This window comes from Metopolophium dirhodum, chromosome 1 (assembly GCF_019925205.1).
Source record: "Metopolophium dirhodum isolate CAU chromosome 1, ASM1992520v1, whole genome shotgun sequence".
In the NCBI taxonomy this organism is placed as follows: domain Eukaryota; kingdom Metazoa; phylum Arthropoda; class Insecta; order Hemiptera; family Aphididae; genus Metopolophium; species Metopolophium dirhodum.
This window is the reverse complement of record NC_083560.1, coordinates 91,453,469-91,525,557: the sequence shown is the minus strand read 5'-3', so window position 1 is coordinate 91,525,557 and position 72,089 is coordinate 91,453,469. Positions and strand designations below refer to the sequence as shown.

The window sequence follows — 72,089 nt, the reverse complement described above, 5'->3', positions numbered from 1 at the left end:
TTGTTGTGAGTTATTTTCTAGTCAAGAAGATCGATATATTTGTCAACACTGTGACTCAGATGACGACATAGACAAGTTTTCTAGACAATTTAAAGATTTTTAATTTTATAATTTTAAAGTAGTTCAATATCTTTCTTGAATCAAAAAAGTTTCTAGTCATTTTTTAAAAATGTATTATTCATTGTTTTTACAAAAATTGTTATTAGTTTTTTTTTATACAATTTCTTAAAATAAGTTTAATGAAAATATTAATTTTAAGGTTAATATCTAAATAGGTTTTTAATTATTATAAACAAAAATATTTTATATTTGTCATAATATAGTAAATTGTTATACAAAATAAGTTTGTTTAGTTTTGTGTCAATGTGCCCTAATGCTTGTGTCAACTAATCCCGATTCCGGGGTTAGATGACACAAACATTTTATTTTACATTTTAAATTTTGTACAAAAAAGGGTTAAATATTTAGACGAAATAATGGTACGATTTCATAGCTTACATATTAATGAAGGGATACTTACAAATTCGAGTATTTAAAATGGAAATTCTGATCGTAGAAAAAAAATTGTTTAAAGTGTGTCAACTAGCCCCGGTCTCCCATACTGTTGAAGAAAATCTAAGCATTATTACTAGTCACACGTGCTGTGTAAGTTTCAAGTCGATAGGTCAGACCATTGTAACCTTTAATTTTTTTACCTTTTACTAAGTCGGGCGTTGTATAAGCCGTATAACCTGATACCGAACAATACAACTTAGTGTATCATGTCGAATAGCGTGACTCCGTAAATACACAAAGGTATTTTTGAAAAAAACCTTAGTGGTCGTTCGATGTGCCTGAAAGTCGATATATTGGTAGTATGTAGGTCGGTACTCACACACCTCAAATGGTGTGATTAATAAATGTACAAACTAATAATTGTCGATTTGTAAGACCATTTTTAATTTAAATTTCAAATAAATATAAAATTATGGAATTACTATAATTACAAACATAAATTAAAAAATTAACTAATAAATCGAATAATTTATATAAATGTATACTAATTTATATTTACAAAGTTTTCAAAACTTCCACCATTTTGAACAAAATACATAGGATTTATATTGGACAGTCCTGAATAAGGCTCTGTTGACTTTCCCATATTAATACACCAAAAGCCCAAACATCAGATTTTCGTTATTTACAGCATGGACACTTTTTTGCCAAAAGAGAAAAGAGAGAATTGTATTAATATCACTTAAAACCTTAGTATATGAATTATAAATTATAAATTAATTATTATATATACAGGCCGTATTTAAACTTTTCACGCCCCGGGTGAACGAAATAATTACACCCCCCTCCTCATTAAATTATCCTCATTGATCAGGAAAAAGTATTAAAACTTAATAAAATCTTTACTTTGAAAATTATTATTGCTATTGTATACGACCAGTTTTGGTTGCCATCATCAGACAGTATATTAAATAAAACCTATCTTCTAATTCTGAAGATTTTACACACAATATTGGTTTTGTCAAAGGATTATCTAATGTAGAAAGCGAATCATTGACATTTTCATCATTATTAACCTCAACAGTATTGGCTAAAACAGTTGGAAAATAATGATCAATAAATACATTTGCACACAATATTATTGGAAGTATTAATCAAATAACTATTATAAAACATAATGTTCTATGTAGCCATTCTGCAGATTATTTCTTTATAGTTCTAACCTGTAGTTAATTTTTTTAAATATGATGTTAAATTTCAAGTTTTTGAAATAACAGAATTAATTTTTAAAGCTCTTTCTTTGGCTTTCTTCCGATAAGCAGCTCCACTTAATCTATTTTTACCATCCATTTTAAATTAGCAAGCAAAGCAATAGTGCTACAGGCACCAATAGCTGTAAATTTACTTACCGTTAGTTTTTACGTGCAAATACATAGATAGATAGTTTATATTAGATACTGACATAATTACACGACTCCGGTTCATTATAATTTTAATTAATAAATTGATGAGTAAAGACGTAAAGTAAAATATGAAAGAGTATATATTAGTAACAGATATTATTTACTAATACAAACAAAAAATACTTAACAAATTTACTATAAAGTATTAGGTATGTATAATGTATTTACGTCGATACACAGGCACACAGCAGTAAACACATTCGAGACGAATCATAATATGGAGAAATTACGTACAAGACGGATCACGCGTTTTTACCTAAATAACGTTATATTAAATATTGTTACGCGATAACCGAACCTTAGACATCGATATAAAATTCAATTTTTATCCTACACTTTTCGTATTTTTACCAATTGATTGAAGAAATAGTGCGACAATTATCGACATCGACAATTAAAATTTATAAATGTTGGCTCCACGTGGAGCACTGTTTTTAAGTTATTTTTAAATGATGGCAACAATAGGAATTTGCCTACAAAAATTTCTATTGGCTACTAACATTGTTTTAAACATTTTGGATATTTGAGATATTTCTCTTGAATTAGTATATATCTACCAAGTATATTTATAAATACACATATAACATTTTTGAACCAAAATTGGTAATTTTTTACCTGGGTAATTTTAGTTGATGCATCATCAATATGTTCCAAGTTATAGGCAGACAGATCTTCATTTACATCATTCTTTGAAATTCTCATTAAACAATTAGAATTATATAATATAAATATTGGAGACTTCTTTTTTTTTTCGAATATAATCATTACATGGGAGTCAAAAAAAAAATAAAAAAAATATTACCTAATTGAATTAAATTAAAGTTTTATCCCTATTTGTCTAATACAAGTATATAATTTTGTATACAAACTAAATATGTTACTACTTAGTGAAAAATAACAATGAATATTGAATATGAAATAGCCTGTATGGACAGGTCTAATCTGGTCTAACTTTTGTCCCCTAAATTGGTGTTTTTTTGTATTCATTATTAACTATTTAGTACACTTGGTACGGAAATAGTCACAGTGTTGCACTATTCTATGAATATTGTGTTTGCTTATGCTCAATAATAAGAATAGTCTGTTCAGAAATTTTAAATTTTTATTAAGTTAAATTTATTTTTCATAGTTAATCCTCTTTTACACTTAGAAATTAAAATTTAATTTTACAAATTTAATATAATGGCCCCTCGTAAAAGAAGTGAAACGTGGAATCATTTTAGTGAGTTGGACAACAGTAAAGCCAAATGTGGGTATTGCAGTAAAATATTAAGTACTGCTGGTGGATCTTTTGGTATAATTTGAATCGCCATTTAAAAACGGTTCATCCTGCTGTACTTTTTTCAAAAGCAAAAGAGATAATGGACCTTGATGAAAATCTTGTAGATGATCCTGCTAGTCACGGTATATTTTATTCAGTTTTACTATTATTTTCCTATTATGCATTTCTATGTACCAATTTAAGTTAAACTCCTTTATGTGGTATTACATGAATACATAAGCAGACCCTCCAGTAGAAGCATTAAATGTTCCTGGTTCGAGTGGTGTTAATAATACTTCAACAAATACTACCCGCATCCAAAGTAACATTATGAGTTTTATGCATAGTAAAAAACCTATCTCAATGAGTAGATCTAAGGAAATTGATGAACAAGTGACAAAAATGATAGTAAAAGGGTAATTAACTATATTTATTTAGAATTTATTATAATTATATATAAATACATGTTAAGAAACAAAAAGCAAATAATTATAACAATAATAATTATAAAAATAATGATACATTAAAGTCAAATAATTATATAATAGGAAAACGATAATATAGTAGTAACATGATTGCAACTCCTCTTTAACTTTTAAGCATAGCATGACGTGTGGGGGTATGTAATATGTATGTTTGAGTTCTAAACAATGATACATTAAAAAAGTGAAAAAAATATTAATTTTTTTATTTTTATTTTATGATCTAGATTTTATCCATTTTCTATGGTAGATGACAAAGAATTTAGAAAACTATTAAAAATGTTGAACCCTCGATATGAGATTCCTTGCCGACAAACTATATCTAAGAATTTGATCCCAAAATTATACAATTTAACTTTAGAAAATTTAAAAAAAAAAGTTGAAAATGCAAAAGCAGTTTCATTGACAACAGATGGTTGGACTTGTGTAAATAATAAAAGTTATGTTGCAGTAACAGCTCATTTTATTGATGAAGATAAAATGGTGTCAGTTTGAACAGCTTGTGAACATTTTCCTCTAGAGCACACAGCAAATAATCTAGCAGAGTATTTAAAAAATATAACAATTGAATAGGAAATCAATCATAAAGTTGTGGCTGTTGTAACTGACAATGCAGCAAATATGGTTTCTGCAGTACGTCAGTTACATTTTCGACACCTTGGATGTTTTGCTCATTCCATCAATCTCGTTGTTCAAAACTCACTAGCAAACATTTCAGAAATAGTTTCAAAAGTAAAAAAAATAGTCGAATTTTTCAAACGCAGCAGTAACGCATTAACAAAACTCCAATCAACACAAGCTCAAATGGGTTTACCTTTATTAAAATTGAAACAAAATTGTGTGACGAGATGGAACTCGACGTATGATATGTTGAAGAGAATTATTTGTATAAAAGATGCTGTAATTTCAACATTAGCTCTATTACAAAGTAGTATTGATACTTTGACTCCAGAAGAATGGGATACAGTTGATAAAGCTATTCTAATATTACAAATTTTTAATGAGGTTACAATAGAAGTTAGCTCAGAAAAAACCGTATCCATATCAAAAAAAATAGTTCTAGTTAGTTCCATGACAGCAACTGTAAATACTTATGTTAACGATATATCTTTGCCCTATGCAGTTCATCAAATGGCAGTTTCACTGAAAAGTGAACTACAAAAACGGTTTAAAGACATTGAAGAGATTGAAATTGTGGCACAAGCATCAATCTTGGACCCTCGATTTAAAAAATATGGTTTCACTGATGAAGTAAAATATAAAAACGCCTATACAAATTTAAGAACACGAATAGGAAACATTCAATTGCCGTCAACACCATCTAACAACCTCGAACAAACACCAACAACTTCAACATCACAACCTCCAAGATCTCTGTTATGGAAAATGTATGAAGATAAAGTTGAGCAATTCAAATCCACAGTGTCATCAACTGCAGCAGGAATAATAGAGTTGGATAAATACCTCGGAGAAACATTAACTGACCGTAAAGATGATCCGTTAAAATGGTGGTACGAACGAAAGCATATTTATCCTCATCTGTATGAATTTGTTATGAAGCCCTGTGTGACAGCAACCAGTGTTCCATGCGAGAGAATATTTTCAGAAGCTGGACAAATTATTACGCAAAAAAGAAATTGCTTGAACACAAAAAAAGCTTCACAGTTAGTATTTTTACACAATAATAATAATCCACTCAAAAAGGACTCGGGTTGTATCAGCATGGCAGTAACAACACAACCAGCGGAGGAATTCTCAAATAACTTCACTCCAGTAACAACATTGTCTGAAGATACTACAGAAATGACCGTATGTTCAGATATTACGCCTTTAAAAATCTAACTCAACTAGTACTACAGTAATACATACTATTGCTGAATGTGCTGTGATAATTTTGCAAGTGACTGTTATGTTAATGATTGTAATAATAATATTTCATAAGAAAATAAATTGCAAAAGTTAATTTCTAAATACCATGAAACGCATAACTTTGTAACTGAGCTTTTAGTAATTTTAAGATTAGAAGGTCTTAAACTACCAAAAAATTCGAGGACCTTCTTAAAAATTCCAAAAAAACATGAAATTATTTGTATAGAATCAGGATCATATATTCATATAAGTATTCAGTTCATGATAACACCAATTTTAACTAAATACTTTGATATTAGGAAATTCCTAATACTTCCAAGATATTAACTGGTTGATAAACATAGAGTCTACAAACGTAGAGCGCTATTTGGGTTGATTGTGAACGGAAAGATGGACAACATTTAATTTGTAAATGTATTTTATTTCGTAACACCTATAATCGTACCTATCTATATTCATTATTCATAACTATAGATTTATAGCCACTGCACATTTTCGGTCACTGAAAATATTACACGGTGGTTTTCTGAAGAGATTGGGAATATCAATTATAAAATGTCATCGATAAGATATAAGTACCTACGTGTGACACCATGAAATATTAACGACTATACAATTAGTGTTTGTAAAAATATTAGTTTTGTTTATATGTAGGTATTCTAAATATAATCGATCACTCACCCTAATATCTAGATGCTCATCTTCTTTAAACGTCGGTTTTGAAACCAGGTCTTCACGTGCTTTTCAGTAATGCCCAGTTCATTCGCTAACCGTTCTCGCATCATTCTGTTCAAATACCTATTGTTTTGAAATGTGCTTATCAAGATGAAAATTTGATCGTTGGTGTACTGGATTCGTGCTCTTTTTTGTTTCTTGGTATCTAAATAAGAGTTTATAAAGTATTAAAATGTATGAATATGGGACGTTAAAGTTTTAAAATGATTATCTTAATGTTTATGCAGTATATTTCTGAAGTATTTTTTAAGGTAAGATTCCACTATCTACAGACTAAAATAATACAATTATGTTAAAAATTAGGCGTCTAGTTAAAATATAGGTACAGTATTGAATATACTTTGGAAATTTGTAACTGATTACAAGTTACAGTTATTTATAGAAACATTTAAAGTTACGTGTTATAACGAAATATTTATGTTTATTTTTTTAATTAAACATAGATATTAAGACAAATTAATATTTGTTTTTAAGAAGAGTTCAAGAGAAAAATGTATTACAAAAGTAATAACAAAATATAAAAATTATTAAAACATTATAGTTACAGAATATTACAAAATTTAATAAACTAATAAATAATATGTATGATTCTAGAGTATTACATAAATAAAATATAACCCTAAACACCCAATATCAAACTATATATTATATATTTATCTACATTCCGTCAACACAAAATATTGATGACACATTTGCACATGTTCACACGAGTATATAATATATTCATCATGTAAATTCCACCGATTGCTACCTTTTTAAACCTTTTTTCATGTAAATTCCGCTGGTTTTTATTTACCCGAAATTAAATTAACAAAATGTAGGTAATATGTAGGGGAACATGGGGGAATGGCGGCCACCTCAGCGGCAGTTCACGTATCTTCGGTAATAAAAATCCAAATATTTTACTGTTGCTTACATTACAACTATAAAGTTGTTAGCTACTACTAATATAAGTTTCAAATTTTTAAAGTTAAGTGCAGTATTTTAAAAAAAAAAAAAAACGCAAATGACCGGCATTACCCATATAGTGGGTAATATTACCAGTCACACAAAAATACATGTACAAGTATAGGATAAAATATAAATTTATAAAAATTATACAAATAATGATCAAATAAATATGTTGTCGGTATAGAGATACCGTAATACAAAAGTGTATAAGAAATGTTAGTTTGTTGCATTTATAAACAATATTATTATTATAATAGACGAATACAAGGCTGTCATTACCCCATCAGATTTAGCCCTTTTACAGTTTTTTTAAATAAATGCATTTACTTAAAAACCATAATATTTAGATGAATTATGAGCAAATAATTGCAATCCTCATATTATTTAAAGGTAAATAAAACCATTAATGTAGAGAAAAATAAATAAAAACACTTACCTTCAGACGATTTTTAATTAAAAAAAATATTATATCGAACATGATAATACAATTTATAGCAAACTTTTGGTGAGCAAAATTGTGTTAATCATTTTGAGACATCTAGTATTAGGTTTTGATAACAATAATTATCAAATAACGTGAAAATCTAAATTTTAGCTATCATATTTCATGAGATATGTCACTAGCCGCCATTCCCCCACGTTCGCCTACTAAATTTATGTACAGATTATAATATATATTATATTCCGATACTTACAATAATTTTAAAAACCGTATAATAATTTTCATTAGGTAAGTTAATAATTAATTAACAATGCGTGTGTAACAGATTACTGTCTGTTCAACCCCGGATACGAAAATGTGGTGTCATTATCTCGTGTATGAATCTTATATAATAACTATACATTTTAAAAGCTTTGAAATTTATATAAATTATAGATTATAACGTTTTTTTAGTGAAAATTACTGCGAGCGTTATTACTTATTCATATTCATACAATTTTTAATAGTATTTTAAAATGTTAATTACGAGTATAAATATATAATATATTAATTATATGAACTTACTCGACGACTTTGAGGAAGACTTCGGTGTTGTGGAGAGCGTGTGGGTCATAGTGAATGTTTGTGAAGAAACAGGAAAACCTTGATTTTCCAGTAAATGGACATGAGGACAGGGACAAAGAAGAAATAGGTTTTCGGTGGGCGCTCTGCAATTGACTCCGAGTGACATATTATTTGCCATACGCCAAGCATTCCAGTACATCGGTATCACATGCTGTTGGTGTTGCATTCCCCACATCTTATAGCTCATCATATTCCATGTATTTACTTGCTGCAGAAACTGTAACCGCTGATGGTCCTGCCAGATGTTATCTGTACGAAATGGCACCAATGAGTGCTCAAGCTGGTCAATGTCAGGTTGCTGTACACGATTCTCTGCCAGCAGCGCGTCGTCATCGTGAGTAGTCGTAGCGAAGAGCACATTGTAGGCAATCATTTCCGTAGAGAATTGCAAGTCTGGAAAAATTTCAAAACATATAGATACCTATTCAAATTTGGCTATCTTGTCTATTGCCACCACGATAAAACACATCCCATTTGATACCCCGCAACTACAGATACGCTAAAAACAATTCATTCCGATCGTCCGAAAATAATGTTTCTAAATATAAGTAGCTAACAAAAAATTGCCAATCGCTTTACTTATCTATATATATTAACATAAAGTCCAGAATATCAGCAAGAAAAAAATACCACTATATATATTAAAAATAAATTTATATATGCAGGGTTGTAAAATATTAAGTAGTTATCTACTTGGTACACCTATACTTAATTTATGTGTAATTGTATTTCTAAACTCCTGGGCCCTTCCACACGAGTCATCTCAGTGGAGCCCAGTGTTCATATATATATATATGAAATTAAATTTAAAAAAAAAAATAAAAATAAATTTCAATTTTATGGTCTATTTGTGATAAATATGAAAAGGTGGTTGTTTGTGAACTTTTTCTGATGAAGTCAGTTTTGAGATCTTTTTGCACATTGTTTTCATTGTGGTATTTTACTGATCTGAAATGCGCCAGGAATAGTTCATGTATACTACTTATAGTATTACATTGTATAATGATAAATACTAAATTCTTCTGACAATGATTGATGTTGTCATCAAATAATGATTAGGGCTAAATTCAACTTAATAATATTAACCATTTTTAAATTTTACTATTTAAGTCTGGGGTGATTGGAATGTTTGTTGTAATTTTTTGAATACATGTTATATCTTTACTCATATTTTGTATAACTACAAAACGAACATTTTGATTTTGACCTAACCTTTGTTTATTTTTATTTATTTTATTTACTCTCATTTCATTAAAGATTAATTTTAGAAAATTTTTAAGAGTTTCGAGTTAAAATAAAATTACCATTAGAACTATTTGATGTTATATCAGTAAGTGTAGTAAAAATAATATATTATAGTAACATGCAATTTATGTTGATGAAATGGGAATGTTGTTACACATTTTTGATGTTGAAAAACTTGAAAATTTCATACTTTAAATCTGATATCTACCAGATTTTAATGTAAGCACTGTTCGCGGCATTGAAAATATGAGTTTTTACTTTTTACATAAAATATAGTTATTTAAGTTTATCAGTGTTTAATATATTTTTACATAAATTATTATTATTATTATTGAAATATTGATTAAATTTATGTGATTGCCGATCGGCCAATAAGACCTAGGTAGTCCGACGAAGTATATTACAACTATTGAAGCGACTTATGGCAAATTATTTATATTATACTAAAATTTGATTTGAAATTGCAACAGTCAAAAAATGAATTGTTTATACCTAGTATTAAATTAGTTCACCGCTAATATATTTATTATTATGTAATATTAACCTGTTAACTCAAATGTATGTTGGTATTGTATATCAAGATTTGTAATAAATTGTAAATATAATGCCACTGTCAAAGTGTGTGCACACAATATTGTTATGTGCGTTATTTTTTATCTTGATACTTAGCCCTTAGGAATAGTAAAAAAAGTTTAAATGTTCAATTCTCACGGATCACTGTGTTTATGTATTTGTTTAACTTAGTTATATGATTTTTTATGTAATAATAAATACAATATTAGATTTGTTCAAAAAATAAATTATATTAAAGAAGCTTTGAATATTATATACAAATTAATTTAATTATTACCTATTAAGTTAATATGCATGACTTAAAAATTATTATTTTGACGAAACAAGGATACTTTAAACTATAAACAAAAATTAATGAACATAAGCAATTATTCACTTGGAGCAGCGTTTCTTAAACTTTTCCATCCGTTGAATCCTTGTTTATGTCACATTTATGGTGTAACTCTCTTTTACTGAAAAAAGCACTCAAATTTCGCGGAACCCCAGGGTTAAACACAGTTTAAGAAACGCTGACCTAGAGTAATAGGTTGTACAACAGATATAGCGATAAATTCTGGCGAACAGTCTGTACATTTATTACCGGTCATGTAATTTATTCATTCTATTAAGTTAATGATTGTATTAAACTATGCTAGTGTTGCATAAAGAAATATTAAATCATTGATAACCGCAATAACCAAATAAATTAAACCACCAATTAACATCAACGATATTTCACCGATCTGTAGTTTACAGGTCCGGTAATTGATAATTTACAGAACTATTAACAATATCGGGCGTTTAAGCCACACCCGGTTAAAACTAAATAGAATAAAAGACAGAAATACAAATTGGAATCCACCAGCCTTCTCCACGTTGCCATCTTGTTACATCATAGGTCCACGGTGTCGTCATAATAACCTCCGCCGCATTGAGAATAATTGTATACAATCTGCGTGAATAATAATAATACATTTTATTACGATTAGCACGTCAATACTACTAATCCTATTAGATTTTTAGTTTCTAAACATAAGTATTGAACATTCCACTGTATTTACAGTAGAATTACCAACATTACAGAACGCATAACGTTATCCAAATAATAAAATAGCTACAACACAGATAAAGATCTTTTGCGTTGTGAAAGTTTGGTAATTCTACTATAAATACAGAGAGAGCATAATTTATTGTATGTTACCTAGTAAAGTTAGCCCCGCCAACAATTAATGATTTTAGTGTCGCCTCCCCTTAAAACTTAATCAAATACGCCACTAGCTGGCTACGAACCTATGTTAGAACACAACCATTTTAACATTGAATTTTTGATTTTTTTTATGAAATGATAATTTATGTAAATAAACTACAGCTTATTCTTTCTTACGTTCTGATAGTATACATTTTAATGAATTCTCCGTGGTTAAATAAAATAATAATTAATACCACATTACCACAATGAATGACAGTTTTCGGTCATATTCTAATATTACTAATCTAACGATACTAACTGGCATTTACTCTTATTTTATGGTATTAAATAGATTAAGGAAATTATTCGTCTGGCCTGCCTGGTAATAATAATCACAGTGATGTTTATGAAACTTACTTAAATATCAGCAATATTTTCACCACCAAATTAGCTTACCCTCTAGTGCCGTGCTTGGTTTTTTTGTATTTATTAGTAAGTGTTTTTCAGGTTGGAACAATTACGAATACTATTGAGTTATTATATGATTAATTGAAACATTTGACTGAGATTAATTTTTAAAAAAACGTAGAGCGCTATTTGGGTTGATTGTGAACGGAAAGATGGACAACATTTAATTTGTAAATGTATTTTATTTCGTAACACCTATAATCGTACCTATCTATATTCATTATTCATAACTATAGATTTATAGCCACTGCACATTTTCGGTCACTGAAAATATTACACGGTGGTTTTCTGAAGAGATTGGGAATATCAATTATAAAATGTCATCGATAAGATATAAGTACCTACGTGTGACACCATGAAATATTAACGACTATACAATTAGTGTTTGTAAAAATATTAGTTTTGTTTATATGTAGGTATTCTAAATATAATCGATCACTCACCCTAATATCTAGATGCTCATCTTCTTTAAACGTCGGTTTTGAAACCAGGTCTTCACGTGCTTTTCAGTAATGCCCAGTTCATTCGCTAACCGTTCTCGCATCATTCTGTTCAAATACCTATTGTTTTGAAATGTGCTTATCAAGATGAAAATTTGATCGTTGGTGTACTGGATTCGTGCTCTTTTTTGTTTCTTGGTATCTAAATAAGAGTTTATAAAGTATTAAAATGTATGAATATGGGACGTTAAAGTTTTAAAATGATTATCTTAATGTTTATGCAGTATATTTCTGAAGTATTTTTTAAGGTAAGATTCCACTATCTACAGACTAAAATAATACAATTATGTTAAAAATTAGGCGTCTAGTTAAAATATAGGTACAGTATTGAATATACTTTGGAAATTTGTAACTGATTACAAGTTACAGTTATTTATAGAAACATTTAAAGTTACGTGTTATAACGAAATATTTATGTTTATTTTTTTAATTAAACATAGATATTAAGACAAATTAATATTTGTTTTTAAGAAGAGTTCAAGAGAAAAATGTATTACAAAAGTAATAACAAAATATAAAAATTATTAAAACATTATAGTTACAGAATATTACAAAATTTAATAAACTAATAAATAATATGTATGATTCTAGAGTATTACATAAATAAAATATAACCCTAAACACCCAATATCAAACTATATATTATATATTTATCTACATTCCGTCAACACAAAATATTGATGACACATTTGCACATGTTCACACGAGTATATAATATATTCATCATGTAAATTCCACCGATTGCTACCTTTTTAAACCTTTTTTCATGTAAATTCCGCTGGTTTTTATTTACCCGAAATTAAATTAACAAAATGTAGGTAATATGTAGGGGAACATGGGGGAATGGCGGCCACCTCAGCGGCAGTTCACGTATCTTCGGTAATAAAAATCCAAATATTTTACTGTTGCTTACATTACAACTATAAAGTTGTTAGCTACTACTAATATAAGTTTCAAATTTTTAAAGTTAAGTGCAGTATTTTAAAAAAAAAAAAAACGCAAATGACCGGCATTACCCATATAGTGGGTAATATTACCAGTCACACAAAAATACATGTACAAGTATAGGATAAAATATAAATTTATAAAAATTATACAAATAATGATCAAATAAATATGTTGTCGGTATAGAGATACCGTAATACAAAAGTGTATAAGAAATGTTAGTTTGTTGCATTTATAAACAATATTATTATTATAATAGACGAATACAAGGCTGTCATTACCCCATCAGATTTAGCCCTTTTACAGTTTTTTTAAATAAATGCATTTACTTAAAAACCATAATATTTAGATGAATTATGAGCAAATAATTGCAATCCTCATATTATTTAAAGGTAAATAAAACCATTAATGTAGAGAAAAATAAATAAAAACACTTACCTTCAGACGATTTTTAATTAAAAAAAATATTATATCGAACATGATAATACAATTTATAGCAAACTTTTGGTGAGCAAAATTGTGTTAATCATTTTGAGACATCTAGTATTAGGTTTTGATAACAATAATTATCAAATAACGTGAAAATCTAAATTTTAGCTATCATATTTCATGAGATATGTCACTAGCCGCCATTCCCCCACGTTCGCCTACTAAATTTATGTACAGATTATAATATATATTATATTCCGATACTTACAATAATTTTAAAAACCGTATAATAATTTTCATTAGGTAAGTTAATAATTAATTAACAATGCGTGTGTAACAGATTACTGTCTGTTCAACCCCGGATACGAAAATGTGGTGTCATTATCTCGTGTATGAATCTTATATAATAACTATACATTTTAAAAGCTTTGAAATTTATATAAATTATAGATTATAACGTTTTTTTAGTGAAAATTACTGCGAGCGTTATTACTTATTCATATTCATACAATTTTTAATAGTATTTTAAAATGTTAATTACGAGTATAAATATATAATATATTAATTATATGAACTTACTCGACGACTTTGAGGAAGACTTCGGTGTTGTGGAGAGCGTGTGGGTCATAGTGAATGTTTGTGAAGAAACAGGAAAACCTTGATTTTCCAGTAAATGGACATGAGGACAGGGACAAAGAAGAAATAGGTTTTCGGTGGGCGCTCTGCAATTGACTCCGAGTGACATATTATTTGCCATACGCCAAGCATTCCAGTACATCGGTATCACATGCTGTTGGTGTTGCATTCCCCACATCTTATAGCTCATCATATTCCATGTATTTACTTGCTGCAGAAACTGTAACCGCTGATGGTCCTGCCAGATGTTATCTGTACGAAATGGCACCAATGAGTGCTCAAGCTGGTCAATGTCAGGTTGCTGTACACGATTCTCTGCCAGCAGCGCGTCGTCATCGTGAGTAGTCGTAGCGAAGAGCACATTGTAGGCAATCATTTCCGTAGAGAATTGCAAGTCTGGAAAAATTTCAAAACATATAGATACCTATTCAAATTTGGCTATCTTGTCTATTGCCACCACGATAAAACACATCCCATTTGATACCCCGCAACTACAGATACGCTAAAAACAATTCATTCCGATCGTCCGAAAATAATGTTTCTAAATATAAGTAGCTAACAAAAAATTGCCAATCGCTTTACTTATCTATATATATTAACATAAAGTCCAGAATATCAGCAAGAAAAAAATACCACTATATATATTAAAAATAAATTTATATATGCAGGGTTGTAAAATATTAAGTAGTTATCTACTTGGTACACCTATACTTAATTTATGTGTAATTGTATTTCTAAACTCCTGGGCCCTTCCACACGAGTCATCTCAGTGGAGCCCAGTGTTCATATATATATATATGAAATTAAATTTAAAAAAAAAAATAAAAATAAATTTCAATTTTATGGTCTATTTGTGATAAATATGAAAAGGTGGTTGTTTGTGAACTTTTTCTGATGAAGTCAGTTTTGAGATCTTTTTGCACATTGTTTTCATTGTGGTATTTTACTGATCTGAAATGCGCCAGGAATAGTTCATGTATACTACTTATAGTATTACATTGTATAATGATAAATACTAAATTCTTCTGACAATGATTGATGTTGTCATCAAATAATGATTAGGGCTAAATTCAACTTAATAATATTAACCATTTTTAAATTTTACTATTTAAGTCTGGGGTGATTGGAATGTTTGTTGTAATTTTTTGAATACATGTTATATCTTTACTCATATTTTGCATAACTACAAAACGAACATTTTGATTTTGACCTAACCTTTGTTTATTTTTATTTATTTTATTTACTCTCATTTCATTAAAGATTAATTTTAGAAAATTTTTAAGAGTTTCGAGTTAAAATAAAATTACCATTAGAACTATTTGATGTTATATCAGTAAGTGTAGTAAAAATAATATATTATAGTAACATGCAATTTATGTTGATGAAATGGGAATGTTGTTACACATTTTTGATGTTGAAAAACTTGAAAATTTCATACTTTAAATCTGATATCTACCAGATTTTAATGTAAGCACTGTTCGCGGCATTGAAAATATGAGTTTTTACTTTTTACATAAAATATAGTTATTTAAGTTTATCAGTGTTTAATATATTTTTACATAAATTATTATTATTATTATTGAAATATTGATTAAATTTATGTGATTGCCGATCGGCCAATAAGACCTAGGTAGTCCGACGAAGTATATTACAACTATTGAAGCGACTTATGGCAAATTATTTATATTATACTAAAATTTGATTTGAAATTGCAAAAGTCAAAAAATGAATTGTTTATACCTAGTATTAAATTAGTTCACCGCTAATATATTTATTATTATGTAATATTAACCTGTTAACTCAAATGTATGTTGGTATTGTATATCAAGATTTGTAATAAATTGTAAATATAATGCCACTGTCAAAGTGTGTGCACACAATATTGTTATGTGCGTTATTTTTTATCTTGATACTTAGCCCTTAGGAATAGTAAAAAAAGTTTAAATGTTCAATTCTCACGGATCACTGTGTTTATGTATTTGTTTAACTTAGTTATATGATTTTTTATGTAATAATAAATACAATATTAGATTTGTTCAAAAAATAAATTATATTAAAGAAGCTTTGAATATTATATACAAATTAATTTAATTATTACCTATTAAGTTAATATGCATGACTTAAAAATTATTATTTTGACGAAACAAGGATACTTTAAACTATAAACAAAAATTAATGAACATAAGCAATTATTCACTTGGAGCAGCGTTTCTTAAACTTTTTCATCCGTTGAATCCTTGTTTATGTCACATTTATGGTGTAACTCTCTTTTACTGAAAAAAGCACTCAAATTTCGCGGAACCCCAGGGTTAAACACAGTTTAAGAAACGCTGACCTAGAGTAATAGGTTGTACAACAGATATAGCGATAAATTCTGGCGAACAGTCTGTACATTTATTACCGGTCATGTAATTTATTCATTCTATTAAGTTAATGATTGTATTAAACTATGCTAGTGTTGCATAAAGAAATATTAAATCATTGATAACCGCAATAACCAAATAAATTAAACCACCAATTAACATCAACGATATTTCACCGATCTGTAGTTTACAGGTCCGGTAATTGATAATTTACAGAACTATTAACAATATCGGGCGTTTAAGCCACACCCGGTTAAAACTAAATAGAATAAAAGACAGAAATACAAATTGGAATCCACCAGCCTTCTCCACGTTGCCATCTTGTTACATCATAGGTCCACGGTGTCGTCATAATAACCTCCGCCGCATTGAGAATAATTGTATACAATCTGCGTGAATAATAATAATACATTTTATTACGATTAGCACGTCAATACTACTAATCCTATTAGATTTTTAGTTTCTAAACATAAGTATTGAACATTCCACTGTATTTACAGTAGAATTACCAACATTACAGAACGCATAACGTTATCCAAATAATAAAATAGCTACAACACAGATAAAGATCTTTTGCGTTGTGAAAGTTTGGTAATTCTACTATAAATACAGAGAGAGCATAATTTATTGTATGTTACCTAGTAAAGTTAGCCCCGCCAACAATTAATGATTTTAGTGTCGCCTCCCCTTAAAACTTAATCAAATACGCCACTAGCTGGCTACGAACCTATGTTAGAACACAACCATTTTAACATTGAATTTTTGATTTTTTTTATGAAATGATAATTTATGTAAATAAACTACAGCTTATTCTTTCTTACGTTCTGATAGTATACATTTTAATGAATTCTCCGTGGTTAAATAAAATAATAATTAATACCACATTACCACAATGAATGACAGTTTTCGGTCATATTCTAATATTACTAATCTAACGATACTAACTGGCATTTACTCTTATTTTATGGTATTAAATAGATTAAGGAAATTATTCGTCTGGCCCGCCTGGTAATAATAATCACAGTGATGTTTATGAAACTTACTTAAATATCAGCAATATTTTCACCACCAAATTAGCTTACCCTCTAGTGCCGTGCTTGGTTTTTTTGTATTTATTAGTAAGTGTTTTTCAGGTTGGAACAATTACGAATACTATTGAGTTATTATATGATTAATTGAAACATTTGACTGAGATTAATTTTTAAAAAAACGTAGAGCGCTATTTGGGTTGATTGTGAACGGAAAGATGGACAACATTTAATTTGTAAATGTATTTTATTTCGTAACACCTATAATCGTACCTATCTATATTCATTATTCATAACTATAGATTTATAGCCACTGCACATTTTCGGTCACTGAAAATATTACACGGTGGTTTTCTGAAGAGATTGGGAATATCAATTATAAAATGTCATCGATAAGATATAAGTACCTACGTGTGACACCATGAAATATTAACGACTATACAATTAGTGTTTGTAAAAATATTAGTTTTGTTTATATGTAGGTATTCTAAATATAATCGATCACTCACCCTAATATCTAGATGCTCATCTTCTTTAAACGTCGGTTTTGAAACCAGGTCTTCACGTGCTTTTCAGTAATGCCCAGTTCATTCGCTAACCGTTCTCGCATCATTCTGTTCAAATACCTATTGTTTTGAAATGTGCTTATCAAGATGAAAATTTGATCGTTGGTGTACTGGATTCGTGCTCTTTTTTGTTTCTTGGTATCTAAATAAGAGTTTATAAAGTATTAAAATGTATGAATATGGGACGTTAAAGTTTTAAAATGATTATCTTAATGTTTATGCAGTATATTTCTGAAGTATTTTTTAAGGTAAGATTCCACTATCTACAGACTAAAATAATACAATTATGTTAAAAATTAGGCGTCTAGTTAAAATATAGGTACAGTATTGAATATACTTTGGAAATTTGTAACTGATTACAAGTTACAGTTATTTATAGAAACATTTAAAGTTACGTGTTATAACGAAATATTTATGTTTATTTTTTTAATTAAACATAGATATTAAGACAAATTAATATTTGTTTTTAAGAAGAGTTCAAGAGAAAAATGTATTACAAAAGTAATAACAAAATATAAAAATTATTAAAACATTATAGTTACAGAATATTACAAAATTTAATAAACTAATAAATAATATGTATGATTCTAGAGTATTACATAAATAAAATATAACCCTAAACACCCAATATCAAACTATATATTATATATTTATCTACATTCCGTCAACACAAAATATTGATGACACATTTGCACATGTTCACACGAGTATATAATATATTCATCATGTAAATTCCACCGATTGCTACCTTTTTAAACCTTTTTTCATGTAAATTCCGCTGGTTTTTATTTACCCGAAATTAAATTAACAAAATGTAGGTAATATGTAGGGGAACATGGGGGAATGGCGGCCACCTCAGCGGCAGTTCACGTATCTTCGGTAATAAAAATCCAAATATTTTACTGTTGCTTACATTACAACTATAAAGTTGTTAGCTACTACTAATATAAGTTTCAAATTTTTAAAGTTAAGTGCAGTATTTTAAAAAAAAAAAAAACGCAAATGACCGGCATTACCCATATAGTGGGTAATATTACCAGTCACACAAAAATACATGTACAAGTATAGGATAAAATATAAATTTATAAAAATTATACAAATAATGATCAAATAAATATGTTGTCGGTATAGAGATACCGTAATACAAAAGTGTATAAGAAATGTTAGTTTGTTGCATTTATAAACAATATTATTATTATAATAGACGAATACAAGGCTGTCATTACCCCATCAGATTTAGCCCTTTTACAGTTTTTTTAAATAAATGCATTTACTTAAAAACCATAATATTTAGATGAATTATGAGCAAATAATTGCAATCCTCATATTATTTAAAGGTAAATAAAACCATTAATGTAGAGAAAAATAAATAAAAACACTTACCTTCAGACGATTTTTAATTAAAAAAAATATTATATCGAACATGATAATACAATTTATAGCAAACTTTTGGTGAGCAAAATTGTGTTAATCATTTTGAGACATCTAGTATTAGGTTTTGATAACAATAATTATCAAATAACGTGAAAATCTAAATTTTAGCTATCATATTTCATGAGATATGTCACTAGCCGCCATTCCCCCACGTTCGCCTACTAAATTTATGTACAGATTATAATATATATTATATTCCGATACTTACAATAATTTTAAAAACCGTATAATAATTTTCATTAGGTAAGTTAATAATTAATTAACAATGCGTGTGTAACAGATTACTGTCTGTTCAACCCCGGATACGAAAATGTGGTGTCATTATCTCGTGTATGAATCTTATATAATAACTATACATTTTAAAAGCTTTGAAATTTATATAAATTATAGATTATAACGTTTTTTTAGTGAAAATTACTGCGAGCGTTATTACTTATTCATATTCATACAATTTTTAATAGTATTTTAAAATGTTAATTACGAGTATAAATATATAATATATTAATTATATGAACTTACTCGACGACTTTGAGGAAGACTTCGGTGTTGTGGAGAGCGTGTGGGTCATAGTGAATGTTTGTGAAGAAACAGGAAAACCTTGATTTTCCAGTAAATGGACATGAGGACAGGGACAAAGAAGAAATAGGTTTTCGGTGGGCGCTCTGCAATTGACTCCGAGTGACATATTATTTGCCATACGCCAAGCATTCCAGTACATCGGTATCACATGCTGTTGGTGTTGCATTCCCCACATCTTATAGCTCATCATATTCCATGTATTTACTTGCTGCAGAAACTGTAACCGCTGATGGTCCTGCCAGATGTTATCTGTACGAAATGGCACCAATGAGTGCTCAAGCTGGTCAATGTCAGGTTGCTGTACACGATTCTCTGCCAGCAGCGCGTCGTCATCGTGAGTAGTCGTAGCGAAGAGCACATTGTAGGCAATCATTTCCGTAGAGAATTGCAAGTCTGGAAAAATTTCAAAACATATAGATACCTATTCAAATTTGGCTATCTTGTCTATTGCCACCACGATAAAACACATCCCATTTGATACCCCGCAACTACAGATACGCTAAAAACAATTCATTCCGATCGTCCGAAAATAATGTTTCTAAATATAAGTAGCTAACAAAAAATTGCCAATCGCTTTACTTATCAATATATATTAACATAAAGTCCAGAATATCAGCTAGAAAAAAATACCACTTAGATTTTTTTTGATACTTATAAATATGATTGTAAGCCACTTAAAAATAACTAGTATTCACGCAGTATAGACATTAAATATATTGTGATTTTATTGTTTTTAAAAATAAAAACAGTAACATACATTTAAAGTTAAATAATAAACCGTGAGAAAATTTTTTTTTATATTTATTTTAAGATTTAAAATCATAGAATAAATATAAAATAAAAATAGGAATAATATATTTACCTTCGATTTTGGAGTTGTCGCTGAAAATGTTACAATTTTCGTTTAAATCCATTTTTTAATGTTTTAATATTATATATCCTTCAGTAAAAATTGGTCAGGTGACAATTTGTTCAGCTGTTAATGCCAGAATAATAATAGTGTAGACAAGATATCATATAAAGAATGATTTAGTGTCTGCAGAGTCCGTCTTAAAGCGATGCGAATCTGACTGAGTATCGAGAGCGCACCGCACGATTATTATTATTATTATATATATAGGTATGTCCCGAAGGCGTGACTGAGCTGCAGTGATATTTGGACCACCTACTCCCCCGTCCCGTGATCGGCAAACAACCCTTAGTCACAGGTCGCAAAAATATTCTCACTTATTCGTACACTGTAGGTGGTAGTGGGGGGGCGGTCGCATCCGGTATTCGCCATCAGCTCATGGTTTTCGCATTTTGTGTACGCCACCGGCCACCGCACCCGTTTTACTTTCAACGTTATTAAATTAGCTGGGCGTCGACCAACAATTGAAATTATTAGCACTGTCTCTCATACAAACGGCTAACGCGTCTACACTCACTTGTTAAGATTGAGAGGCCGTCTTACCTCCGCATATTTGGGTGTAAAACCGTTTTGCGAGTATCAACATTTCTTTCACCGTATTTATGATAAAAGTACCAAAATTTCAAGATGCATAAAGAAGAAATTTATCTATGCCGTAGCGTTTTTCTTTTTTTTATAACATAAATACAATTTCAGATTTTATTTTATCAAACATTTGCTTTTTTTGTTGTTTTTCATTAGCTTATAAAAAATCATTGAGTAATGATATTAAAAAAAATGAAAACGCTACAGCACAGATAAAGTTCTTCGCAATGCGCTGTGAAAATTTGGTAACTCTGCCATAAATACAAAGCGAGTAAATTTGATACCCGCAAAACTATTTTACTGTATTAAGAATCGTATTTTATACAATTTATCTCGTGTGCTCCTTCTAGCGGAAAAAAAGTGAATTATTTTCTCGCGTACTCGGCGGCAACCACCTCTCCACACAAACTTCCCGGTTTAGTAAAAATGTAGCGCCGTCCCCACCTTGAAAACGTTAACACCATGGAGTGGTATATTATATATTATTATTATATATTATACTCTATATGCGAAATCCCGTTACTAATAAAATAATTACAAATTAAATCATCTTACATGATTTATACCTATTATTGTCGGCCAATCGCTGCCGGCACGCCGTAATAGCAACGCTCGTCACTTTGAACGCATGTTTATAATTATTTTGACTTATTTTGAGTTGTTTACGGACATTGTCAATTTCCATTTTTTTTAGTTTTTTTTTCTATAAATATCAATAAAATTTTATCTGTTGAGTAAAAAAGCTTGAAAATTTAATAGAAGGCTCCTACGTTTCTGTTTCAAACGCAGATGAAAAAAATTAAATATTCATAGTCACAGTTTTTAAATATAAGCATTTAAAGTTCAAATTTTGACAAAATACAGAAAAATCACGATAATTAGCAAATTATTTTGAGTTGAGAATTCATAAACATTTTTCTTTGTAAATCTAAGATTTAAAAATGTAATATAAGATTACTCATAAGACGTTTGTCTACTTTTATCAAAAAAAAATGTCTACAAGAAACTTAAATTAAATTTTTATGAGCGTCTGAAATTTATATTTTTACAATATTTGATATTCACTCGATTTCTCATGTAACAATTTTCTTATTTTATTGTAATTAATAAACGAATGACTATAGATACTTGAAAATTTCACTGAATGTTTATATTAGCATTTTCTATACACCATCAAATTTTGAAAATAATATGACTCTTTTTGAGCTGTTGTCCGTACATTGTCAGTTCTCAAATTTTTTAGTTTTTTTTTTCTATAAATATCAATAAAATTTTATTCGTTGGGTAGAAAAGCGTGAAAATTTAATGCAAAGCTCCTGATATAATTTTACGATAGCAGTTGAAAAATAGTAAAAATACATATGCACAATTTTTTTTTATAAACATTTAAAGTTCAAATTTTGACAACATTTATCAAATTTATAATTTATTATTTATTTTGTAGTTAAAAATGTATAAAATGTTTAACTTTTATAGCTAAGGATTGAAAATTTAAAACAAGGCTCCACTTAAATAGGTTATATATAAATTACTTTATTCACAATAATATCATCAAATATACTTGGTAATATCATAGGCTGACTGACCGTTTTCGCTCAGAATCGTTTTTATTATACGATGATATTAAATCATTGAATTCAAATTTAACACCATCCATTATACAGTGATTCACTTGTAACCTACTGTACAGCAGAGCGACATCCACTTACCCACCTTTTTTATTTTTATTTTTTAGTACTTATTATACAAATTTTAAATTTGATGCAATTTTTTTTTGAAAAATTCTAAATAGACTATCTGTAAATGTGGGTTTTAGAAATCCCCTTATTTTTGTTAAATAAAGTTTAATCAGTCGAAAAAAGTAATCTATTTAAATTCAAAAAGTAAATATTTTTTTAATGGTAACCTACTTTTTAAATTAATGAAAAATAAAATGAATAATAGAAGATTTTGACATTTTAAAAAAATACAAAAATAACCCCTTGACTTGAATACATTTCTTTTGTAAGCATTCATTACAGAGTTATTACGAATTATTGTGATTAAAGTAGTTTATATTACTATTATAGGCATTAGTATAACAGTAGGATAAATTAATTTTAGCCAAAAAAATTACATTTGAAAATGTCAATGTCTGCATAAAATATAATAATGTATTCTAAAAGTCTCAATGAGGCACCCACGAATAATATTTTTAAATTACGGCAAAATAACTAAATTTGTTATTTTTGGTTTTAATATTTGATTTCATTTAAATTTGAGCTTAAAAATGTCTGTAAAAATAACATTGTTTAATGTTTATATTTTTTTTTGATTTATGAGAATCGTTATTTTAAATTTTCAATCCTTAACTATATAAATGTAACATTTCATAATTTTTTAACTACGAAATAATTTTAAAATTTTCAAGATTTTCGTACATTTTGTCAAAATATTAACTTAAAATACCTACTTATAAAAAAAAATCGTGCATATGATTATTTAATATGTCTCAATTGTTATTATAACAACTTATAAGGAACCTTGTATTTTAACATTTTCAAGCATATTGAACGTACGAATAAAATGTTATTGACATTTAGAGAATATAAAACTAAAAAAATTTAAAATTTAAACGTCAATTACCAAAAACGAGTAGAAAAATCTAAGAAATTTTATCATTATATTTTATCATTATGTATTAAATAAATTTTTAATGAATATTTCAAGTACCCTTTGTATAAGAGTTTGTTAGTTTACGGGTGAAAATCAAAAATATAAATTCAAACGTTCGTAAAAATTTAATTTGACTTTCAAGTAAACTTTTTTTTGTTATATGTAGGCAAACTTAAGAGCAGTGTATTATATTTTAAAGCTTAGATATAAATTGAACATTTATTATGAATTTCAACCACGAAATAATTTGTTAACTTTCGTGGTTTTGATGAATTTTGTCAACATTTTACTTCAGACGCTTACAAAAAAATTATTTTAATTATTATTATTTAGGTACTCCACGTTTGGATTTTCTCAAATGTTTTTTTTTTTTAATTTACACTAACAACAACTTATTTTAAAGTTTTTTAACAAAGTGAACAATTTGTATCGATAATAATATTAAAAAAACTTATACAACTCTAAATTGTCTTGTCTATAATAATAGCTCAAAAAATGTCGTAATATTTCGAAAATGTTATGGTGCATGGAAATTGCTAATATAAACATTCAGTAAAAATGTCATCTATGTCTATATGGTTATTTTTTATACACTAAAACACAAAATTTATTTTTTTTAAAACTGGTTTTGCGTTAAAATCTCAATTTTCCTTAATTTTTTGTTCATTTTTCTTAACGCTTTTTTTAAAATTAATGGAAATTGTTTACTTTTGATCCCCCAAAGCTGCACCAACTATGATTTCTACTATATCATATTTTATGATTATTACCTTTATGAGTTAGGGCTATATTAGTATATTACTATTATCTTATTATAATAAATTTATGGTTCAGATATCGCACCCTTGGAGCAAGACCGCCTCTTCTTTAGATCCGTTGTTTTGAGAAAAATCATTTTTAAACATTTTAATTGAGAACGTAATTTTTAAGTTATTTCAATGATTTAAACTTTATATTTAACATTATTATCTGTACTTTGAACTAGTGTAGATTACGATATTAATATATATTAATATTATTGCTATTAATAGAATTTAACTTTATGGCGGTTTTAAATTATATTTAATTATACAATAGTGCCACATTTTGATATAGTGCAGTATTACATTACGTTTTTAAATGAGTATAAGCCATAAACACTAATATGGCAGTCTTATTTTGTGGCATTGATACATAATAATGCCACATTTTGATTTCAGTCAGTCTTGCATTAGGTGAGGTTGCATATTAGAATGTTGAGTTCCAACTTTATGCATAGAAATGGTACCTAGTCACACTAAATTTTTTGTCTTATTACTTTTGAAATGAATAAATAAATAATTTAATCAATTAGACGCTCACAAAATACAACCAACAAAATATAACCTTATAATGTTATGTTTATTATTATAATAATATCATAAAAAATTATTTAAAATAAACATCTTACATTTTATATTTTTAAAATAATGTATTATATTTAAATAATAATAATAATATTCTTTATACTTCAAATTGTACAACATAAACTAAAATAAAATAAAAAATAAAAAAATATCCGGTAACAGTTACCTAATTTTAAAGTCTAAATTATAAAAATTATGTTTTATAGGTAATGAAAAAATATATTTAACATAATACTTATTCTTTTCCTTAAAAAAAAATTAAAATACTAAGTAACAAAATAAATACATTTAACAACTTAAATAAAATCTTCATCATCAGTAGTTACAGGTGATGTATTTGAAATTGTGTTCAACTGCTTAAAAAAATAATGATATGTACCTGGTATGAATTTAGCATCACATAAATTAACAAGATCTCTTTTTTTTTCTTTAGATATACCAGGTGGCGTTTGATACAAAGGACTTAGTTCCAATTCAATATTATTTTGTTTTGACTTTCTTGTTTTTCTTGAAACAATAATTTCCAAAAAATCATTTTGATCATAGGATGTTTTGTATTGTATTCTATCTGGTAAATCTTTAGATACTTTTATAATTTTAATGTCATTCCAAGTAACTTTTTGTCCATTTGTATTTTTGTTAAAGTTGTTTCCAATACTCTTACTCATATTTTTAAAATCAAAAAAGTCTTTGTAAATTAACTCATTGACTTTAAATGGCTTACCAGTTTTTTTAGCAGATTGAATAACTGTAGTCCATTGTTGAGGACTAAATATTGAACCACCCCTTAGTAATCTACTTTTTTGTTTTTCAATAACAGAATGAATATTGTCCCCTTCGTTCTGAGTATGGCCAACTATGAGGTATTTATGAGTTATAGATGGTATGTTCAAATGAGTAACTGCATATAAATAAAGACTAATCATAAATTTGTTCTTTTGCTGTCCACAACAATTATCTGAGTAAAATATGGTGTGTTTATTGGTACAAAATTCAGTTAAAAACATATAAATACAGGTACTTATTTCATTTGCTCCCCTTTTGGCTTGATCTTCATTCCACAAGTAGCAGTTGGCCTCCACCTCCCCCATATTATAAACTGTTAAGTTATAAGTGGCAAATTTTCTTGAATAGTAAAAATTTGATACTTTGGCTGATGGTGTTGTTAAAACACTTTGAAGATCATAACATGCTACTATGGTACTATTTTTGTTCTTAAATGCTAGCTCTTTATCATTATTTTTTTCAACTCTGGATAACCTAACCTAACCTTTTCACAGTCATTACTATTATTAAATTTTTCACAAAATCCACACTGGTCCTTTTTAGGAATAAAAAATCCAATATTAAATTTAGTATTGAAAATATATGAATATGTAGAAAATTTACAAGATGGAACTTTATTAGCTAGACATTTTGCATCAAATAATCTCCACATCTCAGCAATAGTTAGTGATCCATCAATGAACTCCCTAGATGTTTGATTTCTCAAATAATGTGATTCAATGCGTGCAAATGAATTAATATGATCACAAATTTGATTTACTATTTCTAGAGCTAACTTTTTGTTGTTTCCATGTTTTCCTCTCAAATCACCCTCTACAAAATTAGTTGTTCTACCTCCTTTTAACAATGCTGTTCTTACAAACCTGTCTCCAATATTTAAGGTTGCCATGAAAAATTTTTTACATACTCTTTTATTTACATCATCAATGGGCAAAAAAAAACTGCTATTGGATAAACGAGTAGATCCTTCTTTTTGATATTTGTATTTAGGCATTACAACAGTTGTACATTTTACTATAAAAGCCCTTTGCTTAGAAACATCTGCCATTAGCCAAAATAATTCTAACAATTTTTCCCTCATGGTGTTTGTAAAATGTATAGTACATTTATACTTACATTTATCAGTACATGGTGGTTGTAGTTGTTTTTTATCAAAATTACGCCCTGTACTAGTAGTATAAGATTGACCTGAATTCCTTTTGATTTTTCTAATATTTCTTTTCCATTGATCAACACATTTAATTCTTTTACGTGTAACTATTTTTTCTTTAATAGCTACACCTGCTGTATCACTTTCACAAAGTTCAATATTATTTTGGATACTAGCAATATTAGTGTTTTTTTCATTTTCAACATTTTGAGTTAATATATCAATACAAATATTATCATCATACATAATATCATCATCTGAAGGTGGTATTATTGACGGAGATGACTTATTTGGTTGGACCCAATCTACATCTTTGTCAGTATCATCAAATTCAGAACTAATGGATTCTAATAAAATTAAAATAATCAAATAAATAAATAAAAATTATTATTAAAATATTAATAAATCTTTATTACCACTTATAGCTGATATTTCAAGTAAATCATTCGACACAGTAGATTTTAATAATGGTACAAATTCTGTTGCTGTATTCATAATGATAGTGTCGTCTGTGCATTGTGGTGGTACATTCTGTTTATTGTTAAGCCAATAATGAACTTTGTGAACGCAATCAATTTCAGAATCATCAATAATAGCATACTCTAAAAAAAAAAACATAATGTGATAATGTTGAAATGTGAAATGAAAAATATAATATGTAATTTAGAAAAATTGTTTTAAATAATAGGTATAAGACAATAACATACCTTCCGAATTTGTGTTATTAACACCGCTGTTTTTCTTGAATTCCTGATTAGAATTAGTAAGTTTTATCATTTTCTTACTTCTTAGGAATAATGAAGTCATTTTTTTTAATGAAATAAATTATTAAGTTAAAATACTAATTTAATAAAAAAAGAAACAAAACATAAGACGTGTCCACGTACCACGTCCTAAATCACGAGTAATGAGTAAACACATTAAGCAGAAATGCAAAATACACTGCACGCTAGTTGTAGCGTGTAAACAATGACGCAGGTTAGATATTATATAAATAATAATAATAAATTTAAACGTTATAATAATCGCATAAGATTATTTAATAATATATATGACAATACTACTCGTAGAATATTATATCGACGATCGACGATTACAATATTATTATCAAGATAAATGCGCCGAAGCTAGAGAGGGACTTATCAATAAACATTTTATTTTTAAATATTATATTAATATTATTATATTAATAGAATCATAACACAACAAACAACAATTTCAGTGCAACCGCCAACCAGTTAGTTTCTAAAATCATTATTGTAACGTTGTCATTGTTGATTATGAGAAAATAAAACCGTGATAAAACCATTTAATCAAGAAAAATGTAATACTACACTGCCATGGTTTGAGTTATTGTATTTAAAATTATTATGATACAAATGAAAAACTGCCATATACCTAACTATGGCAGTCTTCAATATTACTTTTAAGGTCACTGGTAATAAAAATAAAAAATATAAACCGCCACAAACATAATTATGGCAGTTTTAAATTTTAAAAACATGTTTAAATTTTTATTTAACTCAAAGTAATACACGTGTATTAGAAATGTGGCAATATTACATTCATTAAAACGAAAAAAACAAAAAATGTTATACTGACACAAATCTGTGACACTGAATGTAATCATGATATCGTTTGTGGCGGTCTATCATTTTGTGTTAAAAAATTTTGCGGTTCTGATGATATATCAATCTAAAAATAGCCAAATTTTGAGTTATGGCAGTCTGGTTCCAGGGGTGCGATATGGTGACGTCTTAAATATTATTTGAATTATTTTTTTTAATTAGGCAATCGTTTTATAATATGATAAACGCAAAAAAAAAAATAAATATTGTCAATGTCAAACGAATTAAAAAGAGCAATTATTTGAATATATAATATAATACATATACGCACATACAATATTTTCTATAAACGTTTAAAGTTAGAACTATATTTAAATGTTTAGTTTTCATAGATTTTTGTTTTTACATAACGTCGGCTTAATTCGCAATTATCGTAACTCCAAAATGACTACTTTTCAGGAAGAATAAAAAATATCTCATTAATTTAAAAACATTGTTAACAGATAACTGTATTTGTTAAAATTTATTATTTATTATTTTGTTGATCTTTTTGAATAATTTATATATTTATTAGAATAATTGAACTTGTGAAAGGAGTTACGACTTTTTCTAAAAAAAAACACACATTTTCAGGAGTTATGGTTTTTTCTCTTTTTATTATTTATTTGTAATAAAATAACTTAATTTTTCAGAAACAAAATATAAAATAATAATTAATAGAAATATAAAATGTTATCAGCCTTGATTATAATATAAAGAATGAAATAACTGAATTTTTCAGTAACAAAATATAAAATAATAATTAATAGAAATATAAAACGTTATCAGCCTTGATTATAACATAAAGAATGAAATAACTGAATTTTTCAGTAACAAAATATAAGTAATAATAAAAAGAAATAAAATACATTATCAGCTTTGATTATTAGTTATTACATTAAGAATAAAATAACTTTTTAAGTATAGTATTTTTAAGTAACAAAATGGTAAATATTGTACATCTATAACAAATACATTTTTAATTAATTTAAGTAATTTATTATCATAAAATTATATCATTAAGAATAAGATTAAAAATACCATAATTAATATTTATTCTTTGGGCAAATTGTCATAAAAAGAGTGATAATCTTTTTCCATTGATGCTTTTAACTGTTGTAAGTGTTCATATTTTTCTTTTTTTATATTGATTCTATGAGTGTGTAATGGTGGTAGTGTCTCAATACTTAATGGGGTTTGTGTAGAGCTATTCCTTGATAAAAGAAGATTGCTCCAGTCTTCTGAAAATCTTAGTTTATAACTTACATTTTTATTACCTTCATACTTTAAAGCCTTTATTTCAGTGACCACTGGATCACCTTTCTTGTTTCCAGGGCGAATTGATTTAAAAATTGAAAATTCTTGTTCAATCTTGTGGTTTTCCACGTTTCTTTCTTTTTTTTAAAAATGACTCAGGCAGTTCAACAGTATCTGATTCTTGCACGTTAACATTATAAGTAGTGTTTAACAAATCTTCTTCATCTTCAGTGTTATTAGTATTTAAACTTGCTTCTATATCTGAACCATAAGGTGAGGTAAAAACAATAGTGTTAACTTTATATTATACATTTATTCTTAATATTATATTATAATATAGATAATAGATAGGTACCTATGTCGTAATAAGGTGCATTGACTGCATTGAATATAATAGGTTGCTCCTCTGAATGGTTACCTAATACAAGATCATTGTTCAATACAACTTCAACATTAGATAAGATTAGACGATAAGTAAAATTGCAAATTTTAATAATGATTAAATAATAATATGAATAACTCCCCATATTCTTCATTTAATATATATTATGTACAATACCCAACTTCCTATATTATTATATGTTTAAAAATAAATAAGTACTTATATACTTTGTATGATAAGTACTTCAGGTCACCTATAAGTTATTACTTAAACGATGCAATAAATTTACTAAAAAATCTATTTAATCGTAAATCGTTATGAATTTATTATTTTACATGTACCTATTTCAATAAGTAATTAGGTTATAATTAATGTAAATCGAGTTATGAGTCAGGTTTGTAGGCACTAAGCTTTGTTTGCTTTAATTAATAAATAGATTGCGAATTGTGGGTTAGAAACAAGCGCGCCGCGTGCCAGTACATGCGAAAATATATGTAATATAATTTACGCACGCAAGTACGTAATGGTCAACTGCATTGACATTTGACGCGAAACGTTCAAAACGACCGTTCGTGAAATAATAATGTACCTCTCCCGCGAACACGATGGGCGTGGTTACGTTTCACCTTTTCCACGACGGCCTCTTAAAGGTTATAGGTGCCTTTAGTTGTATCATGACATTATATAATTAGATTTATAATTTATTATATTTTGTTAATTGGAATCAGATGTTTACACGCCTAAAATAGATACTTTGATGAATTAATTTGTGCAATAAAAAAATAAGACAAAATACTAGGTTAATATTTTTAAATAAAAGTTCAACAAATTATTATAAATACTGGATACTATAACGGACTCTTACCTTAAGTTAAATGGGAAAAATAAACGCAATAAACAACAATGCAATGCGAATAATATTATGCTATGAGATTATGCTATACTATATTAAGACAGACGGAACTCTTGTGAATAATTTTTTGGTATCCGATTCTTAGCAGTTAGCACTCAAAATAAACTTCACTTAACTATATCCCCTTAACTATCAACTTCATTCTTCCGGGACTTATATTACAAATGGTCGTTCTAGGACATCTCGGCGGACGGATATATCGGCGAAACAATTTATTGATTTATGATCAAAGTAAAAATAATACATTTTTGAAAGTTAGTCCTATGTTGGTTAGAATTTTTAAATAATTAAATAAGATTATTATAATTAGTCACTATAGGAATCAGTATTTTTTGTACATTGTAGCGTGAAAGGTGAAAAGATTGACAAATACGTAGGTACTTACCTACAAAAAAAAATTATCTGATTTGTGTCCGTTACAATGATTATTATTTCGATAACGATCAGTCGAACCGTAGTAACCGATACGAATGCGATTTTAATGTGTACATATTCTGATTATTCAAAATCAAATGTTTCTACGAATATTAAATGTAACTGTCTGATTTTTATATTCGAATAAATTATGAAAACAATAACCATTTGATCGATTTATCGAAACCAAAATTGGCGATCGTAGGATATTACTACACAACAGATAAATCGCATAACGCAAACTAAGTTAAAATATATCATTAAGGGGATTGCAAAAGGTCATTTATTTCAACGAAAATGTACTAATATTTTGTCAATCATACCAATTAAACAGATTACGCGAAAAGACTTCTGGAAATATTTTTGAATTCGTTTGTATGTCTAAAAACTTGATATTGATAAGGCCACTTTTTAAAAATGTCCCTTTAAATTCCTATATACATTTTGTTTAAATATTTTAAATGTAATAAACTGAAACTGAATATCGATAATCAAATCCTGGTATAAGGTCTACAAACTTACAAACATTTATTCATTTGCCATGATAGAAGAATAAAAATCTTTTATAATAATCGTTTAAAAAAAAAAAAATATCGAAAATTTATAGAACGGGCACACTTAATTATATAAAATATAAAATACAAGATATTATAAATTATAATGCTAAGAGTCGGGTTTATGATTGTATTACATATTGTTATTATATGCGATATGTAGGTATGTGTTTTAAATACGATTAAAAATAAAACGACGAATTGGCCGCTGAGTACAAATTATTTATGGTCTAAATAACAAAATATGGGTAGGTAAGTATGTCCATTGTAAAGTGTGCATTACAGACTAGTACTTCGCATAAAGATATATTTGGTTCAATTAACTGACAAATTCAATATTTAGCAAAATTCAGACGCATTATGATATTATATATAAATATATGGCGCCATTCGGATCACGGTTTTCTCTTTTTGAATTTGTAAAACGTGTCTTAGTTATTGAATTTGTAGACACTTCGTGACAGCGGTATCCGCTACCTACCTATATCCTTTCCCACGGAAATGTCCAGAATTACTTTAAAAAGACTTCATTATAATTTATATTGTTGTTTATAAATATAATGTTCGAATACAAACACCGAACTTGGGAACGGAAGATGTCAGTCTTACTACAAATACCGGTGAAAAAGATAACCATTGGGCATTAATAATAATGTGTCATATCTAAATGCACTACCCTTGTGTGGGTATATTATATTGACGGTACCTCTACCTACGTGCACAGAGAGATTCACTGTTGAGTTTAAATGTATACATATATTTATACGATATAGGCGTTAAAATACAATAGCTAGGTAGGTAGTTAACGGAAAAAAAACGAATACCCGCAGAACCCTTCAAAACAATGGGAGGTCGCGTATTCCCAAAATAGTAGGTATATATACGAAATGGCATCGACTGCTTTCAATGGAACGTGCCTATCTGTGTATACATATGTATAGGTACTACCAATATAATTGAATATGCAGCGGTATTTTTTACCGCTATTTTACACAGATCTTTAAATAAACCCCTCCAAATAAACTTGTTATGCAACGATAAAAGGTACCTTCATATATAAACATATTAAAAAATACAAAAATATCAAAATAGATGTTTTAAATTGGAAACCACATGATACATTTAAAAATTAATTAATAAAATAAAACTATTCATTTGAATCAACTTTAAACCATCACAAAAATATTATTATATTAATATTTTAATTATTATACTTCACTTACTATATTTTAATCCAAAATTAGTATTCTGGTTGTTTAGTGGTGACAAGAATGTAGATTGTGACCGATGATGACTAACAGATGACAGTTTGGTATTGCTATCAGTAGCCGAATCTTGGAAAAAATCCCTGGAAATAAAATACCCGGAATAAAAACGCTCGGATAAAATCCCTAAGGCTATACCTAACCGTACTGTTGTACATTATTTCTATAAAGTGTAATTATTTAAAAATAGTCATACATACTTATTACTTATATTATTATATGGATGCAGTTGAGTACTTGGAACATAATTATTATCTTTATTATAATTATCATCTTCAATGATTCCTTCGTGATGAGTGATGACTTATGTAGTTATGTCCACTAAAAATAATATACAATATAGAACAAATAATTGTCTACAATATAATTTACTATTAATACTATTGATTTGTAAGCACAGTAGTAGTGGGTACTGGGTGTCATCATGAAGATGTCGGCGTAAGTATAATGTCTTTTATTATAATAGGTCCATAATTAAAAACTAAAAGACTACAAACTTGCTATAAAATCCACATATCTAAAGTAATATTGAAAATTATAGGCTTATTGCTTAACCAACACCGAATATATAGGTACTATAGTATCAACATAACCAAATTGCCAACTACATAACATCTTCTTAACTGCCGGACACAAATTTTGCTATGCTGTACAGTTTCTATTATTAACCTAATATAAATTCACCATAATTATTCTGAAATACGGGAGCATAATATTATGAACAAACTGTGAAGAATTTCCATATTTTGAATCGATTTTTTTTTTTTAGTTTTACTGTTAAAGTTTTTCATCTAATAATCATACTCTGATTCTTCATCTGATACGTGTAATTTATGACGTGTACTTCTAGTTCATTTATCAAAGTTATCGAAAGATAAAAGTTCTGAAGTATTTTCAGCACGAACTAGTCTAGACCGTGCCACTTGTAAATTTTCTATAAATGTATTTATGTATGAATTAAATAACTATAATATTATACATAAAATAGAAATACATTTATCAATATCTTTAGACAGAGCTCTAGTTTTATAATAACTAAATTCAATTATGGATTTACCTATGCGTTCCAGTACAACTTCAACATAGTTTTCTTCAATGAAACATACAATAATTGTCCATATATTTTACAATTTTAGATCACTGAAATATATACAAATAGGTAAAATAAAATAAAATGGTCAACGGCAATGTTTGAAGTATTAAAATTTAGAATTAGACAATAACAGTGAAGTTTACCTTAAACATTAATATTCTACTATAAGTGAATGTTTATTGGGATAGTAATGTTTTTACCATCGCACTCAATTTTCATAACTTTGTTTTTAATATTATCAAATTACCAGTACAAATAAGAAGATGATAAATCATCAACTTCATAAATATTAAAAACAGTTATAATAGGTACTTATAGGACTGTCATAAAAAGCTCTTAAAATTTCAAATACTTTTCCTACAATGATTATTAGTACTATTTAGAGTAGTATATTATAAACTACTATTATTAACTACATCAAATTTTTTGGAAAAAAAAATGAGTCGGCTATTATATCAACTTTTATTGTTATATTTTTTAGATACAACTTTTTATATTGCAACCCATTTACATGTTGTAATAAAGTGCCATTTGTGTGTATACTTTTAAGATATGAAAATTGTTTTTTAGTTTTTGAGATATTTCCTTGAATTTGATTTCTTTCATTAAAACGTTTAACAATTTGGTGTAGTGGGTTTTCATGTTTACGTACCATTTTTTTTTTTACGTTCTTCAAATAGTTTTCAAAAGGAAAAGCACTAATATTATTATGCTCCAAAATGTTCATATTCGTCACTAATATGAAGGAGCTCGTGAACATTATAGGACATAAAATATAGTGTATTTTTATAAACATAATATATTATATTATATAATGTTTATAAATTAAATTATTTTTTTTTTAGAATTCATTAAATATTTCTAATTTTTATAATACCTTTATGAGCGTTTTTAAGTATTTAGGTAAATTAATATACTTATGCCGAGTTGCATAAAACCGTTCCTTAATTTTATTTAATGAATAGTTTTATTGAATCATTAAATAATTTAATGAAGCGATTTGGGTTGCACAAACAGTTGAGTAAAAATGTATTGGTTTCAAACATGATACCAAGGTTTATGTTGAAGTCTTAAGCTTATCACAGAAAATTGATAACAACTAATCAGCTGTTTTAATTTGAAAACCTAATCGGTAGTTTGGTACAAATGAATTACATTTTAGATTCTGAGCGAAGCGATAAATGTATTGATTTTACAATGATGTGTGTTTTTTTTTGTGTCTGTCATCACCTTTTAGGACAGTAAAAGTGCTTGGATTTTCTTCGACATTAACTTTTCTAATAGAAAAGGAAATCTAGTTGGTACTTTGGGGGGTCAACAGTAAAAACTTCTCAGTAGTTTTCAAAAGCGACATGAAAAATAAAAGAAAAATTAAGGAAAAACGGGAATTTTTACACAAAATCTGTATTCGAGAAAATCGATTTTGGTTTTTGTGCAACTCTAAAACTAATGACCGTAGGTATATGACATTTTGACTGAATATTTATATTAGCAATTTCTATACACCATAACATTTTAAAAATATTTTGACTTATTTTGAGTTGTTTACGGTCATTTTCAGTTTCCATTTTTTTTAGTTTTTTTGTCTACAAATATCGATAAAATTTTATTTGTTGGGTAAAAAACCTTGAAAGGCTCCTAGGTTATTGTTTCAAAGGCAGATGAAAAAAATTAAAAATCCTTAGTCACAGTTTTCATTTATAAGCATTTAAAGTTCAAATCTTGACAAAATACTGAAAAATCACGAAAATTAGCAAATTATTTTGAGTTGAGAATTCATAAAGATTTTTCTTTTTAAATCTAAGATTTGAAAATGTAATACAAGATTGTCCATAAGTTTTTCTACCTTTATCAAAAACAAAATGTCTACAAGAAAGTCAAATTAAATTTTTATGAGCGTTTGAAATTCAAATTCACATTTTTACAACATTTGATATTCACTCGAAATTCCAGTGGCGGCTATCCTATGGTGCAAGTGTTGCTTGAGCAACACATACAACATTTGGTGGGTGGGTGGGTACCAAGGTGAGTGGTTGGATGGATGTTGGGTATTTGTGTAATTATTTTTAATACTATGACTTATAATTAAAAACGAAACAATACTAAAATAAATACAAGTTCTGGAATAAATCATTTTCAGAAGAAACCGTTTCCTGTAGAATGTTATTTATATTAATTATTCAACTAGTAAACTATAATAAAAATAATACCTATATGTACTGACAGCGGACTAGTATTTATATTTCGGTAGTTGGTATGTCTATAAATAAAAATAGTTTGTTTATTGATATTCCGTCTACTTACCACCTGCTATACCTCCACTCCACTCTCTTGACCATTTGCTACCGATATTATGCTAAAAATATAATATTATTGAATATTGGATACTTGGTAGATACCTAATCAATTATTATTTAATAATTTTATTAGTCATTACTCATTACCATTATGTCATTATTCAAAATAGTCACATAATTTGAATTTTAAATATAATAATATCTAGTTTACAATACTTAGGAGGTAATCTTAATGTCTTTATTGGATTACAAATTTACAAATTATAAAAACATTAGTAATCGGTTATCGGTACTCGGTACATACTACACGTTGTATACTTTTTAATATTTAATAATGTTTGATGATGATGATAACGTTTGCATATGTGTTAAAAAAAAGGTAGGTAGGTAGTATGAATTCTACAAATTGGACACGCCATACTTCATCATGTAAAGTGAGACAAAACAAAATTAAAAATATATATATTTCATCATTTTACATTTTATCTCAATTATAAACTTTTGTTATGCCTTATGAAAATAAAATATACTATCATTTTTGACATTATATTATAAAATACATAATATTATATACAATATTGTATAAGTATAGTAATATACAATATATATTTTTCAATTTATAAAATAGAGTGTTATAAATATATTTTTTTAAATTAATTTACTGTTATATTTTGATAACAATTAGAAAAATATGTGAACCAGTAGTCACTGATTAAATATTGGTAATTCGTATTTTCTAATAATTATTTTATGGTGGGTGGGTAGGTGGTTGTTTCCTCTGAAATATTTTCAGCAACACATATTATTTTGAGGATAGCCGCCACGTCTCGATTTCTTTTGTAACGATTTTCTTATTTTGTTGTAATTAAAAAATGTATGACTGTAGATATTTGAAAATTTCACTGAATGTTTGTATTGGCATTTTCTATACACAATAAAATGTTGAAAATAATACGACTCTTTTTGAGCTGTTTACGGACATTATCAGTTCTCAATTTTTTTAGTTTTTTTTTCTATGAATGAAACTTTATTTGTTGGGTAAAAAAGCTTGAAAATTTAATACAAGGCTCCTACTATATAATTACAATGATATTTGAAAAATATTAAAAATCCTTAGTCACAGTTTTTAGTGGTAGTAATAAGAGTATAGTAGTCCGCAGTCCTAATAATAAAATATATCAAACTAATTTAGCCATGTGAATAATAATTATTAAATATCTTTTTATTTTTAAAAACATTTTAGTGTGTAATAATCATAAATAAGGAAGGGTGGTTTTCATGTTGTGCTTTAGGTTTTAGCACGTCATTAATTTTACTCTAGTTGCGCCCATGTGAATGAGAATCTGAAACATCAACATTTGTTATTTGAATGTAATATAGCAACAAAGGTATTCCTTACTTTCACAATGGTGACTCTCTGATTCAGTACAGGGTAAAGGAACTAATATATGTTTTCTAAAGAAGTATATTATGTTTATTGGCTGAATGGTTTTCTTTCTGTATACAACTTATAATAGATCCTTTTGCTCTAAACCGACCTAGAGAGTACCTAGTAATCGCGGAAGTACGGAATACCTTAGTTGCTATATTACGCCCAAATAACAAATGTTGGTGTTGCGAAAAAAAAAGTAACGAGTAATTTAGATATGTAATTATGTAAGTACAAAAAGTAATTTAAATCACATATAAATTACTAACAATAAAATGTAATTAAATTACAATCAAATTACATAAAAAGTAATTGTGCTATAGCTACCTGTAACTTAAGTTACTTCCCAACACTGATGGTTTGTATATATATTTTTTTATTAATTATTGATGATTATTTAAAAATATGATTGGTTTGTTGCTTGCTTTTAATTTTTTGATTTTTTTGCTTTAGCATATGTCTTACAAAATATTATGAAGGGATATGTGATACCCTTGAACCAGAATCCAGATAATTAAATGAATCCGTTCCTTCATCATCCTGTACTCCTAAATCCAATTTGTCTGAAAATGTAATCTCCGCTAAATCTAAAAATATTATTAATGTTAATGAATCTAAGCAGATAAGTTCCAAGAAAGTGTACGAAGGTTAATCTATTTTGAATAACAAACGATTAGCAAAAACAGAAAATACCACAAAATTTGAAGATGAATTACACGGGAGCCGGTTAAAACGTCGACAGTCAATATATCGACAAGTTAAAATGTCGACGGATCATTATATCGACAAGTACAACGTCGACAAGTCAATAAATGCCTACAATTTAAATTAAAATAAGTACACAAATAATGTAAATAAAAAAAAATATTTTAGAATTATTTTTACAAATTAAATTTTACAACCAATGGAAATACGTTGATCGCATCTCCAATACAATTTATTTTTACGGCGTTGATTTTGATATAAACTGAATGTTCACGGATATATTTTCCTTTTTGTGACGGTATTAGTTCCAAATTTCCATTTTTCTATAAAAAATAAAATATAAAAATGCTTGTGGTTCGATACTTGAAATTTGTTGTACCTACGTAATTTAAGCAAAAATCAGTAAAGACATATGTTTGCAAAAAAATAAACTAGCTAAGTAGGTACTTTTAAAATTAAAAAAAAATAAACATGATTATTAATATTATTAAGTTTAATATATTATTCGTATATCATCAATTACCTATCTCATAATAATAAAACATTATGACGGATTAGGTATTACATATATATCGGATGACAACGATGGTAACGATAAGACCGCAATAAAAATAGGACTCGCACACAGTTTTGTGCATCGTCGTGAATTCGTGCCTATAAGTTTGGATAATTATACTATATACTGTACGCATAGTAGATAGCATTTTTTTCGGTAACTGTCACTTATATAGGTGACTATTTATACCTAATGAAATATTATATTTTAATTCGATTTAAGTTCTTCATAAATTATTATACCTATAATTATTAACAGTTATATTAAAAAGATAGTGTTTCAACTTTTCAAGTTGATGTTTACATATTTTTGTAATTCATGAAATACTCAAGATAAAATTATATATTTCAAAATAATTATTTAATAAATACTGATATATTATTATAAAAATAATTACATTATAAAAATTCAGCTTGTTGACCCGTTTTAAAATCCCGACTGATTTTTTAATATTAACAGCACATACATACTAAATCGAAATGATTTCATATCTCTCTCGCACGGGAAATACTATTTATTTTATCGTTATCTGTGTATATAAAGCTATTACAGAGTATTCAGTATCCAAAAGAATACCGTTCACTTTATCTCGACGTTAAACTATAAAATGTAGTATTTTTTTTTCGATAATTTGTACTTGTCGATATATTGACCTGTCGACATTTTGTACTTATCGATATAAGGATCCGTCGACATTTTGTACTGGTCGAAGTTTCGACCGTCGACCTTTTAACTTGTCGATATATTGACTGTCGATGTTTCGTACCAGACCCGAACTACACAGTATTATGTTAAAAAAAGCAAATGTTGACCTTGAAGTAAGTGAACTAGAAAAAACACTTATGACACAAAAAATACAATTTGAAGTGGAAAGATTGGAAAGTGAATCTCGTCAAAACAAATTTAAAGAAGAAATATTATTATTGGAACTCAAGCACGAAAAAAAAATGTTTGGATTTGATTAAATACATATGTGCAGGTATAATCATACAAATAATTAAACTATGAGCAATATTTAACTTACTGTTCATAATTTAAGCATTTAGTATAATATTAAAATTATATAATAAAATAAGTTGATTTTTTTTACATAATATTTATTTTCATTTTTATAACTTTATAACTTTATAATATTAATTTATTTATTATACTTGAATAATAAATATATAATCTAATGAATAATACAAAAAATTTACAAATAATAATATACATACATTATATTACTAACTAATAGTTACCACTACAACATGGTTTTTATGTAAATATCAGGTAAATTAACTGTCCTCTGACTAAATTGCCTGTTTGTCTTACAGGGTTCATATCAATTTCCAGAAGTAAGTCATTATCAACGGCATTTTCGTCAGCTGGCATTTCATCACATTGTTCTTTTAAAATGTTGTATAAAACAGCTGTGGCAACAATGGTCGTCATAGCCGTGTTAAGCTATGTCCGTATTCCTACAGCTATCACCGGAAATCTCCTTTTCCACACACCTTTCTACAACGATTCTTATGAGCTTTATATGATAAAAAAGGATATTTTTAAATGCATAATTTTTAAACTAAATTTAATTTCTCTGGAAGTTATTTTAATGATGGCGGTCGGAGATATTTTAATGAAGCAAAAATTATAAAAAAAAAATGTATTCGATTAATTTAATTTTAATTCCTTATAACTAAAAATTGTATTCGAACCAGATTGTGGAAAATTAAGAGTGAAAAGAGAGAAATGTAATTTCTATTAATGGTAGTATTAAATGTTTCCTAATAATAAATAATATACTAATACCTGATATTTCTTCTCAGCTTCAGTAACAGGACGAAGAAGAGGAGTCATCGTGTAATCGCGACATGGATAGCCCCCGTCTCCGAGTAACAAACTATTTCCATATTCTCAATTTTCAAACTTAGCCCTACACATACTATTATCAAAAATTGTACTGTCATGAACAGAACCTGGAACCACCTACAACAACATTTTAGATGAACAATACCCTTGTGTATTAGTTTGTTCTATTATACTATCGTAGTATTTGTATTTGTATACTTAGCCCCCCCTCCCATACAAAATTCCTGGCTACGCCACTTTATAAGACGGAGACAGCATAATATGAGGGTGCGAGTGTGCGACCTCCTCTTAAGGACTGCACGTGACTGGTTTTTTTGCTCAAAAACACACCTAGCACCGCCGCGTAGTGAACTGATTTCGGAATTTTTTTTTGTGTAAAAGAAACTTCTTACGGGGCGTTTTGAATTTAGATTTTTAAAATTCTATTTCTAAACCATATAGTTTTAAATTTTGGTCGTCGTTGCCGTTATGCACGTGTGCCGTTCCCGTCTAAAACCAGACATAGACTTATAATCATTTACGACTTATACGTGCCTTGGGTGGCAGCGACAAAATTCCAAATTACCACTATAATAGATCCGAGCAGCCGCCTGTATGCATCAACACATGTGTTCAGTTCAACAGTAACTTTACCATAATATATAACATTAAATTTAGAAAAACAAATAAAAATATAGGTACAGTACATTTTGATGTAGGTTACACTATACAAAATTGAAAGGTACCTGTAGCATAGTATCTTAAAGTCACCAAAATTTGTATTTCTGGAGAAATGGCGAAGCTTCTATTTGTAGAACGTCGCAAATCGTTTCCAATTAAATGTAATAAAAATACAAAAGTTTCCTTTGATAGTCTATTGTAAAAATATATTGTGTATCAAATTAGGTACGATTTTACATTTTATATAACTTATTAGTTATTATAGCTATTCCCTATTAGTTACTTATACCTAAACCTACATTTAAAGTCAAAATCGTTAGGCACTTGACTACTCTGCGAACTCCCCCCCCCCCCCTTCAATATTCAATATTATTATTATGATAATAATTAATAGTCAATCATAAAATATTTTTACTATGGTAAATGTAGTTAAATGAGTTTACTCTATCCAAATTAGTATTTATAACTTAGGTGTGAATATGAATATAATATATACGTAATATGTGTGTGTGTTAATGTGTTATGTACTTGTGTATGACTACTAGTGGTGGGCATATCCGGATTTCAAAAATCCGAATTATTCGGATTTGTCAAATCCGGATTTAGAAAATCCGGATTTCACGGATTATCCGGAGTATCCGGATTATTCAACTCGATTTTGCTGTTCAATGACTCATTTTTATATAATAATAATATTTTATTTCTATAATATAATTTTCAGACATGGGTATACAAAATTTCGAACACATTTTAAGTACTAGTGATGTTTTGCGCTTAGCTGTAATAAAAACAATTACTTAATTATGTAAATGGTTTTATTGAAATTTTTAAGCACATTTTTATTTGTAAAAATTAATTATTATTTTTTTATACTAAAAAAAAAATGTAAAATAATGTAACATAACATTTTATATAATAATTATTAAATAATATCTAACAAAAATCAAAATAACAAAATAAATACTTTATAACATAGCAAAAATTATATTTAATCTCACTAGGTAAATAATATATATTAATAATACAACAATAATTCATACAAAACAGTAAACATATTCATGCATATTACTTAAATTATTTTTTTTAATTAAAAATTATTATTTTGTTTTAAAAAAACTAAGGCTGACAAATGGCATGGTGTAATTCTATTACGTTTTGGGGATAATATATTACCGGCTGTTGAAAAAACTCTTTCTGATGAAGCAGAAGATGCTGGTATACATAATATTTGTTTAGCTAATACGGCTAACGTTGGATAAATGTTTTCATGATCTTTCCACCATGCACATGGATCTGCATTATGATTTATTTGAAATTCCGCCATATACCTTGAAAACTCGTCAGTATCATTATTTGGTTCTTCTTCAAGTAATTCATCAAGTGCTGTGCGTTTTTCTGTAGGTATACGTACATCAGTATTTCTGCTTAACAAAACCATTTTTGAACGTACTATTTGTTTAATACGATTTTTAATATTTTCGGAAGATTCAAATGACATATTTTTGTATCTAGGATCAAGTATGCTAGCCATTTGAGTGATACTAATTTCTCTTTCGCAATCGTTGTCAACATCAATTTGTACAGAAAAACGTGTTGATAATTCGTGAATAATGGTCTCTTTGAATAGAGTTGAAAACCTACTATCTAGATTATTGGGTTTATAATGTTTTACAATAAGACTTTTAACAATTGGTAAAACCTGAAAATAAACACAACAATTTTATGATATTTACAAAATAATAATTATTGTTGAATATTAATTTATACTTATAATTTTTAATCAACTTACCATTGATATAGTGACATTTTGATCAGCACATAAAACTGTTGTTGCTGTTTTTAATGGTTTCAATAAAGTAACAAGTATTTCTATTTTTTCCCAGTCTTCTTCTAGTAATTCTTGATCTTTCGCGATCTTACTATTAAAAAGTGTCCGATCAGACATAATGACAACTACAGCTGAACGAAGTTCCAACAATCGTTCTAACATACCTAGAGTAGAATTCCAACGTGTAGGGCAACTTTGTACAAGATTAAGTTTTTTGCACTCTTTCTCAGCTAAATAATTTTCTAAGGCATATGTTCTTTTAGAAGATTGTCGAAAACTAGCAACAATTTTTGATGCGGTTTTTAATAAAGGACGACATGTATTTAAATCTAAACATTTTTTCACAGCTAATTGTAGTGTATGAGCAGCACAACGATTTGAATAAATATCTTGATCGTAAAATAGTTTTACAGCATTTGAAATGTTTGCAGCATTATCATGACTAATTCCCGTTATTTTATTATTTAAATTCCAAGACTCAATAACATTCATAATACTGTCTTTTAAATTTTCAGCCGTATGACTTTCTTGTATTTCTTCAATTGAAAGAGTTACACTATACAATTTCCAATTATCATCAAAATAATGAGCAGTAAATGTTAAATATGAATCAATTGCTGTTGATGTCCAACCATCAGTTGTTAAAGAAATATAATTAATGTTTTCTATGATATTTCTGATACTTTGTGATTTATCTATATACATTTTTTCAATACGTGTAGTAATGCTTTTTCGCGATGGAATAGTATAAAGTGGCTCAATTGTTGAAATTAATGAACGAAAACCTTTATTTTCAACTGTACTAAATGGTAACATATCAACAATTATCATTTTGCAAATACTTTGCGTAATAATTTCACATCGATTTTTATCTAATGGTCTTGAATTTCTTTTACAAATGTTATCGTTATGGTAGTGCTTTTTACGTTTCAAAGCAGGGCTGATTGATGATGAGGAAGTTGACTGAGAAGAAATGAAAGTTGAAGATGTTGAAGCTATTTGTTCATTATCGCTATTGCTCTCATTACTATCAATTTCTCTACAAAAAAATATTTTGGGATTTTTAATCTAGTGTAATAACAATTATTCAATAATTAAAATTAAATAAAAAATGGGAGCGTCGCGAGACGTACCGTAAAAGTGAGAACTATATTTTCAGGTTAGATATTATGATGACATGGTATGATAAATGCAAAATATTATTACAATATAACAATCAAATATACATATATGTCATCTTAAAATTAATTATTTTCTACTAATACAATGGTAACACTTTCAATAGCTCGTGCAGGTTCTACATTAGGTAGAACATTAGGCAATCTATCTGCGGTAGATCGCGGACCCCGTACTGTTTGTACGTACCTAAGTGTATGATTTAACAGTAAAGTATCAAAGTATTACCAAGTTTGTTATTTTTACTTAATTCCGCCTAAGTTGGATTAATATAATTAAATAATACAAAATCCTAAACTAACCTAACCGTACTAAAATACAATGAAAAAAACCAAATTTAACACTCTTTAAATTAGCCTATCTTCTTACCAGAGGTCTAATCTACGCACAGACATTCATTTATATACATAAATATGTATATTGACAAAAAATAATAATAGAAATCAACAAACGTGCCAGATTAACCAATAGCAACCAATTATATATTTATTTACGCGGACGTTCAACGAAATAGGTCCCCAATTAAGCGCATATAGCGCATATTATAGCGCAATAAAGTTCTCACTTTAATAACTAATTAAAGCACAAACAGTGTAGTATTAATAACATGCTTACCCTGTATGTTCTTTAGCGTGCTGTTCTTCATTAATTTCGTTTGCAGTGGGCTTATGCCACCGATTATAATGCGACCATAAAATAGATGTAGATCCCATATTTTTTAAAACGTCGTTGCATACAGAACATATAGCAGTTTTATTTGATTCGCCACGCGTAAAAAAATTCCAAATTTTACTTGGAGGCATTATAGTACAATTATTCAATGTTAACACGTTTGATGCAACAGAAATACTATTCCTACAAATATGTCTCCACTCTCCACTTGATATTTTTCGATAATTTTTATTTGATAATTGTAAAAGAACATGTCCGAGTAAACAATTATATCGATAACAATTATTGTTGTAAGATAAATTTAACTTATCTTCAAAAAACCTTTTTCAATAACCATCCGAAGGTTATGCAGTAAAGATTAATTAATTGGGTATACACTATACTTATCTATTTGGAATGTATACATTTCGAACGATTTTTATGATACGAACTTTGATATAATATAACATTTTGTTAAATTTTCATTATAATAAAATAATTTATTTTACCATACATTAAAAATATTTGTAAGTCTGAAGTCACATAAAAAAGCAAATCCATAAATCCGGATAATCCGGATAATTCGGGAAATCCGGATAAGAATTTGATTCAAATCCGGATTTGGATATCCGGATATTCGGATAATTCAGATATTCGGATTTCATGCCCATCCCTAATGACTACCCTGCCAGAAATTCTGAGCACGCTCGTGGTTACTGACGAACTGTACTACTGTTTAATGAACGAATACATTTTTATTCAACCGAAATCGGATCATTAGTTTAATTAACTGGTAACCAATAGTTTAATGACTCAATAAAAAAAATAATTTGTCTATACAATTTACAATAAAACACACTAATTTTATATAGATATTTGAAAATGGAAGTATAACGAAGGCTGATAGCAAGCGAATAATACGCGACTCTACGATTACTATAGTGTGGTGATATCGATGTAAAATAAATGTTAAATGTTCGTGTTGCGAAGTTATATAGGCACATGTCGTTGTAACTACGGTTAAGTGCAATAAAGGCAAGATACGAAGAAAAGTACGGGTCTTTTTCGTAAATACTATCTTTATCGCATGGAAAAAATAATTGTTTATAAATTAGAATGTAAAGCAATAGCTGTATTTTACTTATAAATATAAAATATAATATTATATTATAGCAAAATAACAATATTTTTAAATTTTTTATTTCCGGAATAATATTTGTCGGGAAAAAGTAGTTCGGGAAAAACGGCTACCAGGTTAAACCTATAGTGGAAGTCCATTACTAGTGTAGCGGGGTATCACAGGTTTGCTTAAGTCCATTAAATACAAATAATATTGATGTAAAATGTTATACTCACGTCTTTCTATTATTTTAAAAAATATTAAAATTATTTTGGAATAAAAAAAATATTAAGTTTATTTATAAAAAAAAGTATTTAAATTTTATATTTATATACTTATTATACAAGTATTATACCATATATTATTTTTTTTTAATTTGTATAAAAACTATAATATATATATTTTGTATTATAGTACAAATTATTTATTAATAATAATGTAATTTCAGTCAATGTTTTAAAAATTAGGTGGACATCTTTACGAGATTGCAATTGCAAAGCGTCGATAAAAAGATAAACTAAAAATGGCCAGGCAACAAACACAACTAAATTGAATCCATTTGAACATAAAATAACTATAATAAAAACTGTTTTTATATTTTTTGGTTTCAGAATAACCTATTTCCGTGGAACCTTGTTTTAAATGTTCAATCATTATCTATAAAAGTTAAACATTTAATACATTTTTAACTACAAAATGTAAAAAACAACATCGATAGTAAAAAATTACCTCACAAAACGCTATTGTTTGACGTATAGGATTTCTGGGCGGGATATATAATTGTTCACAAGGCGGAGTTACTGCACGCAACTATCCACCGTGTCTCGCAATCCCACCCACCGCCGAACAATAAACAAATATATTACTTATTTGCAGTATAAATGTTTCGTCATTCGTCTTATTGTAGGTATTGGGATATGCCAAACATATTTTGTGGCAACAGGAAACTAGTTTTGTACCTATATTATAATATCTCATCTTCCCGTTCGGTTAAGTACCTATCTAGGGACTAGGGTTAACTATTGACCAGCATGTCACTTGAACACCATACATAAGAAAAAAACTAACCTTAAATACGCATCTCCGGTTGCTTAAAATATTAATACCTAACAAATATACGGAACTAAGTACCAATTATAATATGTAACGTGTATTTTAAAATAGTATCATATGCCATATAATTTATTTATAATGTCAACCATACAATTATTGGTTATAGCCATTACGTCATGGTAATATTGAACTGGCAAATTAAAAAAAAGTGGGCAAGTGGCTCTGCTGTAAAGTAGGTTACAAGTGGGTCATTATATAATGGATGGTGTTAAATTTGAATGCAATGATTTAATATCATTGTGTAACGGATGACATCCGTTTACTCCTACGCATATCAAATAATAAAGCTTAGATAGTTTACAGACAGATATAATAAATTTAAACGAATAAGAAATAATGTTACGTATATGTATATGTATATCAATTGCCAAATACCCAAATACACGACTAAGATGACGAAGGGTGTCAACTGTCAATAGCGTTATCGTAAACAGTCAATCACGTTAATTCATGAATAATATTTGAAAGGACCACATCATATTATATGCGAATCGTCAATCATATATAAAACAATGGGAATTGGGTATATATATATATATATAACGTACATAAATAGAAACAGGAAAGTAGTCTCTAATAAATGATTGACAACATGATGGACACAGTGATAGGACTTTTTGCACAACTAAGCGTGCAGGATATAGATAGCACTCTGTTGGCAATACGGATAAGTCGATTGGCAAGGCGGAAGGTAGGGGAGTAGGAGACCCTTATAAAAGCAGACCTAAAACGGTCTGTAATCAGACGTGTACACCCATTGCCATCACAAGCATCTTCACGACACTCAGCACCAGAATTATATTATTTGGCTTTTAATAATTTTCACCAAAATGAAACCTAACCTAACCTAACCAGAGTACATCTTCAACAAGTTTTATTTCAATCAAAAAGAAGAAATCTTTTCTCCATGGTCTTGCTACTTGCAACCCCGGTCTAGGACATTTCGGCGTAAGGCCATTACAGAATTAGGTATAAAATATAAATAAATAAATAATTTTTGTATAAAAAACTGTGTATAAAAATTAGAATTGCTATTAAAATTATGAATAAAAATATTCAGGTCACTCAGAAATTAGGTATAAAATATAAATGAATAAAAAATTTTTGTATAAAAACTGTATACAAAAATTAGTATTAAAATTAGAATTGCTATTAAAATTATGAATAAAAATATTCAGGTCATCATACTTAAATTATGTGCTATTCCTCTTAAAAAACTCATAATATTACGATTATCATAATCACTGACTAATTTTAAAATACGTTTATCGACGTCGATGTATTTTTTTTCTTTTTTGGTGGACTTTTGCCTGTTTCTAATTGGCAAAAGAAGGTGTCTCGGCCACTTTGTATTCTCCTTAAACATGATATAAATGCCCATAGTGTCGGGTGGTCAACTGCCATTTGTAGATTAAGCCTACGATTTGCCGCTTCTGCATGATTATTTGTTCGATCTTCTTTATTAAGTACTCGATCATAAACGTTCCAGATTATAGGGGGGGAAAGTGGGATTCGACGACGATTTCTTACAACTGTACCATAAAAATATACATGTACCCATCATGTACAAATATTTCACGTCCACGAAAAGTTTCAATTGCTTGTGCCATGGTGACTACTAACTAGGTACTGACTACTTGATGATCTACTCAATGATCGTCTATCGACACAGCGTATAGGTTAACTATACCTAAACCTATATCTTTATTAACTTAGACCGTAATATAGATTATGTTGTATGACAGTATAATCCCATAGTATATATATATATATAATTATTATTATATACAGTTCATACGGCATACCTCCATCCAACCGACGAAAGTGAGATAAAAACTGATAAATTATATCGGTACAATATAATCAATGCTAACATTATATAATCTAAACGCGATTAAAATCATTTTATGAAAAAATGACCACGCCGAAATAGACCCACGCCGAGATGGCCACGCCGAAAGGTCCGGATTCGTTGCACCCGGCAAACCACACAATCAACCCGATTGTCAGATTACCACAATTGTATAAGAAAAACGATTCTGAACGAAAACGGTCAATCAGCCTATGATATTACTAATAATATATTTGTTGATATGATTGTGAATAAAGTAATTTATGTATTCAACTATTTACGTGGAACCTTGTTTTAAATTTTCAATCCTTAGCTACAAAAGTTGAACATTTTATACATTTATAACTATAAAATAATTAATAAATTTTGTCAAAATTCAAACTTTAAATGTTTATAAAAAAAATAGTGCCTATATATTTTTTTATATTTTTCAACTGCTATTGTAACAATAGATCAGGAGCCTTGAATTAAATTTTCACCCTTTTATACCCAACAAATAAAATTTGATTGATATTTATAGAAAAAAAAACTAAAAAAATTGAAAACTGACAATATCCGTAACGGCTCAAAAATAGATAATTATTTTCAAAACTTTATGGTGTATAGAAAATGCTAATACAAACATTCAGTGAAATTTTCAAGTATCTACAGTCATTTGGTTTTTAATTACAACAAAAATATTAAAATCGTTACACGAGAAATCGAGTGAATATCAAATGTTGTAAAAATATAAATTTCAAATGCTCATAAAATTTAATTTGACTTTCTTGTAGAATGATTCTAAAATATTAATAAATAATTCTACTATGTAAGTTTCAAATATAGTTTAGTACCCATTATAGTATATATTATGCATTAACCAGAATTTAATTTAAAAATATATACCTATAATAATAAAAATAATACCTATAGCCCTGTTCAGTATAAAAGAAAACATTTTAAATTTTTTTAAAAAAAATCACTAAAATTATTAGGCTTACGATGTATAGTAATACAGTTTACGATGTATTAAACTTATATTAACTTATACTAACTAGTATTAAACCTATTTAACTATATAGTTAAGAATATATTATAGTATAAATATATAATTATTATATACAATAAGGTATTAATATGTACAAGAGGGGCGTAACACGATTGCGCACTTTTTACCTTTTTACCTGAAAAAACACAACACGATTGCGCACTTTTTACCTTTTTATCTTTGGGAAAACCCAACACGATTGCGCACCTTTTACCTTTAATATTTGAGCAAATGCAACAATGATTGTGCAAAACAAATATTTTGTTTTTTTGGAATAAATTAGAGAAATTAACAATAATTGTCCTATAATATCTTTAATGATTTACTTACTATATTAAAACTTAGTATAGTATAATATACAAATAATACGCAATAAAAATTCAAAAATTTTCCCAACATTAAACAAAAATAAATAATTATAATATAATACATCACAATTACTTCCGGATCAACGAATAAAAAAAAAATAGAAAATATAACAAAAATCAAGTTTTTATAACTTTTTAGCACAAAAACGTGGTCCTAATGTCAGTAAATAATCATTTAATGATATCTCATTATTTTTATATTTTTTCCACGTATTAATTAGATATATAATATTTTCTTCTTGTTCTTTACGAGGCTTGTTAATATTTTGTTGTTTCATACTATATATTTTTTAAAATAAGATTCACTTTGAATATCTAATAAAATATGTATAACTTGGTGAATAGATGGGTGAGATTTATAAAACTGAGCATTATAGTGGCTATGGAAAGATTCTGGCCCATTGGTCGTTCTTGCCTCTGTTGAAGGTTCAGTTGTCCATAAAATCGGTGGAAAAGCGGAATCAGATGATATGTAATTGTTCAGTATATAATCGGCAAATTCAAAATTATCAGCAGGGCTATTTTCAATTAAATAAGCAAAACCTTCTTCTACATCTTCGGAGGGTAAAAATGCAAGTGCAAAAAATTGTTTCAACCAAATACCTAGTTCAGATTTTGAATTATAGTTTTTTAATAAATTATTGTCACTTTGAATTTTCCTGAACCAAGATTGGGCTAAATGAAATCTGCAGGTCATAATTTTGCAGTTTGGGAAAAAATATCTACAGTCAACTCACGATATAACGAATTTCAAGGGACTGAGAAAAAAGTTCGGTATATCGAAAGTTCGTTACACCGAAATTAATTGTTATATCAAAAGCATATATATCAACAAAATTCGTTTAAACGAGATTTAAAAGAAAATAAATCTAGGTTTTATTAGATTTGTATAATTACATACATACATATTATTTATTAATTAATTACAATTTATTTTTAGTTTATTACATATATAGACATATTTTTTTTTTTTAAATCGGTTATTTTTTTTTGTTTGTCGTTACTTGCGCTTATGCAGTCAATAGTGTTCTCCAAATTTGACACAACAACGAAACTAAACTAAAACGTTAACGACATAACGTAGAGGTTACAATAACGTTGTAGAGTCATTTATTTTATCGCATGATAATCGCTGAAATAAACTCTGTTATAGCTTAATTTATATTGACGTGTATCTTATAAGCAACGACATGAACATTATCTTATCGCATAATAAATAATAATAGTCGAAACAAACTCGTATAATTTGTAACATCAATCTCCAAAATTATAACAATTCGTTACATTGCGAGAACTTTTGCCTAAAAAATCTTCGTTATCTAGAGGGGACCAAAAATACATTTAATTGTTCGTTATATCACGAGATTTTCAAGGGAACGACAGTTGTATTCGTTATACCGAGATTTTCGTTATACCGCGAGTTGACTGTATTAGCATTGTGAGCACTTTTTTCAAAATCAAAATGAAAATTTGAATGATTTAATGAACTTTTCAAATCTATGTCAACCAATTTCAAACATAAATTAATAATTGTGTGCCACATTTGTACATAAGTTTCAGTTGATATTGAATTTAAAAAAGAGTAAACTATAGGAACATAATAACCATTTTGTAATATATGTATTGTATACAATTGCTCAAAATATTTGGGTGCATATAAAAATGTTCCGTCTGCAAAAATATGGGATGATAGACTTAATAGTTCAAGATTAGTCTTGCAAGTAAATATAACTGGGCTTGAAGTTTCTTCCATGCGACATAATAGTTCACCTGTATTAGTTGTAATATTTTCACGACTATCAAATAACTGAGTTATCGATTCCTCTAAAGACTTTGGAAGTTTTGGAATATTTTTTCTACGTTTATCATACATACATTTTCTCCACAAACTTTGTATCAGAATAAACCGGCTGGATATCTTTTTCGGTTTTTCTAAGTTCTTGCCTAATTATTTTATTCGGCCTTGTGAGATAATCATTTTCGCATTTTCTTTTTAAACGAGAACTCACAATTTGCATCAACACCAACAATATTTTCTGGAATCTCGTCATGTTTATGTTCATTTAACATACTCAACACTTTGGTTACATCCTTGTCAACTAATACACTGGTAGAACAATTTTTGTTTGTACAGCGATACCGAATATTTCCACACTATTTCAGTACTTTAAATTCACTAAATTTATACCCATCAACTAAAATGCATGGCTTACCTTTTTCGGTTTCAAATTTTTTTTGTATTTGTACCTCCATTTTCCCAAAAAAAAATTGCACAACAAAAAAACGGAAATATACACGTTGCGCGGTATGAGACTGCCACAATATAATATCACGTTTCGATATGTGAGTATGTGACTGGCGACTGTAAAATAAATATTATCTAACTTTACTATCGGATATTATCGGATGTGAACACGTTAGAAAAGTAATATGTTTGAAAACACATTCACTAACACTTATCAGTTATTGGTAATAAAATATTATTTACAGATCCGTAGCTGCCATAATATAGTATCCGTAATTATTGTATATAGGTACAAAGTACTATTGGCGGGTAGTGTGTTTCTTAAAGCTTAAACTATAATAAATAAGCCAGCAATATAAAATAAAGGAATATGTTTTTTCAAATATAAAATGGTAAAAAGTGCGCAATCGTGTTATGATTTCTCAAATATAAAAAGGTAAAAAGTGCGCAATCGTGTTATGTTTTCTCAAATATAAAAAGGTAAAAAGTGCGCAATCGTGTTGTGTTTTTTTCAGGTAAAAAGGTAAAAAGTGCGCAATCGTGTTGCACCGGTACAAGTGGTATTGTTTGTGCCAAATGACCCGCCGTCGTCACACTCGTCGATTCCAGTAGCAGATGTGATATGCTAATGAGCCCGACAATGCGGCTGTTATTATCGTTCCACCCTCTCCTCTTCCTACCGTTATTCCTTGTGTATTATTGTTATTGTTGTATTTTTCATATTTATTCTCTTTGTGTTTTTGTCATATAAATTATCTGTCGGCCTGTTGCCGCAGATAGTTTTATATTATCGTTCTTAAAATGTTGTATTGTTTACTTTCTGTGGCCAACGCCATTTTATTATCACTATTATTTTTATTATTATTATTATTATTGGCTTTTATATTGTCTACTAACATCGACAAGTATGTCGCCTGTTGTGTTCACTTATTTTTGTTGGTCTGCTATTAAAGTGACCCCAATTATTATTTTTTGTATTGATTCTGTTTTCGTATGTGTATCTGCTAATAAAGCGATCACATTATATCACTTTTATTGTGCACACGGTTGCGTTATAGCATATTATTATCTGTTATTATTGTGCTTAAAGTAGACAAATAAAGTCACTGCAATCGTAAGTCTTTACTTTATTTCTATTATTATTCTCAACATCAAACTTGGCGGTCGGTTATTGTCAACGTTGGTGCCATCAGTAGTTGCGTAAATCCGCCAGCAACGTACATACGTTGTGTGAGAGCCTCCCAGGTCATTCAGATCGACTTCTGCCTACAGCATCACACCACCACATCTCAAGACGTCAGTAGTGTTAAGTTAGTTTAAGTATTATCCCATGTTTTTGTGAGCTCTTTGGTCATTGCACCAAACCGAGTCGACCACATAACTAGTCTGCACCATCATCATTCCTTCGGTAGGTCTTTCCCATCCTCGCTGTTGTCGTCGTCGTGCGTAGAATTGCCTTCCCGTCAAGCATCAGGCGAGGGCACATATGGTTGCCTATCCAGTGCAATATTAGGCGTTATTGGTGACATAGCCCATAGTCAAAAACATATATCGTTCTCTGGCATTACTGAGTGGTCCTTCGGGTATTCCCTACTTAGGGCGATAACAGGTATATATATAACTGCAAAGTATAAAATTAATTTGAATGTATAGTTGGCATTTCAATATTTCTATTTTCAAAAATAACAACTATTGCTTTGTACATTATACTATCAATTTTCCAACATTTTAGTTCATCTGACATTTCTTCAACAATCGAAACATCTAGCTTGGTTGATTGTATTGGGTTGATGTATAATGGCACTTGTTTAAGAAATGCATGTCCAATAATTAAAGGTTCCTTAGTTATAGCTGATTGTGCAATATTGATAACTTTGACAACTTGCTTTTGATTTTTAAGCACAAAATTGTCAGTCAATTTACATGAAAAAAATATTAAATTATATATCTCATTATTTGTTAATACAAAATGTTCGTCGTGAATTGTCTTTATATTAAGTTGCTCAATAGCTTCGTGGACAGAGTTCATATTTTTTGGTAAAGGAGGTAAAATATTACGGCGTGCATTGTATGCGTTTCTTTTAACATATTTTAAATTAGTAATTTCTGATTTACTAGTTGACTGGTCATTTAAACATTGAATTAAAACTTTACTTGGTTTATCGTGTGGATTATCAGTTGCTTTTCTTTTTACTGATGCAGACAGCTGTTGACGATTTATTCACTGCAAGATTCGTGTTTATGATCTTCATTACTTGAATATATTATAGTTGGAGGTTCTAATTTTTTTATAGAAGCTGGACATTTCAGGCCCTATCATTTGTAAAATTTCGGACTGCACATTTCATTTTATTTTCGATACCGTCTTAGAAGAAAGAATGTATTCCATATATATATATATATGTATTATATGCATATATAGTGACAGTTTGTGGTTTGAACGACGGGACGATTGCAACCCGTACTAAAATTAATTAAATAAAGAAAATTAATTTTATAATATTCTTAATTTTACATTTTTAAATAGTAAAATAGTTATAAATTACCTACTAGTTACTACCTACTTTACATTTGTCTATTACATTAATTGTCGTGTGCGAACTGGTTATTTCTCTCAGATAGTCAGATACCAGGAGCATATGGGTATATGGGTACGCCGTACGCATGTATAAGCGATGTGCTGCAATCATGTGCGTGCGGGTACGTTTAAGCTGCGTTCTTATATTATACGGATATTGGACAAACGGCAGCGTCGAACAAGCAATATTCAGAATTCGTATATAATAACTTATAAGCAACGCGTGCAATCGTGCGCGTGCGGGTACGTTTATTGTTGCTGCGATGTTATATACGAGTTTGGACAACGGGTACACAGTGGGATGAAAGTAATTTTAGCACGCCAAAATTATTTTAATACACATTTTATATTATTGTTCATTATTTTAACAAAAATCCAAATACAAAATCATCTACATGCTTAGACTGCTTATATCTAACTCTAAATCACTATTTTCACCGGTTTCATCGGTATCACTGTTTGAACAATTTCCCTCATCTTCGGATTCAAAATCTAACAAAGATTTTACTTCTGGAGAAAGCTCATATATTTTCTTTTTACATGTCTTCCGGAGGGATGAAATTAGTGGGTCGGATGACACTAACATCATTTGGAAAATATCAGTATTACTATTTATGCGGGATGCTTTTCGAGTGTGATGAAGTCTTAGTCTTTTATATTCTTTGTTACATGTTTCAGCAGCTTCTTCAGATAATTGATCTATTACCAAAAAATAGGTTATAATGTATTTAAATTTTTAAATTTTAGTATAATTATATTTTTTAGTAAAATTTTGATATTATCCACCTATTGGTAACAGAGCAGCACGAATAATATCTCCTCCGTGAATTAACACTTTGTGTATACTTGCTGGTAAATAAAACCACGGATATAGATGCACAAACAATCTTGCCGCTTCTTTAGCGTAATTTAAATTTAATTAAAATTTTCCGTATTAATCTTTCGCTTGAAAACTTGATCAAAATTATTAATTTGTGACGGTTTACATCCTCATATATAACATGTTTGACATGATGTTACTGCACTACAAACTCGAGGATACAAATATTATTTAAAAATAGGCTACATTAATAAAATAAATTAACATTACCTTGCCATCAATCATTGAAAAAATTAGAGCATGATTTATGCTTATAATTGATGTATCATTAATATAAATTATTGTATTAGTTAATCTAGATATTTCATCTTCAATTTCTGTATACATTTCGATTGTTTTATCATTATTTTCTTTCATAAAAATACATTTTAATGGCCGACAAAAACGAGTGGAAGAATATCTAGGATTAGACCAAAGTACAATTTTTTTGTTGTTGTTCACACATTGAAGTTGGAGAGGAACTAGCGAAACTGTAAGCATACTTGTATCACTTATGTCTGTAGTTTGAAAAGGAATAACTTTTTTAGTTTTTAAACTAACTAACTTGGTTTTGAATTATTTTGCTCGATATTGATAATTTAATGTACGTATAGACACATATTATGTTACACGATCGCACTTGGTTGTTCAAATGAATAAAAACAGATAACGAAAAATCCTTTTATTATTTGACTTGGTTAACGAGCTCATTACAACGATAATGGGAACAATTAGAGATAGTGTTGATATGAAAATAAAATATCGAACAACTATACTATATAATTGTGTCATAAGAATTTACTTTATAAGCCATTTAAATTCGGACTTTTGGCGTGCTAAAATTACTTTTATCCCACTGTGCGTCCTAAGCTACTCGAGATTAATATATGTTTTAAATTTCAAAAGTTTATCTTGAGAGGAAACAGAGATATATGGGTTAGAAAAACTGGGCGAATTGGTTCGTGTAAAGATACACTGGGATTGCTGGAACTTGGCCTGGTGCACTACCGTGCGCTCAGATTTGCAGTGTATTGTAGTAATATAACGTACATTACAAATCACTGTAACAACATTTTTTTTTTTTGTATCGCTGTATACATTCAATCATATTTTATTTTAATTAACTCAATTGTAACAAATTTTATGTTTTAAAGTAATTTACCTAACACTGGTTATTTTACTGACAATTCTGCAAAAAAAAAAAAAAAACAGAGATAGTAGGTACCTACTTATTTAAAATATACAAATTATCAGGAACATTATTTAATATTTTCGATTGTTAAAAGTATCCTGGCGTTACTGGATATTAATGATGGTATGCTTTTAAAATTAATTACCCATTAAGCCCGATTCACACTAGTACGACACGACACGTCACGTCACGGCACGACACGACACGACAAAATATTATAAACATTGTCTATAATGGCGTAATTCACATATGTAAGGACCGACCACGACAGACACGGACCGTACCGACAAGACATCCTCGACAAGAATGTTTTGCCGTGTCGTGTCGCTGCCTGTCCATGTCTGTCCGTACAATGTGAATACAAAAACAATTTCTGTCCGACAATATCCGTCAATTGATGTCAATTTGTTTTCGGATGCCACTGGGTCCACAACATACTTTCAAATTTTTTTATTGCAATTTTAAAAAAAAAAACAATGGATTTAGAGATGCTTATTGAGTTGGTTAGAGAAAGAAAATGTTTGTATGATATGAGTGAAAAAAATTATAGTGACCACATGCTAAAAGAAAATTTATGGAGAGAAATTGCAAGCTCATTAAAACAACCAGATAAATAAATTATTTTTTAATAATATTACTTATTAGTAGGGCTCGGATGTTGTTGCACTAAAAATGTTATAAAATTGATTGCATTATTGCTGTGAAAAAAACCCAAAATTGCACTTAAAAATTGCAATAAAACAATATTTTGTACCAAAAAAATTTAAAAAATATATTAAAAAATTATTTTATGAAATGGATTAAGTCATTTTATTAAGTAATATTAAAAAGTTTTATTAGGTAGGTTTTAAACGAGTAGATAATAAAAAGATTCAAATTCAAATTCTCGTCAGTTGTCATTAAAAATCTGGTAAATTGTCCGGTCTTCTTATTTTGTCAGAGACCTATAAATAATTTTATCAAAATTTAAAACTTTTTATTTAAACTATTTTTATTTTTTTTTTAAAAAAACTTTACCTTACCTTAAAAATTATTGCACTGTACTATAAACGACTTCTTCAGGTTCTCAAACTCGAAAGACCTTCGATTAGAAGACAACAAATTCTTGTAGATTGAAAAACTGCGCTCGACGTCGACCGAGGTTATTGGTGCATATTTAAAATAAATGAAGTCTTGAATAGATAATTCTTCTGGTAATCCTTCTATTACAGTTGTTTCATCGATCAATATATTAGATATTTGTTGAATAAATTCAAAACCTTTATTTTTCGCCAGGACGTTTTTAAACTTTTCATTAATTAACATGCCGGTGTTTCCTGATACTGAATTTAATTTTTCACTAACATTTCTGACTATTTCAATGCTTGTTGCTAATGGAAGTCCTTGATTTTCCAATTTTCCTATTGTGTCAGGTAAATATCCAAAGTTTGTATGAATATATACTAAATCCGTTTCCAACGACGGATTATTCAATATTTTTTGAGCTTCTTTAATTGAAATAGCATCGTTTTGATTGAGCTCTAGTACGATATTTTTTATTTCTTGAAAATAGGTACAGTAATAAGAGGCAGCTCTTAGCCATGTACCCCAACGAGTAATAATAGGCTCGGGAGGTAATGGTACATTCGGGGCTCTATTTTAAAAAAAAAATACACGAGCCGGGCATTTCAAAAATATTTGTTTTACCTTAGAAATTAATTTGTCAACTTTGGTAAATCGTCCTCTTATTTCTTCAGCAACTCTATGTACACCATGTGCTAGGCATGTAACATGGACCATTTTAGAATAAAGCGCGCCAATTGTTTTTCCTGCTTTGACCATGTACGGCGCCGCATCACTAAGGAATAACAATACATCATCATGGCGTATACCATCAGGCCAAAGAAGAAACATGGATTGATCAAAGACTTTTGTGATTGTCGAATAATTTGTCTTCTCGAGCATTTCTGAGTTTAAAAGATAAACTTGACCAGGTTTGTTGACTTCCAATGTACCTATAATGACGTTGGCTATGTATCTACCTTGAACGTCGGTTGTTTCATCCACTGAAACCCATATTTTGTGTCCGACAATATTAGATCTGATTTTGTTCATAGTTTCTACATAAATATCATTCACGTAATTTTTACGCAAAGTGCTTTCATCGGGAATTTCTTTGTTGGTATATTTTTCCATAAACAAACGGAAATCCTTGTTGTTAACTTTATTTAAAGGAATATTTGCAGATAACAATGCCTTGCAAAGATCTTTCGAAAATGTACATTTTTTTGAGTATAACGTTACTTGTTGCTGTATTTTTGAGGTTGTTGCGTTTCGATGACGATTTACGGAACGGGTGTGTTTATCGGTTTTTAAGTGTTGTGTAACTATGTATCTTCTTTCAGCAGATACTCGAGTTTCACATAACTTGCAAAATAAAACTGAACCGTCACTCGAAAATATGTTTTCCCCAAACTCATCGACATATTTGTTTAATACGTTCTTCATCGATGGCTTACTTTTCGGCATTTTGACGAACAAATTAGAAAAAAAAATACAAAATAGTGTGTGCTGTGCGGTGTTAGCGAAATACAGTGCGATACTGAACTATTATAAATTGAAACATGCATTTGTCCCAACATTTTATCATTGTATAACAGTCAAGTCGTTATTCTTATCTTGTTATTGACTGCAAGCCTAAAAATACTTCCCGTAGTCATGTTATAGCGTAAGACCGCGCTATCTACTAATTAAATGGGTTTTCCAGTTACCGCCGACGACGACGGTCAAATAAGCCGTCACGAGTCACAACCAACAAAGCCCGACATAACCATACAGAAAGAAAATGTTTGTATGATATGAGTGAAAAAAATTATAGTGACCACATGCTAAAAGAAAATTTATGGAGAGAAATTGCAAGCTCATTAAAACAACCAGATAAATAAATTATTTTTTAATAATATTACTTATTAGCAATACTATACATATTTATTGATACATACTATTTCCAATAGTTTTTAAAACGCCGGGCGGAAATAAATAAGAAAAACGGGAATTTTAACCCGAAAAATCGGTTTTTGACAAAATTAATTTTGGTTTTTGGTGTAACTCATATTGAAATTTTCCATAGATAGGTTACACCAGCTAGTGTTGTACATTTTTCGTTGTACCTGAACAATTTCGTGAAAATTTTCAAAAAGTTAAAAATTATTCATAATTTTTAATGTCTTATTAATTTCTTGATATCACCTATTTAGTTATAAATTTTTAATTTATAATAAATTTAACCTACTTAAAACTGTGCACTTGTATTACAGCCAATTACCCATTTTAATAGTATACCTACGTAAAGGTACATTAAATATAATATAGAAAATCCAAAATCTAATAAATAAATAAATTTATCTCGGTTAAAAATTTGCATTTCATTCAAATTTTATTCGTTGGGTCAAAAAACTTGAAAATTTAATACAAGGTACCCCATAAGTTAATATAATAGCAGTTGAAAAATACATAGGTACGTTTTTTTTATGACCATTTAAAGTTCAAATTTTGACAAAATGTGTTAAATTGAAAATTTACAAATTCTTTAGTTGTTAAAAATTTAAAAAAAGGTTTAACTTTTATAGCTAAGGATTGAAAATTTGAAGCAAAGTTCCACGTAACATAATGAATCTAATTTGATTAATTTGGATTTTTTTTTATAGGTACCTACATTTTTTTTTACATTATATAATATAATTAATATTGTATAAAATATCCTAGACTTACAACTCGTCTCCGATCAGAATTGTTTTTCGTATACAATGATATTATATCATTGAATTCAAATTTAATACCATACATTACAGTAACTCACTTATAACCTATAGTACAGCAGTGTGACACTTGCCCACTTTTTAAATTTTTAAGTTAAAAATTTTCGTGATTTGTACGTATTTTGTCAAGATTTGTACTTTGAATGCTTATAAAAAAAATCGTGACTAATTTTTAAAATAATATTTAGAGAAAACTTAAAAAAAAATATTTCAGTTGAAAACTGTAAAAAATCGTGGACAAACCTAAGGGACGCATTTAGACGGGCTGCTAAAAAATCAGTTACCAAGTCTGGACAAAAAGCCAATAATATAAAAAAATGGAAATTTGAAGACGAGATGGGTTTTTTAAGACCACATATGAAGGAAAGAGACTCAATAAGTAACATTGAATCCATGGTAAATGATGATGACGATTCTGATGATAATGAAGGTCAGTGTGAAGAATCGGAAAATTTGAATTCTTCGTCCGAAGATAGTCATGAAGTACAATCAATACAGAGTCAAAATTCATGAACTTCAACATCACAACCGTTTCGTAAGCCAGTATCAAAAAACAGCTCTGTATCCAAAAAAAAAATTAAATTATCAGATAACTATCCTGAATCCGCATCTAAAACATTAATGCAATATATAATACAACAAAAAGAAAATGAAACGAAATCTAAAGAAGATGAAAAAAATTTAGATGTAAATGATAAATTTTTTTCAAGTATGTGTTCCATGGTCAAACAATTTTCATCATACCACCAACATGTAGCGAGATCCAAAATTTTTTCAATTGTCTCAGAACTAGAATTACAGCACATTACCCAACAATCATGTAATCGACCACAAAATACACCAAATCCACAGTCTGTATCTCATACACCAATACATAACCAACAAGACACTTATCAGTACCCGATCCCAAGTAACAGTCAATACCATTTTGCATCATCTACACCACATCTTCCACACGGTCAACAATATAATTACGAGTCTGAAACATCATCTGACAACAGTTATTTTAATACAGTACATACACAAGGTAAACAATAATATTCCTCTCTCATAATATTGTGCCAGTCAGAAGATTTTGATTTAATATATTTAAGATTTATATAATTTAAGTAGTAATATTTTCTTTGAAATTTTTAAATTTAACTATAATAAGGTTTATAAAAGTTGTTATTTTTATTCTATATGCATTTAGAGGCTAAATAGCTAAACATTTTGGGTTTTTTTTTCTATTATTTGTATTTTATGTACATTGTACAATGTTTTTTAGTTTCTGCTAACATAGTAATATAGTATGCAAGGACTGCAATAATTAAATATTTATTTATTAATGCTATATTATTTTATTAAAAATTATGCTTTTTAAAGTTTAATATTATAATTATTTTATACTGTTCATTATAATTAAATTTATCGTATTAACTATACTAACCATATAGTATTTTTTTATTTTTTATTACCTACATTGTTTTATGAATACAAGTGTCTTATTTTAAGTGTTAATATTTTCTTTGACATTTCTAAATTTTAACTATAATAAGGTTTATAAAAGTTACTATTTTTATTTTACATGCATTTAGAGGTTAAATAGCTAAACATTTTGGGTTTTTTTTCTATTATTTGTATTTTATGTATAATGTTTTTTAGTTTCTACTAACACAATATGTAATGGACTGCTATAGTTTAATAAATCAATTTATGTATTAATGTTATATTATTTTATTTAACATTATGCTTTTTAAAGTTTAATTTTGTAATTTTGTATTGTTCAATTTTTTATATCAAATATTTATATCAGACTGATCATTCTAATTCGATTTATCATAGGTACTAGGTATATTATGATTTTAAACATCATTTTATATAATAATAACACAACTATTTAGGTATTGATGAATAATCATATAATATTAACTTTTTCACTTATAATATTATGAAGAATACATTGTTAAACTAACTAATGTTAATAATATAATTATGAGATTACGTACTTTATGAAACGAAACAATAAAATTACAGTATAAATTTATAAAAACATTATTTCCAATGAAGTTGTCCAGCTGGAGAACAAAAAAATGTTTTATATTTATCTCGGTATTCGAATGCGCGTTTTTGTGCACTGCCTCCTTGTCGAGGGAATGACCTTATGTGACTAGGTAAACTTGTCGAATTTAATGGCAGTTCATGATTTTGAGTTTCTGGTCCATCTTTTTTTATAAAGTTATGAAGAATGCAAGTAGTCATAACAATTTTGTCTGCGTTTTGAGGTAACGCTTTAAGACGTCTACAGTAAATACGGAACTTGGCAGTAATTTGTCCAAAAGCATCTTCAACTACTTTTCTCGCCCTTGAAAGCCGTTCGTTGAAAACTTTTTTTTGCTCGTCATCGTATATTTGGGGACTTGGGTAAGGTCTTAATAAATAATTTTTTAGTGGAAATGCCTCATCTCCTATAATGACATATGGAAGTTTCTCATTTGTCCCAGGAAGTTCACGATCACTTGGTATATTAATTTTGTTTTTTTCGAGAGCTTTTCCAATATTCGAATGCGACAAAATACCACCGTCGCTATTTTTCCCATAGGCTCCAATATCCACAGCAATGAACTTATACTGGGCATCTACTAGTGCAAGTAATACAATGGAAAATGTTTTTTTATAGTTGAAGTACAATGATCCGCTGTTAGGGGGTGCTTCAATTACCACATGCTTGCCATCCAGTGCGCCAATGCAATTCGGAAAATTCCATATTTCCCAAAATTCATTCGCTATTCGTTCCCAATCTTCTTTTTTAGGGGTGGGCATAGTTTCTTCTTTCATATTTGAAATAATAGCTTCACAAACTTCTAACACAATAGATTGAACAGTAGAATGACCTAATCGGAAACTGAAGGAAATTGTTTGGTAAGAATCACCTGTTGCTAAAAACCTAAAAAAAATCATTTACCAAAATTATTTTTTTATATTATGTTGTTTTCTCTATTTAAGAATCCCAAACCATGTACTACGGCCAGTCTTGTAAAGTACTTGAGTAAAAGTATTCAAATACTATTTAAGTACTCAAATACGTATTCTAAATAGGTACATTTGAAAACATTTCTTGAGCGCAGTATTTGAATACTTTTTTGAAAGTATCTGTATTTAAAATCAAATACTATTTTTAAATACTTTTTCTGTCTTACTTTATTTACAGGTACGCCAAATTTAAATAAAATAATGCAAATCTGAAATTGTACAATGTTTTTATTTTTAGATCGTTCATCGTTGTGTTTTAATAGGTAGGTATATTGTAAAATTTTTAGTGGCCTATACTAGGAATCCATATAGGATATGGCTAAGGTCATTAGGCCAAGATAAAGTGTAAAACACGTAAAAAAAAAGTAAAAAGTATTTGAAACTTTGTAAGTATCTGATCTGTACTTGAATACTTTTTAAAAGTATCTTTTACAAGACTGACTACGGCGCCTGGTGCCAATGTAATTTTTTACACAAAAATAAACTTTACGGAAATAATGATCCTATTCGGTAGAATCAACCTAATACTTTGATATATATATTTTTTAACTTATATAAGGTAATATTCTATAGTCCTCATCGAGCTCTGTTTTCCAATATTTTAACCTCAACATTTATAATATGTATTCAAAAATATTACAACTTTATGCTTTATTTTTTTTATAAATTATATTATAACATTATTTGAAATAAAATAAAAAATCAAAGTTCGATGCGCCCTGTAGGAAGTCTTTTTCTTTAAGATAAGAAAACTGTTATCAAAGTCTGACAATTTTACAAGTTTTGGGAATTATTCCCGTGAAGTCATTTTTTCGAAATAATACAACCTATAACCCTCACTCCCCCCTAAATAGGTATCAGTAGTAGACTTGTGAAAAAGTATTATAATTAAGGTGGCAACTAAAATATAAAATTTGAAAAAATTGGCACAAGGTCCCTTAAATATAATATTGAAACCTCTGTACATATTCTGGCATGCAATCGCCAATCGCAAAACTTTTGATTTGAAAATAGCTATATAAAAATACAATTTTGAATCTAATATATTTTCTAAATATATAGCTCTTTTTACCTTATTTTATTAACAATTATATAGTAATATAGAAAGTTATCACCTACTAATAGTAACTATTTAAGTATAAAATACAAATTAGTTAAAAAATATATTAAAATGTACCAACCTTAAGCACACTGCCAGTTTTTCTTCAGGTGGAATTGATTCCCTAAATGGTGTATTCTGTTTAGTGATCTTGTCCTTGATTTTCAAAAATAAAACATTAAACTGAAATTTCGTCATGCGAAAATATTTAAAAAATTTATCTTCGTGGTCTTCCAGCTGTTTACATAATGTTGGATATTCTCCTTCAATTTTTCGTTTTTTTAATATATCGTGGACCCATATTGATCTTTTTTTTTGCTTTTTTTTAGCCATTTCTACTTCTTGAGCTTCCTCTTCATCTAACAATATAGCCACCATTGCCAAATCAGAATTGGAAAAATTTTTGAACATTGTGAAAACTGGAAACACAACCTCTCGGTAACAAAAACGCGAGTGGAATGAATATTTTATAAGTTTTGCCGAGTCAAATTTGGTCGTATACGTCGTAACGTGTCTGAGGTTGCAGGTTTGATGTGAATTCATAGTGTCGTTCCCGTGTCGTGTCGCGCCGTAACGTGACGTGTCGTGTCGTACTAATGTGAATCGGGCTTTATGGTTATCGATTGGCAGTTTTAGATTTTGGGGAAAAAAGTAAGTCTTGAACGTAAATCAGATTTATATGAGAAATTAACTTTTAAAACCAATGCAAATAAAAAATATAAGTAAGTAAATGGTACCTATACCATAGTTATTACTCATTAGGCACCTATTTAATATTTTGTTTGCTATACATTATAAATTATAATAATAACACTATAATTATACAAATTTATCTGTAATCCCGTCTCTAATATCTTAAATAAATATCTTTAATAAAGTTTAGTCGTTGATTGAGTAAGCGTGGTTACTGTTATACCAAGTAGAGTAGCAGATAGTCAAATATATAATTATATAGGCGCGACGTTAGGATAAGTGTCATGCACGTCTACGCCCGGAAATCAAATATTGCGTCGTTGTTGTGCCTTATCGCGTGATATAAGAAGGATATTACCATACAACCAGTATAATATTAACGATTTTATTAGCGATTAACTGGCACGTGTGTACGGATTTGTATTTTAAGTTTCCACACTTCCGTAAATATTTTATTAACCTTTAGAAATATCGACATTTTTTAAATTATTTATTTTAAAGTAAATTAAATTTTCTAAAACTTTAATAATGTGACATTTTAAAATATCTTCAATGGTTTACGAAGTATATTGACTTGACTGTAAAAAAACATGATATCGATTGGAAATACGTGTAATATAGTAACGATTAGTAATAATTAATAATATTATAGGATATAATAAAAACAAAAAAATTAAAATAAATCTTTGAACACTGAATATTATTTTTATAACTTACCCATTGAGCAAAAATAAACACCAAATAAAATAGATACAATTAGATTTAAATTGAACTAAAACATATTTATAATGTATTACATTTAAGGTTGATGATTTTTTACCAGTTGAATAGCAACATTCACCTTACAAAAACAAGAGTAACTCTAGGAAATTTGAATGGTATATGGTGGATATGTACTAATGAATTGAGATCTAATGGTACTATACTAGCGAAACAAATATTAAAGTACCTATATGAAAGAACGTCAAAAACTGTTACTGTAGTACAAAACAATGTCTTGATGTGGTTTTTATGATGTCATTCATGAACTGAAGAAATAATTTCAAGATACCAAAGTATTTTTTCGGCCAATATCATTATCCAGGCATCAACAATATTTTATTAGATGGACACATTAGGTCTAAACTGTGTTGGGTTTTCAAGAGTGAAAACCTCTAGTATAAAAATAATTAATATAGTGTATTGATATAATTCTAGATATAGAAATTCATTGCATTAATTTTTTTTCATTCATTCATTTTTTCACTTTCTTTTTAAGGTTTACATTGACTTTAAACTTTATAAGGATACCAATAACGTGTTAAGCGCTTATGACAAATCAGTCACATAATTAAAATATTAGATGACCGTGTGAAAGATCATAATTGCCGTAATATGCTAGATGATATGAAGAAAGATGCAACATAAAGTAAGTTCAATATTTTAATAGATACACGGTTACATACAGTAGTATATATGTATATTTTACTATTTAGTATTCCTATTATATTAGGTACAGGCCCTTAGGCAATATCTAAATTGTGATATGCGAGGCCCCATAATTTATTGTAGAATAAAACCATTAAGATTTCCCATCAATAATAGTAATAATACTATGAAAATCAAAAGCGTGGATAGCGTTTAAGATTTAGGGAACATACAGCCCTCTGACTTACCTACGTCTATATGACCAAAAACGTGTAATAATTATACCTAATATATTTGTACAATTAAATCCTATAGATAGTTACGCAAAGCTAACCGAGTTTACTCCGTCCAATAAATATTGAACATCAAGAGACGGTGTAAGATTATGAACAATTTGCAACCCAGTAATATTTTCATTAACATTAGATTCTTCCCGAACTTCACAATCCATATCTGTGTTTTCTATTCCATACTCAGACAACCCATTAAGGCAGCCGAAAAGTTATCAATTACATTAAGGTGAGATGTCAATTTTTTTCTTTTTAGAAAATTAAAAAACATTCATATAATGACAATGCATTACAGAACTTTTTCATGTAATAATTTAAACAAAGTCTATAACTGTCTATGATAAATAAACAAAAAAAATATGGTTATATCGTGGTGTACTGTTTCACATTCATCAAAATATAAAAACATAAAATCATAAAAATATAATCCGTAATACTAGACTTTAAAACTGTATAAAAAAATCTTGGTTAGCGATTATAATAATGATAAAATAATAAAATAAATCAATAAAAAACAGATGCTAAAATGTCTTATAAATTTATACCATACTTTTTTTCCTGCTCTGATATAAAAAAATCTAATGACGAACTGTAATACATGTTAAGAAATATTTTAATTTTATTAAAAAAAAATGATTGTGTAATATTAATAGTATACATACAGTCCATAAAAATAAGTCGGGTTCAGTATATTTTGTTTTGAACATGCTTGTGTTTTTCTGTCCACTGAACTTAAATGCATGATCGTATTTTTTTTTTATCAATTTTTTTTTTTTATTGTTATATCCATTTTCGTATTTTGCTGTTATAAAAACTCATTATATGTTGTACGTCTATATGGAAATTTCTCTTTATAACATTATATTATATTGCAGTTTCTATTATATAAACTTTTTGTTTCAGCAAGTTGTTTCCAATACGAGGGGTTTTGCTGAACTTGTATTTTTATATTTAAATTAAACGCAAGTATTTATCTGAGGATTGGAAAGTTATTAATATTATTAAATATATAGTACATTGTTTAATATATTTACTTTATATATATGGGAATTTATTTGAACCTAGTCTCTTGTCAAATTGTATATTTTGTTTATTTTGTTTATTGTGATGTCTGACCGCAAATCAAAATTCCAAATCACAGATTTGGTGAGCTGGTTTGATAAATTAATTTTATAATAATTTGAGGAATGATTCCAAATCGTATGTATCATAATAATTTTTTTTCCTATCGATTTGTCAATTGTTCTAGAGATGAACATTTTTGAATTATTTTATGTGTCAGTATTTGTGACAATTTTTATCACTAGAACAAATGAACAATAAATCTTGTGCATCTGTAATTAAACGTATGTTAAATTTAAACAATGTGCAATGCTAAAATATTATTTAAATTATGAATTATTACTGTAGAATGACTCATTGCAGTGTTTGTTATGTACACATATAAACAAGTTAAGAAGAGAGCATCACTGTATGAAAACTGGTTAGAATGAAATTGTATAGCTTTCGGTAATGTAAATAACATTCTGTCACATTCTATGAACTCATATTTTGTATATACCTACTCTGTAAAATTGTATGTTTGAATTGTATTGTGTTGATTGTAAGTATACATTTCAGGTGGTTATTTGAATAACTTACAGATTCACTTGTTGATTTAAAATTAAATTTTATTCATAATGTTTAAATTTCCGTTTGAATTCAATGAAATTTTTTATAATAATTCTGTATTAAAGAATACCGTCACTACAAATCACATTTTGTTTGTATTTATTTAATACCGTCGGAAAATTCAAAATATGTTGAATGTTGCAACACTCAACATATTGCAATACAACATTCTTCATGTAGTGTATACTATTTTCTATGCTATAAAGAAATATTTTAATTGTAAATAAATGTGTGTTTAATTGTTATTACTTTCAAACTAAATACTCACGATTCAATGCTTGCAACCATGTTTAATTTATCGTAATCTAAATTCTGAAATATATATTTTTGGATTGTGATCAATGTAATTATCACATAGATAATCACAGAATTTTTTTAACTTCGCGTCATCAGGAACGACTGACATAAAATCTTCAATAAAGCTTTCGCTTACCTCTTCTGCATTTAATAATGGCAAACCGAATATCCATTTTAACCACTGTCCAATTTCACTGTTGACATCCTTGTATTCAATTGATAAACATATAATATAGTTTATGTATATACTATATAATATATAATATGTAATAATGTAATAATTAGTAATTACCAACGTTTTGTGTATGCAGCCACCAACTTTGAGTCAGATGAAATATACATCCAATGATCTTCTTTTGTGGCCATACAAACTTTGCTCCGACATGTATAGCTTCTTGAAAATCAAGCATTCAGTATCAAACATTTTTATTTAAAATTCAATATTCATGATATTTTATATTTTTTAAATTTTAATTTCTCATGCTAAGTGTTGCTAATGGGAGACTTCTTACCCCCGTATTATCCTGCTTGTTTACTCTCTTCAAATACGCTTATTGTGCTCTTAGTATTAATTGTGAATTTCTACAAAAATTTAAAAAAAAAAAATTTTAATTTAAATAAGAACACAAAATATAAATTGTTTACATTTATAAAGTTGTGTATGAATAAACAAATGTAAAAACAATTTCAAATTCTTTTTTTAAATTTAAATAATAATAAATACCTAATCAGGGCCGTCGTTAAGGGTAGGCAGTGCTGGCTTTGCCTAGCTTGTAGGGACCTCGAAATTCGCACTTAAATTTGATACCAAAATATTGTTCAAAATTATTGCATTTTTTAGTTTTGTATTGATATTATTTGTTTAATCGAATGATTGGGTATAAAATGTACATTTGTATTTTGTATGGTGACAAATATTATGCTGTTAATTTTTAATTTATATTGGGTATTGTAGTTTAATTTAAATTTAATGCAGTACCGCCAGTATCTAAACATTATTTTTAGTATATTATTGTCGTTGTAGACGTTTTGTAGCCCACACTCTTACCAGTGGCACGTCAAGAATCGAGATAACATAATAATATTATCGCTATAGTACGGCAATAC

General features: G+C 28.2%; 4 protein-coding genes and 1 pseudogene across 4 annotated transcripts; 2 read left to right on the top strand and 3 right to left on the bottom strand.

Moving 5' to 3' along the window:
- Positions 1-3,319: 3,319 nt before the first annotated feature.
- Positions 3,320-5,543, top strand: LOC132945369 (E3 SUMO-protein ligase ZBED1-like). The gene is made up of 4 exons (XM_061015094.1): positions 3,320-3,362; positions 3,464-3,627; positions 4,275-4,938; positions 4,996-5,543. The coding sequence occupies exons 1-4, from the start codon at positions 3,320-3,322 to the stop codon at positions 5,541-5,543; spliced, it is 1,419 nt and encodes a 472-aa protein (XP_060871077.1).
- A 38,187-nt stretch (positions 5,544-43,730) lies between these two features.
- On the bottom strand, positions 43,731-47,034 carry LOC132937045 (E3 SUMO-protein ligase ZBED1-like). The gene is made up of 3 exons (XM_061003875.1): positions 46,327-47,034; positions 44,497-45,574; positions 43,731-44,406 (listed from the first exon to the last, which is right to left on the bottom strand). The coding sequence occupies exons 1-3, from the start codon at positions 46,512-46,514 to the stop codon at positions 43,795-43,797; spliced, it is 1,878 nt and encodes a 625-aa protein (XP_060859858.1). The 5' UTR covers positions 46,515-47,034; the 3' UTR covers positions 43,731-43,794.
- Positions 47,035-57,056: 10,022 nt separating this feature from the next.
- On the bottom strand, positions 57,057-57,872 carry LOC132945362 (uncharacterized). Its single transcript, XM_061015084.1, has 3 exons — positions 57,756-57,872; positions 57,452-57,572; positions 57,057-57,364 (listed from the first exon to the last, which is right to left on the bottom strand). The coding sequence occupies exons 1-3, from the start codon at positions 57,870-57,872 to the stop codon at positions 57,057-57,059; spliced, it is 546 nt and encodes a 181-aa protein (XP_060871067.1).
- A 1,320-nt stretch (positions 57,873-59,192) lies between these two features.
- On the top strand, positions 59,193-63,716 carry LOC132945353 (uncharacterized; annotated as a pseudogene).
- An 831-nt stretch (positions 63,717-64,547) lies between these two features.
- Positions 64,548-67,035, bottom strand: LOC132945344 (uncharacterized). The gene is made up of 2 exons (XM_061015061.1): positions 66,707-67,035; positions 64,548-65,439 (listed from the first exon to the last, which is right to left on the bottom strand). The coding sequence occupies exons 1-2, from the start codon at positions 67,033-67,035 to the stop codon at positions 64,548-64,550; spliced, it is 1,221 nt and encodes a 406-aa protein (XP_060871044.1).
- Between the last annotated feature and the right edge of the window lie 5,054 nt (positions 67,036-72,089).

What these genes read in the sequence shown, in the direction of transcription:
- LOC132945369 (XM_061015094.1), top strand. Translation starts at nt 3,320, where the DNA reads ATGGACCTTGATGAAAATCTTGTAGATGATCCTGCTAGTCACG. An exon ending in AGATGATCCTGCTAGTCACG is followed by an intron (nt 3,363 to 3,463) that starts GTATATTTTATT and finishes ATACATAAGCAG; the next exon opens with ACCCTCCAGTAGAAGCATTA. An exon ending in CCCTCGATTTAAAAAATATG is followed by an intron (nt 4,939 to 4,995) that starts GTTTCACTGATG and finishes GAACACGAATAG; the next exon opens with GAAACATTCAATTGCCGTCA.
- LOC132937045 (XM_061003875.1), bottom strand. Translation starts at nt 46,514, where the DNA reads ATGCCTCCAAGTAAAATTTGGAATTTTTTTACGCGTGGCGAATCAAAT. An exon ending in CACGCTAAAGAACATACAGG is followed by an intron (nt 45,575 to 46,326) that starts GTAAGCATGTTA and finishes ATTTTTTTGTAG; the next exon opens with AGAAATTGATAGTAATGAGA. An exon ending in AAAATGTCACTATATCAATG is followed by an intron (nt 44,407 to 44,496) that starts GTAAGTTGATTA and finishes GTTTATTTTCAG; the next exon opens with GTTTTACCAATTGTTAAAAG.
- LOC132945362 (XM_061015084.1), bottom strand. Translation starts at nt 57,872, where the DNA reads ATGTATACAGAAATTGAAGATGAAATATCTAGATTAACTAATACAATA. An exon ending in TTTCAATGATTGATGGCAAG is followed by an intron (nt 57,573 to 57,755) that starts GTAATGTTAATT and finishes TTAAATTTAAAT; the next exon opens with TACGCTAAAGAAGCGGCAAG. An exon ending in TGCTGCTCTGTTACCAATAG is followed by an intron (nt 57,365 to 57,451) that starts GTGGATAATATC and finishes TTTTGGTAATAG; the next exon opens with ATCAATTATCTGAAGAAGCT.
- LOC132945344 (XM_061015061.1), bottom strand. Translation starts at nt 67,035, where the DNA reads ATGTTCAAAAATTTTTCCAATTCTGATTTGGCAATGGTGGCTATATTG. An exon ending in AAACTGGCAGTGTGCTTAAG is followed by an intron (nt 65,440 to 66,706) that starts GTTGGTACATTT and finishes GATTTTTTTTAG; the next exon opens with GTTTTTAGCAACAGGTGATT.